The 57,610-nt window shown below is 56.7% G+C and overlaps 4 protein-coding genes across 14 annotated transcripts; 2 read left to right on the top strand and 2 right to left on the bottom strand.

Moving 5' to 3' along the window:
- Nucleotides 1-457: 457 nt before the first annotated feature.
- On the bottom strand, nucleotides 458-8,082 carry Reep6 (receptor accessory protein 6). 2 transcript variants are annotated; one of them, XM_070008594.1, is made up of 6 exons: nucleotides 7,832-8,074; nucleotides 4,395-4,488; nucleotides 4,178-4,316; nucleotides 3,766-3,934; nucleotides 2,852-3,085; nucleotides 458-2,536 (listed from the first exon to the last, which is right to left on the bottom strand). In XM_070008594.1, exons 1-6 carry the CDS (start codon nucleotides 7,849-7,851, stop codon nucleotides 1,834-1,836), a joined length of 1,359 nt encoding a protein of 452 aa, XP_069864695.1. In that variant the 5' UTR covers nucleotides 7,852-8,074; the 3' UTR covers nucleotides 458-1,833. The 2 variants fall into 2 exon arrangements, with proteins under 2 accessions (XP_069864695.1, XP_069864696.1); XM_070008595.1 differs by having other exon boundaries at nucleotides 2,409-2,536; nucleotides 7,737-8,082.
- A 273-nt stretch (nucleotides 8,083-8,355) lies between these two features.
- On the top strand, nucleotides 8,356-18,497 carry Pcsk4 (proprotein convertase subtilisin/kexin type 4). Of its 7 annotated transcripts, XR_011368924.1 has the most exons (16): nucleotides 8,357-8,967; nucleotides 9,282-9,386; nucleotides 12,510-12,602; nucleotides 12,680-12,808; nucleotides 12,914-12,990; nucleotides 13,081-13,169; nucleotides 13,320-13,492; nucleotides 14,649-14,861; nucleotides 15,998-16,098; nucleotides 16,184-16,287; nucleotides 16,361-16,478; nucleotides 16,624-16,803; nucleotides 17,005-17,129; nucleotides 17,472-17,594; nucleotides 17,720-17,846; nucleotides 18,116-18,497. XR_011368924.1 is itself a non-coding variant. In XM_070008589.1 (15 exons), the coding sequence occupies exons 1-15, from the start codon at nucleotides 8,773-8,775 to the stop codon at nucleotides 17,788-17,790; spliced, it is 1,860 nt and encodes a 619-aa protein (XP_069864690.1). In that variant the 5' UTR covers nucleotides 8,356-8,772; the 3' UTR covers nucleotides 17,791-18,497. The 7 variants fall into 7 exon arrangements, 6 of the variants coding, with proteins under 6 accessions (XP_069864690.1, XP_069864693.1, XP_069864689.1 ...); XM_070008589.1 differs by having other exon boundaries at nucleotides 8,356-8,967; nucleotides 12,716-12,808; nucleotides 17,720-18,497; XM_070008592.1 differs by lacking the exon at nucleotides 18,116-18,497 and having other exon boundaries at nucleotides 8,356-8,967; nucleotides 16,624-16,711; nucleotides 17,472-17,545; nucleotides 17,720-17,806.
- A 5,305-nt stretch (nucleotides 18,498-23,802) lies between these two features.
- CUNH19orf25 (chromosome unknown C19orf25 homolog) lies at nucleotides 23,803-27,464 on the top strand. The gene is made up of 2 exons (XM_070008513.1): nucleotides 23,803-24,157; nucleotides 26,562-27,464. The coding sequence occupies exons 1-2, from the start codon at nucleotides 24,028-24,030 to the stop codon at nucleotides 26,792-26,794; spliced, it is 363 nt and encodes a 120-aa protein (XP_069864614.1). The 5' UTR covers nucleotides 23,803-24,027; the 3' UTR covers nucleotides 26,795-27,464.
- Nucleotides 27,465-28,273: 809 nt separating this feature from the next.
- On the bottom strand, nucleotides 28,274-55,772 carry Apc2 (APC regulator of WNT signaling pathway 2). Of its 4 annotated transcripts, none has more exons than XM_070008582.1 (15): nucleotides 55,692-55,772; nucleotides 48,483-48,641; nucleotides 48,257-48,347; nucleotides 47,969-48,149; nucleotides 46,664-46,772; nucleotides 46,467-46,583; nucleotides 46,084-46,161; nucleotides 45,773-45,871; nucleotides 44,380-44,770; nucleotides 43,801-43,896; nucleotides 39,678-39,817; nucleotides 39,218-39,295; nucleotides 38,968-39,084; nucleotides 38,082-38,296; nucleotides 28,274-36,159 (listed from the first exon to the last, which is right to left on the bottom strand). In XM_070008582.1, exons 1-15 carry the CDS (start codon nucleotides 55,743-55,745, stop codon nucleotides 31,131-31,133), a joined length of 6,954 nt encoding a protein of 2,317 aa, XP_069864683.1. In that variant the 5' UTR covers nucleotides 55,746-55,772; the 3' UTR covers nucleotides 28,274-31,130. The 4 variants fall into 4 exon arrangements, with proteins under 4 accessions (XP_069864683.1, XP_069864684.1, XP_069864686.1 ...); XM_070008583.1 differs by having other exon boundaries at nucleotides 46,467-46,580; XM_070008585.1 differs by lacking the exon at nucleotides 55,692-55,772 and adding an exon at nucleotides 52,283-52,358.
- Between the last annotated feature and the right edge of the window lie 1,838 nt (nucleotides 55,773-57,610).

The following is a 57,610-nucleotide window of genomic DNA, read 5'->3' as shown; positions in this document are numbered from 1 at the left end:
TTTTTTTTTTTTTTTTTTTTTTTGGTGTCCGGTCATGGGGCCTGAACTCTGGGCCTGGGCGCTGTCCCTCAGCTCTTCAGCTCAAGGCTAGCGCTCTACCACTTGAGCCACAGCCGCCACTTCTGGCTTTTTTCTTTTCGCTTATGTGGTGCTGAGGAATTGAACCCAGGGCCTCAGGTATGCAAGGCAAGCGCTTTACCACTGAGCTACCTTCCCAGCCCTCCTAAAATTTTTTAGGCAGGGGGTTCAAAGACTACACTGGACCACAAGTCCAGGAGGAGGAGGAGAAAACAAGGACAGGGATTTCCTGGGTTTGGATTTGTCTTGGCCCTTGGTAAGACTTGGAGTTAGTAAATTTGTCTTGCTGGGCCTTTGTTTCCTCAGTTAGGGCTCAACTACATGTTCAAAGTTCATGCCTAACAGTCCCCACCCAACCCCAGCCCAGATAACACAAGAGTCTGGGCGGGTGACTTTATTGTGAGTCCCATTAGGCCAGGTGTTTCAGGTGGGAGTCCCAGCGGGCCAGGTGTTTCAGGTGGGAGTCCCAGCAGGCCAGGTGTTTCAGGTGGGAGCCCCAGCAGGCCAGGTGTTTCAGGTGGGAGCCCCAATGGAGCAGGTGTTTCAGGTGGGAGTCCCAGCAGGCCAGGTGTTTCAGGTGGGAGTCCCAGTGGGCCAGGTGTTTCAGGTGGGAGTCCCAGTAGGCCAGGTGTTTCAGGTGGGAGTCCCAATGGGCCAGGTGTTTCAGGTGGGAGTCCCAGTGGTCTGGGTGTTTCAGGTGGGAGTCCCCCTAGGCCAGGTGTTTCAGGTGGGAGTCCCAGCAGGCCAGATGTTTCAGGTGGGAGTCCCAGCAGGCCAGATGTTTCAGGTGGGAGTCCCAATGGGCCAGGTGTTTCAGGTGGGAGTCCCATTAGGCCAGGTGTTTCAGGTGGGAGTCCCAGCGGGCCTGGTGTTTCAGGTGGGAGTCCCAATGGGCCAGATGTTTCAGGTGGGAGTCCCATTAGGCCAGGTGTTTCAGGTGGGAGTCCCAATGGGCCAGGTGTTTCAGGTGGGAGTCCCAGCAGGCCAGGTGTTTCAGGTGGGAGTCCCAGTGGGCCAGGTGTTTCAGGTGGGAGCCCCAATGGAGCAGGTGTTTCAGGTGGGAATCCCAGCAGGCCAGGTGTTTCAGGTGGGAGTCCCAGCAGGCCAGGTGTTTCAGGTGGGAGTCCCACTAGGCCAGGTGTTTCAGGTGGGAGTCCCAATGGGCCAGGTGTTTCAGGTGGGAGTCCCAGCGGGCCAGGTGTTTCAGGTGGGAGTCCCAATGGGCCAGATGTTTCAGGTGGGAGTCCCATTAGGCCAGGTGTTTCAGGTGGGAGTCCAAATGGAGCAGGTGTTTCAGGTGGGAGTCCCAACAGGCCAGGTGTTTCAGGTGGGAGTCCCAGCAGGCCAGGTGTTTCAGGTGGGAGTCCCAATGGGCCAGGTGTTTCAGGTGGGAGTCCCAATGGGCCAGGTGTTTCAGGTGGGAGTCCCAGTGGAGCAGGTGTTTCAGGTGGGAGTCCCAGCAGGCCAGGTGTTTCAGGTGGGAGTCCCAGTGGAGCAGGTGTTTCAGGTGGGAGTCCCAATGGGCCAGGTGTTTCAGGTGGGAGTCCCAATGGAGCAGGTGTTTCAGGTGGGAGCCTCAATGGAGCAGGTGTTTCAGGTGGGAGTCCCAGCGGGCCAGGTGTTTCAGGTGGAAGTGTTAGCGGGCCAAGTGTTCCAAGTGGGAGCCCCAGGTCAGTTGTTTCAGTCAGGAGCCCCAGCAGGTCAGTTGTTTCCAGTGGTTGACACAGAAAGGCAGACGCTTCAGGTAGCACCTAATTATGCCAGGTGTTTCAGGAACCAGCAATGACAGGCACAGTGCAGCCCATGTCTGTAGTGAGGCCAGTTGCAGGTGATCTCGGTTGTGGACTCAGATAAGTACTCCCGAGAAGACTCAGAGTGACAGAGTGCAGGCAGCTGGGTCACTGTTACACAGCCATTGTTGGTGGGCTGTTTGTCCCGAGGCTTATGGCGTTGTCTGCAGGGCTTGGGGATGGAGTCCCCTGGCTCATTAGGAGCCTTGCAGGTAGGCTGCATGGGGACTGGGGTGCCACTGGGCGACTGGATCATTGGCAGTGTCTGTGTGGTGATGCTGTTCCGCTGGGTGGCCTCCTGCGAAGGCCTTGGGGAGGTGCTGGAGAGCCAAGTATGTTGCTGGGACCGGTTGGAGTTGCTGAGTCTCCGAGAGCTGCCTTGAGCCTTGCTGGGCAGCTGGGAGCCACTGGCAGAGCCAGATGCCCTCGATGTGGGGCTGGGGGTGGCCGGAGAGTGAGGCTGAGAGTTTCCAGAGATGGTATGTAAGGGACTCCCAGAGGACTTGCCTGGACTCGAGGATCTAGGTTGGTTCTCGGGTAGCGTGTCCGAGGAGGTGTCTGAGGGCCGGGCATCATCATCTTCATCGTCTGTGCACACATGATCTACAACCATGGGACTAGAGAACTGTCTCATTTGTCCTTCTGTCGAGGGCTCAGACCTGACTTGGCTGCAAGGGGAGGAGGCAGGGGTGAAGAAGCAGGCGAGGCACCCCCACCGCTAGCCCCCAGTGCTCTGCTGCTGGGCTGCTAGAGAGTGAGGCTAGGCTTCCGATGGCCAGTGTGGCGAGGTCACCTTGAGGGGCGCGGGGGCCATCCTCAGCAGGTGATCTCCACCAGTATGCACACACATATACATGGCCACAAGTAGATTCACACATCTGTGACATACACCCACTTACCCATATACACGCTCACCCCAGCACACACCCAGGCATACACACACACACACACACTGAGCATGTAGTCCCCATCCCGTTACATACACTGGCTGGCTTCCTGAGGGGTAGAGATTTCCTCCACTGCTGCTGCTGACGCCGCCACCGCTGCCGCTGCCGCTGCCGCTGCCGCTGCCACTGCCGCTGCCTCCGCCTCCACCGCCACAGGTGGCGCTGCCGCTGCCGCTGCCGCCGGTGCCGGTGCCGGTGCCGGTGCCGGTGCCACCGGAGCCACAGGTGCTGGTGTGACGAGGGCTCGGCCGCGAGCCAGAGCTTGTAGTACTGGTCCCCGACAGCGCAGGAAAGAGAGGTGGACAGTAAGAGAGAGAGAGACAGCGAAGCTCAGAACGGGGGCCAGTCAAGTGGCTAGAGAGGGAGCGGGGACCAAGTCACGAGAGGGAAATAGATGTGTGCAGGGGCAGGGAGCAGGCTAGGAGGGCCAGGACAGATGGACAATGAAGGCATGACCCAAAAGACAGCCAGGTGCTTAGGGGACTCATGCCTGTAATCCTAGCTACTCAGGAGGCTGAGATCTCAGGACTGAGGTTCAAAGCCAGCCCGGTCAGTCCATGAGACTCTTTTTTTTTTTTTGGGGGGGGGGGGTCCGGTCGTGGGGCCTGAACTCTGGGCCTGGGCGCTGTCCCTCAGCTCTTCAGCTCAAGGCTAGCGCTCTACCACTTGAGCCACAGCGCCACTTCCGGCTTTTTTCTTTTTGCTTATGTGGTGCTGAGGAATTGAACCCAGGGCCTCTGGCATGTAAGGCAAGTGCTCTACCACTGAGCCACCTTCCCAGCCCTCCATGAGACTCTTATCAAAAAGCCATAAATAGAGCTGTGGCTCAAGTGGTTGAGCACTTTAACCTTAAGTGGAAAAGCTACGAGACAGCAACCAGGCCTTGAGTTCAAGCCCCAGGATTGGCATAAATGAACCAAAAGCAGCCATGTGTCTCCTCCAATACCCACCGTCCCTGGTTACTCCTGCTGCTGCGTCCAGAGCTTTGCTGCTGAGATGGCTCAGGGCGCGGTCCACGGCTGCGTGATGCTTTAGGAAGAGTGGTCGAACGACGCGGTGATATAGTATTAGGGCTCCGTTCCACTGCCCCGGACTCATGCAGAACAACAGGAAGGCGCACTGTGCAGATAGGGCATGGGGGGAGGAGGGGAGCAGTCACACCCAATGTCCAGCCTTGGGACCCTGGGCAGAGCTGTGCCTCTACCCTCAGACAGTCCTGGGCTGGCTGTGTTGACCCATCCCAGCCCCAGACTTCTGATCATCCCTGCCTCCTCTATTCCCAGGTGTGTGGCTACAGTTCTAGTGATTCCTCCCTCTTCCTTCCCCGCCCACCCCCTCCCAGGCCAAGGCTGCACTGTCCACCTTGCCCGCGTAGTAGAAAGGGAACCAGAACAGGAGTAGATCGCTGAAGAACTCGGCCAGACCGAACAGAGCGTACACCACCCAGTATGTGAGCCACACAGTGTCGTCTTCTTTGCTTGGGCTTTCGATAGCCTTGATTCTGTAGGGAGGAGGTAATGGAAGGTCCAAGGGGCTATCTGGGGACCTCCTCCCTCTCCCCCTCCCACATTGGACTCACGAAGCATATGCGGGGTATACAAATCCGATTAGATTGCACAGAAGAGAAGCCCCGTAGCCGAATAGAAGGTATAAGCTTAGCAGAGTGACGGCTCCTGTGGGGAAGATGGAGAGACAGGGAGTGGGACGGGGCCTGGGCAGCTTTGTGTCAACCTCCTGGACCCATGTGTAACCATCTTCCCACCCCCAACTCTGGCTTAGTGACACCTCAGGACTGCATGGTTTAGCTCTGGAGCACCTGTGGATTCCCTAGGACTGCCTTGAGTCTAATGTCTTCTGTCTGTAATAGAAATATGTCTGTCTCCCTCCTAGGGCTGTCAGTTCAAGGACAAGCATGACTCGAGGCTCCAGCTGAATTGTGGAGTATGTGCAAGAAGAGCCGTCCAATGTGTTTGTTGAATCACTAAAGGACTGTGTGCAAATATCTCATCCAGGCCCTATGGGAAGAGCTAGGAAGAGACCAGCTACTGTCTCAGCACAGGGTCTCTACCTTGTCACTGATGACATTTGGGTCTGTACTGTGGTCTAGGGCTACTGCAAGGTATTGAGTATAACATCACTGGTCTCTACCCATTCTCTAACAGCAGCACTGCAAAGGTCCCCATGCATCCCCAAATATCTCTGGGGAGAGTGTCGCCCCCTTTTGAGAGCCTGTCTTAAAAAGAGGTAGGAACGCTCACATCTGGATGCCCCAGAGCTAGGAAGGCCTCTCTGAGCCTTTCACAGGCTTGACATTAAGGCTGTCTGAACATTTCCTCATGTGTAAGAGGGGGTGGTAATGCCTCCACCTCTCAGGGTTGCTGGGCTGTTAGCAAACTCTTCCTTTCTGCACATGTTTAAAGGCATTTTCTGGCCCTCCAATACTTCCAGTCATGGAGAATCAGAGGGGAAAAAAATGGAGGAGAAGGTGGGACAGGAGCTCAGCTACCATCAGGAATTTGAGTCTGAAATGGATAAAAGAAAAACTGCAGGGGCTGGGAAGTTGGCTCAGTGGTAGAGTGCTTGCCTTGCATGCCTGAGGTCCTGGGTTCGATTCCTCAGCACCACATAAGCACAAAGAAAAAAACTGGAAGTGGCGCTGTGGCTCAAGTGGTAGGGCACTAGCCTTGAGCTGAAGAGCTGAGGGACAGTGCCCAGGCCCAGAGTTCAGGCCCCATGACCGGACCAAGAAAAAAAAAGAAAAGAAAGAAAAGCTGCAGCCGAGCACCAGTGGCTCAGGCCTGTAATCCTAGCTACTCAGGAGGCTGAGATCTGAGGATCGCGGTTCAAAGCCAGCCAGAGCAGGAAAGTCCATGATACTCTTATCTCCAATAAACCCCTAGAAACCCAGAAATGGTGGTGTGGCTCAAGCAGTAGAGTGCTCGCCTTGAGCTGAAGAGCGCAGGGACAGCGCCCAAGCCCAGAGTTTGAGCCCCACAACAACTGACCAAAGAAAGAAAAGAAAAGAAAAACTGCATCTAGTAGGTGTTGATTGTCTGCCTAGCTATGTGCCTTCTGTAACTTATCCAACAATAAAGCACATAGGCTAGGAGTGGGGGATTGCCTGAGTAAGCCTTTGCTCCCCCAAGGCCGCAGAGATAGTTCTAGGTCACCTGCCCTTCCCTCCACCAAGGCAGGCACTCTACCACTTGAGCCACAGTGCCACTTCTGGTTTTCTTGTGGTTAATTGGAGATAAGAGTCTCACAGACTTTGCTGTCTGGACTGGCTTTGAACTGTGATCCTCAGATCTCAGCCTCTTGAGTAGCTAGGATTATAGGCATGAGCCTCCAGTGACTGACCTTCCACCTGCTTTTTTTTTTTTTTGGTCTGTCGTGGGGCCTGAACTCTGGGCCTAGGCACTGTCCCTCAGCTCTTCAGCTCAAGGCTAGCGTTCTACCACTTGAGCCATAGTGCCACTTCCGACTTTTTCTGCTTCTGTGGTGCTGAGGAATCAAACCTAGGGCCTCATGTATGTGAGGCAAGCACTCTACCACTGAGCCACCTTCCCAGCCTCAACCTGCTTTTTAGTCTCAGCCCTCCAGAACCTCAGAGCAGAAGGGCCCCCAGGAAGCCTATGATTCCTGTCAGTTACCTGGGGCATAGGTTGGCAGTTTGCATTAGGTGAAGTGCAAGGGTTACTGTATGGTATTAGGGGGAAAGGGGAGTCACCCCTCCCTGGCATTGATGGTAAGGGAAGAAGGGCTCTCCTAAGACGTCAGTTCCCTAAATCTCTTTTGTTGCAGTGTCAGCAATTGGAAGCTAATCTTGAAGTGGGGGAAGGGATCAGCAACAGAGGACAGGGGAGGCAGTTTCTCACACAGTCCCTGCCTCCATGTGCCTCAGTTTACTTCCCAGTGATACCCAGCTGGCCCCTCCCTCCTAATGCTCTATGACCTAAATTCCCCCACCCAGTGGTACCAGTGATGTGGAAAGCCAGAGCAAAGTTCAGGAACCTACAAGTAAGGCAGACAGACACAGCTGGGGCAAGCCACCAGGCTGAGTTGCAGTGGAGGGCTGGTAACAGGAGGCCTTGAGGGTCTGGGCACTGATTTCACATCTCCCTAAGACAGCCTAACGGAAGCCTCCACACAGGAGTCCTCCAGTTGTGAAAAATGGAAGGAAGCTAGACTCCTCCAATCTCTCCCCAGAGAGTGTTTTTAAAAAAATAAATGACACTGTCTTCCACCTAGGGTTCCCCCGGATTCAAAGTGTCTGAGCATTGAAGAAACATACTAGGCTCGCCAGACTGTCATTGTTACAATGGGTTGTGTTGTGAATTCTCCTTTCTCCAGGGCCCCAATTACAGGTGTCAAACAACCCAATGCATGTCCAAGGAGAGCAGGTAGGACAAGAGAACGCTGACAGCCTCCCAAAGCGACAGGGGAGGAGGGTCCCCCTCCAGGGCCTCTCCTCAGACAAAACTGGACATGTCTTCTAGACGTGATGCGAGGCTGGGGTCCACCAGGGAAGGGGTCGTGGGAACACGGGACACTGGCGGCTGGAATGCCCTCTGATCACCCAAGGCGGGCTAAGCAACTGGAAGAACTGGACCTGAGTCTGGCGGACACCCAGGGCCCCAAGAAGGGGGCCAGGGACGACAGAGGTACTTGGGCTACAGGAAGGTGCTGCGGGACCTAGGGGTGGTCCTTTCCCAAGGTCGCATATTGCGGCCGGGCTAGGGGCCATGAATGGACTCAAGATCGACCCCAGATCCAGCTCCCCTCCCCAGGATCTCCGCTGGGCAATGGAGCGCGCGCTCCACCCGGACCGGATTCTCGATGCCAGGGCCATTCGGAGAGATGCTGAGGCCCGAGACCTCGATGCCCAGGGCCTCGGTGTGCCCGTCGCTGAAATGGGGCTCACCCACGGCCAGATAACGCTTCTCGACACCGGTCCAGGCTTCGAGCCATCCGAGTGTTTCGGTGGCTGGATTCCTGTGTTGCAGAAAGCGCTCGAACCTCTGTCGCAAGCCGTCCATGGCCGCGGCGGCCCCGGCGTTGGCAGCTCGAACTTGTCCGCTTCCCAGTACACCTACCCCTTGGCTTCTGCTCAGCCATGCCCGGGTGCGGGCTGCCCTGCTCCGCCCCCGGCCCGGGCTCCGCCCCCGCCCCCCCGCCAGGGCCAATGGGAGGGCAGGGCGGACAAAGGAGGTGGGGCCTCCCCCGTCTCCCCCGCCGCATTGCCCTCTGGCGGACGGCGGCCCGGACCGTAGGAACTCATCAGGGAGAGGGCGGGGCGCAGCGGCCGGGCGCTCTGATTGGTCGAGAGGAAATGGTACGTAACTGATTGGAGAGGTGGCGTCAGGGCCGGGATTATTGGCTGCGCTTTTGAGGTGGGTGGAGCTAGAGAGAAGAGACACCTGGCTAGGGTGGGAAGACCAGGTGGGAGGGGCCAGGTAAAGGCCAGAGCTGATTGGAGAAGCAGAAGAGTCATTGGTGAAGCCGGAACAAGGGCGGGGTTGATCATAAAGGAGGCGGGGCGGGGCCTAAGGGGCGGAGACACGGAAGGGTGTAGTGGAAGGAGGCGGGACTAGTCGCAGATAAGAGGCAGGGCTAGTTTCTGAGAAAGTGGGCGGAACCAAATAAAGTTTGAGAATAGGCTCCCGCAGTACAACATTAAACCTGCTTCTCCGGGCCAGAGAGGGCGTCCCTGTGTAAATGGACAGACTGAGGCTCCAGAAGGCTTAGGTCTGCGGGCAAGCGTCTCCCGCTCTCCATCCCCCACGATTTCCGTCGGATCTTCCCGCCCCTCGCTGGGAGAGGGATCTGCCAGGCCCCCAAGGAATCGGAAGCCTCGGGGTTGCTATGGTGCTGGGGCGGGGCGGGCGCCGGGCCGACTCGGCGGTTTGGCCGAGGGTGGGACCTCCAGCGGCCCCGCCCCTGGCCCCGCCCCCGCCGCCATGCGGCTCGCCCCAACTGCGCTGTGGTTGAGCCTGGCCGTGGCCCTCAACCTGGCCCCCTTCGGGCCCCTGGCTGTAGGGTGGGCATCGGCCCGAGCCCCCATCTATGTCAGCAGTTGGGCCGTGCGGGTGACCCAAGGTTATCAGGAGGCTGAGCGCCTCTCACGCAAATTCGGCTTCGTCAATCTAGGGCAGGTGGGTGATCATGACTTGGATGGTTGGGAAGTGAAGGCTGGACCACTCCAGACTGACAGAGTGTCTTAGTCCCTGAGACACCCCCCCCTCCTCCCACCACCACCACCATCCCCGCAAGTATCAAGAGCCTCTGCTTACCCTTTCACTGCCATCTTTGCATTCTAGGCCTCCCAGTGCATATGGGAAGCCCCCTTATCTGGGCACTTGGGTGGGGGCGGGTGCACAGGGAAGGACCTGACCCCCTGCCTCCTCTGGGGGAGGGCTCTTTCAGAGGAGCTGGGTCCCAGCAGCACAGTTGCTCCTCACATTCCCAGATCTTCCCTGACGGGCAATATTTCCACCTGCGGCATCGGGGTGCGGTCCAGCAGTCCCTGACTCCACACTGGGGCCATCGCCTGCACCTCAAGAGAGACCCCAAGGTGAGCCTGGCTTTAGAGGCAGCCCTCTTAGAGTCTCAGCTACCCTCTGAGAGCTAACTCACCACCTTCTCTTATTCTTGTGATGGTTTATGAGTAGTTCTGTGGCCTTTAGGGAGTCCCTAGCTGTCTTTAACTGGGGACCCAGATGGAGGATGCATTCCTGAGCATGGCATTCAACACCACCAAGATCTGGCACATGGCGAGCACTCTGGGCCAGACTGGGTAGGATCCTGTTGTAGAAAAGCCTTGGAACTCAGGAGACTGAGATCTGAGGATCACAGTTCAAAGCTAGCTTGGGCAGAAAAGTCCATGAGACTCTTATCTCCAATAAACTACTCAGAAATAGTCAGAAATGGCACTGTGGCTCAAGTGGTAGAGCGCTGCTGGCCTTGAGCACAGAGAGGCTCAGGGACAGTGTCCAGGCCCTGAGTTCAATCCCCAGGACTGTCAAAAAAGAAGAAGAAAAGAAAGAAAGCCCTTGGATACTAGGGTGAGGGACTGGGACGGGCTCTGGAGAGCCATGTTTCTCAGGACATCTTGACTTCAGTGGACCCTTTTCCACCTGCTGCACTAGGGACTAAGAGAAATGTCTGGTACACATTTTGCATATGTACCATGTACCAGCATGTACCATGGCTGCTCCCAAGCCTGAAAACAGGGACCAGCTCCCAAAATGAAAGCTAGGAGATGCCCCCAATCACTGAGATGGGGGTGAGAGAACACAGGCTGACAAATATAGGCCAAAAAAGTCCAAGGAAAAGCAATCCTGCCTCTCAGAACAGCATGTGCAAAGGCCCTAAGGTAGAAATTGATTTATAGGCTCTTGGCATATCAAGCCCAGTACTGTACCAAGTGAGCAAGAGGGAGACCAGAAAGACAAAGTTTTGTGGCTGGTGGTCAGGGAAGATGTGGGTGTGACCCTGGGGATATCTTGATCAGGGAAGGGAAAATTAGAAGCAGCTGGTTTGAGGAGTGATGCAAGACTTGGACAAAAGGACCTAGATGATCTGGGCAATAGTGAATTATACCTATAATCCTAGTTGCTTAGGTTCTGAGATCTGAGGATCATAGTTTGAAGCCAGGCCAAGGAGAAAACTCCATGAAAATCCACCCCCCTTCTCTTTTTGCCAGTCCCGGTGCTTGAACTCAGGGTCTGGGTACTGTCTCCACTTGAACGATAGCGCCATTTCCAGCACTGGTTTCTTGTTTATGTGGTACTGAGGAATCGAACCCAGGGCTTCATACATGCTAGGCAAGCACTCTACCACTAAGCCACCTTCCCAGCCCTCCGTGAAACTCTTATCTCCAATTAACTAGAAAAACACTGAAGTGTAGCTGTGGCTTAAGTGTAAAGAACCACCTTTGAGCAAAAAGCCAAACAAGAAAGGGAGGCCCCAGTACTGGCACTTGTGCATGACACACACACACACACACACACACACACACACACACACACACACACACACACACACACACACACACACACACACTACTGCATGCAGGTAGGGTGGATAGTTGGTGAAAAGAAGGGATAGAACCCAAAACACAGAGCCACCTTACAAAGATGGCAGAGGCAGGTTTGAACTTTCCCAGGATGGGTGGTCATACAGACTATCTTTTGAGGAAATAAGTAAGGCACACATATCAAAACCTTCCAAGTTGGGCACTGGTAGTTCATGCCTGGGTAATGGTTGCTGGTCAATGGTGGCTCACACCTGTAATCCTAGCTATGCAGGAGGCTGAGATCTGAGGTTTGCAATTCAAAGTCAGACAGGAAAGCCCTTCAGACTCTTATTTCCAATGAACTACAAAAAAGAAAAGAAAAGCTGGAAGTGTCAGTATGGCTCAAGTGGTAGGGCATCAGTCTCTCTTTTGGTTTTGCTGCTGTTGTTGGTTATGGGGCCTGAACTGTGGGCCTGGGTGCTGTCCCTCAGCTCTTCAGCTCAAGGCTAGTGCTCTACCACTTGAGGCACAGCACCAGTTTTTTGCTTATGTGGTCCTGAGGAATTGAACCCAGGGCCTCATGCATGCGAGGCAAGCACTCTATCGCTGAGCCATCTTCCCAGCCATAGAGCACCAGTCTTTTGGGGTTTTTTTGGTTTTTATTTTTGGTTGGTCGTGGGCTTGAACTCTGGATCTGGGCACTGTCCTCAGCTCTTCAGCTCAAGGCAAACTTAAGCCACTTAAGTCACAGCACCACTTCTAGAACACCAGTCTGGAGAGAGAGAGAGAACTAAAGGGACAGCATCTAAGCCCTAAGTTCGAACTCCAGTATGGGAGCTTGAGTCGGGGCACAAATGGGTTTGGAAGGGATGAAAAGACTTGGACTTGACCAGGCGCCGGTGGCTCACGCCTGTAATCCTAGCTACTCAGGACGCTGAGATCTGAGGATCACGGTTCAAAGCCAGCCTGGCAGGAAAGTCTGTGAAACTTTTTTTTTTTTTTTTGGTCGGTCGTGGAACTTGAACTCTGGGCTTGGGCACTGTCCCTACGCTCTTCAGCTCAAGGCAAGCGCTCTACCGCATGAGCCACAGTGTCAATTCTGGTTTTCTAGTGGTTTATTGGAGATAAGAGTCTCACGGACTTTCCTGCCCTGGCTGGCTTTGAACCGAGATCCTCAGATCTCAGCCTCCTGAGTAGCTAGGATTACAAGCATGAGCCACCAGCACCCAGCTTGTGAAACTCTTATCTCCAATAAACCACCAGAAAACTGGAAGTGGCACTGTAGCTCAAGTGGTAGAGCGCTAGCCTTGAGCTGAAGAGCTGAGGGACAGCACTCAGGCCCAGAGTTCAAGCCCCACGACTGACCAAAAAAAAAAAAGACTTGGACAAAAAGATTTAGAACAAAGAGGGTGGAAGGGACAGGGCTGGAACCAGAGTCCCACTCACCCATAGCTTGAGCCATTCTTCTTTTGGCCTGCAAGCAAGTACTTGGACAGGTTTGCCCTGCCCTCCGATTGAGGACGGCGTCCCTGGTATGTGGAGACCTTACAGAGTAGCCCCAACAAACGTGGGATTTCATTGCAAGGACCTCTGCAGAAGCCCACATCACCACAGCCTTCCTCCCCATACATAGTGGAGTGCAGGGACAAGCAGTGGACAGCCTTGGCCACACCCCTGTAGGTGCAGTGGTTTCAGCAGCAGACCCTTCAGAGGAGGGTGAAGCGTTCTTTGGCGATGCCCACGGACCCCTGGTTCTCCAAGCAGTGGTACATGGTGAGCAGCAGGGCCAGGCGGGCAGGCAAAAGCAGCCAGTGCAGGTGACTGACTGGGGATCCCCCTGCCTCTCACAGAACAATGAAATGAAGCCTGACCTGAACATCCTGCAGGTCTGGAGACAGGGCCTGACCGGCCAGGGCATCGTGGTCACCGTCCTGGATGATGGCATTGAGAAGGACCATCCCGACCTCTGGGCCAACTACGTGAGGCCGTGACAGGGTGGCCTGCCCTCGGGCCCAAGGTTCCAAGGCTGGGCCCTGTCCCGGGGGACACCTGACACATTTCTGCTGTCCTCACATTCCCCCCAGGACCCTCTAGCCAGCTATGACTTCAATGACTACGATCCGGACCCCCAGCCTCGCTACACACCGAGCAATGAGAACCGGTGAGCGTCCCTGTTTCGTCCCAAGGGCCGGTGCCCTGCGGAGGGGAGGGTGGGGCAAGGGACGGGCAATCGTCTTGGTTGTGGCCCCAGGCACGGGACCCGATGTGCTGGGGAGGTGGCTGCCGTAGGTGACAACGGCTTCTGCGGCATTGGCGTGGCCTTCAACGCCCGAATCGGAGGTATCAAGCTTGCCCGGAGCTGGGCCCGGGACTGCTGGGGAGGGTGGGAGGCGAGGGTCCCGGGCGCTGGCGGCTGGCGTGGGGCGCGGGCGGGCGGGCGGGGGCTGCGGCTGGCGTGAGAGGCCCGCGCCCGCCCGCCCGCCCGCGCAGGGGTGCGCATGCTGGACGGCACCATCACCGACGTCGTGGAGGCGCAGTCCCTCAGCCTGCAGCCGCAGCACATCCACATCTACAGCGCCAGCTGGGGCCCCGAGGACGACGGCCGCACGGTGGACGGCCCCGGCATCCTCACCCGGGAAGCCTTCCGGCGCGGCGTGACCAAGGTGAGCGGGGAGGGGGGGGACGGGGAGCGGGAGGGGGAGCGGGAGGGAGCGGGAGGGGGAGCGGGGGGAGCGGGAGGGGGGGAGCGGGAGGGGGAGCGGGGGAGCGGGAGGGGGAGCGGGGGGGGGTAGCGGGAGGGAGCGGGAGGGGGAGCGGGGGGAGCGGGAGGGGGAGCGGGGGGAGCAGGGGGAGAGGGGGGAGCGGGAGGGGGGAGCAGGGGGAGAGCGGGGGGAGCGGGAGGGGGAGCGGGGGGAGAGCGCGGGGGGAGCAGGAGGGGGAGAGAGAGGGGGAGCGGGGGAGCGGGAGGGGGAGCGGAGGGGGAGCGGGGGGAGAGCGCGGGGGGAGCAGGAGGGGGAGCGGGAGGAGGAGCGGGGGAGCGGGGGGAGAGCGCGGGGGGGGAGCGAGAGGGGGAGCGGGAGGGGGAGCGGGAGGGGGAGCGAGGGGGAGCGGGGGGAGGGGGGAGCGGGGGGAGCGGGGGGAGCGGGAGGGGGAGCGGGAGGGGGAGCGGGGGAGCGGGATGGGGAGCAGGGGGGGAGCGTGGGGAGCGGAAGGGGAAGCGGGGGGAGCGGGAGGGGGAGCGGGAGGGGGAGCGGGAGGGGGAGCGGGAGGGGGAGCGGGGGAGGGGGAGCGAGGGGGAGCGGGGGGAGCGGGAGGGGGAGCGAGGGGAGCGGGATGGGGAGCAGGGGGGAGCGTGGGGAGCGGGAGGGGGAGCGGGAGGGGGAGCGGGAGGGGGAGCGGGAGGGGGAGCGAGAGGGGGAGCGGGGGGAGCGGGAGGGGGAGCGGGGGGAGCAGGAGGGGGAGCGAGAGGGGGAGCGGGGGGAGCGGGAGGGGGAGCGAGGGGGAGCGGGGGGGGAGCGGGGGGGGGCAGCAGGGGGAGAGCGGGGAGGGGAGCAGGGGGAGAGCGGGGGGAGCGGGAGGGGGAGCGGGAGGGGGAGCGGGAGGGGGAGCGGGGGAGCGGGGGGAGCAGGGGGAGAGCGGGGGGAGCGGGAGGGGGGAGCGAGAGGGGGAGCGGGGGGAGCGGGAGGGGGAGCGGGGGGAGCGGGATGGGGAGCAGGGGGGGAGCGGGGGGAGCGGGAGGGGTGCGCACGGGAACCAAGCCCGGACCCCCGCGGCGCCGGCGCCCTGCTCCCCTGCTGCCGTCCTCCCTTCGGCTCCCAGGGCCGCGGCGGACTCGGCACGCTTTTCGTCTGGGCCTCGGGTAACGGCGGTCTCCACTACGACAACTGCAACTGCGACGGGTACACCAACAGCATCCACACGCTGTCCGTGGGCAGCACCACCAGGCAGGGCCGCGTGCCCTGGTACAGCGAGGCCTGCGCCTCCACCCTCACCACCACCTTCAGCAGCGGCGTGGCCACCGACCCGCAGATCGTGAGTGCCGCCCGCGCCTGGCGAGGCCCCGCCCCGGGAGGCCCCGCCCACCCTCACCGCCGAGCCCCGCCCCGGGAGGCCCCTTCCACCCTCTCCCCGCCGAAACCCCGCCCACCTCTCCCCGCCGAGGCCCCGCCCCGGGAGGCCCCGCCCACCATCTCCCCGCCGAGGCCCCGCCCACATCTCCCCGCCGATGCCACGCCCACCTCTCCCGCCGAGGCCCCGCCCCACCTGCCCGGCCCTCTTCACCCGACACAGCCCCTGCCCTGCCCGCCCCACCTCCACCAGCCAGATGCAAACCACTCCCCTTGCACCCGATCCCACCTTCCAGACGCTTCCCACCGCTTCCAGTATGCCTTCAACACCCCCCCCCACTTCAGCCCACCTCTGACAGCCAGAGCAAAAACGACTCCAGTCGCGTCCCCCCCTTTTATATCCTTCCTGCTTGGCGGCCTTGTTCAGGCCCTGCTCTCTGTCCCTGATGGCCTTCACCTCCAGAGAGTCTCCACACTGGTCCCTAGCCTGACACACGTGCCCTCCTCAACCTCTCAAGAGTCTGGTGGAGCATCAGCCTTCACTCCCCCGTGTCTCTTGGGCTGGGCATACTTCCTGGGGAAAAGCAGGGAATGATCTGGGCAAGTGCTCAGGACGCTGACCTTTGTCTGACATAATCCTCATGGTCTTTGTGACTTTTAAAACTCAGCCCCCAGATTCACTTTTTCCCCCCCTTTTAACTTAATGTTTGTGCTTTCTGAGCTTAATCTTCAGTACCTTTCTCCTTAATTCTCTTTATTTTATTTTTGTCTGTCCTGGGGCTTGAACTCAGAGTCTAGGCACTGTCTCAGCTCTTTTGCTCAAGGCCAGCAGTCTACCACTTGTAGAGCCACATCCACACTGCCAGTTTTCTGGTGGTTAATTGGAGAGAAGAGTCTCAAAGGCTTTCCTGCCCTTGGCTGGCTTTGAACTGTAATCATCAGCTCTCAGCCCCCTGAGTAGTAAGGATGACAGGCGTGGGCCATTAGCGCCAGGCCACCCTAAATACCTGAAAAGCCCTTGGTACTTTCTGAGCTAATCCCTGTACATTTGCATTGTACGCTGCCCCCCTCCTCCCAGCCCTGCCGCTCTCTGCTCCCCAGGTCACCACGGACCTGCACCACCAGTGCACAAAAAGGCACACCGGCACCTCTGCCTCGGCCCCGCTGGCAGCAGGCATGATCGCCCTGGCTCTGGAGGCCAAGTAGGTGACCGCTCCCCCATGACACCCAGAAGCCCTTCCTGCCTGCGGGGGGTGAATCCAACTCATCCATCTTCTCCGCCCCCAGCCCCCTCCTGTCTTGGAGGGACCTGCAGCACCTGGTGGTCCGTGCATCCAAGCCCGCCCAGCTGCAGGCAGAGGACTGGAGGGTCAACGGTGTGGGGCGCCAAGGTGCGGTGGAGCCAGGCAGGGGACCGGGGGGCCATGCCCCCCAAGTGTGACAGCCACTCACTCCTCCACACAGTGAGCCACCACTACGGCTACGGGCTGCTGGACGCCGGGCTGCTGGTGGACTTGGCTCGCACGTGGCTGCCCACAAAGCCGCAGAAGAAATGTGTCATCAGGGTTGTCCACGCCCCGACGTGAGCGAGGCCCCGCCCCGGGCGCGGCCCAGGCCTCCCTGCACACCCATCCATCATCCCTGCGCAGGGGAGAGTGGGGAGCCCCCCTTGCCCAGCCACCCACCCTACCGGGCAGGCCAACAGGAGGTCCTCACCCCCCCCCCAGCCCCATCCTGCCGCGGATGCATGTACAAAAGAATGTGTCGGCCTGCTCCGGCCGCCGCCGGGGGATCCACTCGCTGGAGCACGTGCAGGTGCAGCTCTCCTTGTCCTACAGCCGGCGGGGGGACCTGGAGATCTCGCTCACTAGCCCCATGGGCACACGCTCCACTCTCGTGGCCATCAGGTGTGCAGCCTGGCAGGGCCTCCTTCGCCCACTGCCGGGACCCTGCTGGCAAGGCCTGTGGGCACAGGCGGGCCTCCCTCCAGAGCGCCCCCCCCCCGGGAGGGGACTGTGCCATGCTGGGGCCCAGCTCTCATTTCCAGGCTGTCCTCTCTCCCCCCCCCCCCCCCCGCCCTCGGCCCCCTGCCTAACTGCCTGCCCCAGACCCCTGGACGTCAGCAGCAAGGGCTACAACAACTGGATCTTTATGTCTACCCACTACTGGGACGAGGCCCCCCAGGGCCTGTGGACCCTGGGCCTGGAGAACAAGGGCTACTATTTCAACACCGGTGAGAGCCGCCCTGAGGCTCCGCGCCACAGAGTGTGTAGAACACCCCAGGAGGGTGGAGGGTCTGGCCCCCAGCACACAGTAGGTGTACAGTTCTCCAGGGCAGTTACCCTAGGGAAGGAGAGGCTCTAGCCACTGGCACATAGTAGGCACGCAGTGACCCTGGGAAATGTCCAGTTACCCCCCAGGGAAGTGAAGTGGCAGGCCAGCAGCACATAGTAGGTGCTTTGCTCCGGATGATCTGGGGTCCTGGATGGCTGAGGACAATGGCCCCAGGACCTGGTTGGACCAGGCTTGCCAATAGCTTCCCCTCCCCTCTGTGCCACCGTGATCCCCTGCCCAGGGACACTATACCGCTACACACTGCTGCTCTACGGGACGACTGAGGACATGACACGGCGGCCCCCAGGCCCCCAGGTGACCAGCAGTGCGTGTGTGCGGCGGGACACGGAGGGGCTGTGCCAGGGTGAGTGGAGGAGGGGACAGAGGTGGGCAGAGTGCGTGTGCGGCCCAGGGCGGGCAGGATCGGCCAGGCCCAGGCCACAGGCCGCAACCTCATGCCCTCTGACCTCCTGTCCCTGCCCCCTGCAGAACGCATCGGGCACGCCCCCCTCCTAGGCCCCCTCCGCTTCCCTTCCTGTCGGCCGAGGTACGTCAACTGAATCCAACGGATGGTGTGACCACAGGGCCTGGGCACTCAGCCATGTATGTTCACCAAGTACGTGCCAGTTGCCAGAGCTCCTGTGACCCCTGGTGGGGTCGCTCTGCCAGTGACTGCACCACCGCCTCCTGCCCCATAAGCCAGACCAGCGTCAGGGCCTCCTCCTGCTCAGGGCCCACCACACCCAGTGGCCACCCCCAGCCCACCGCCACTGCCCAGCCCTACTGCTGCCACCCAACCTGGGCCACAGGACTGGCCTAGCGGTGCTGCTGGTGGCATGGGGGACCAGCTTCCTCTGCCAGGTATCTGAGGGCCTCCCATCCTAGGCCCTGGAGCTATGTCGGCCAGCACCCCAGGCCCGCGATGGGCTGGAGCATAGAGATGTCTGCCTTCAAGATGGAAAGTGGCCTCCCTGGGGTCCCAGGTGCACACTGCAGGTCCCTTCCCTCGCCCAGCTGGGACCAGCTCCTTGCCCCCAGACACTGGCAGGCTACCAGTGTCTGCATTCAGGCCAAGGGTGAGGGCTACACAGAGCCTTGCAGCTTGAACTCCACAGCAACCAGTGAGACAGAGAACGAGAGAGAAATGTCTCCTTACCCATGGGAGACAGGAGGGATGGGCTGAGGCTAGACCACAATAACCATCCCTTTCCTGCCCCAGAATTGGTCCCAACTTCAGAGCTTGAAAATAAAGGTTGACTAGAAGGTGCTAAGCCTGTGGCTTCCTTTGGGGACAGCCTTGTGCATCCTTAGTGCGGACCTAGTTCCCCCCTGCCCAAGTCGACCCCTGCAAGCCAAAAAGAAAACAAAATCATCCTAAGAGCTGGGCACTAGTGGCGCATGACTGTAATCCTAGCATCTCAGGAGGCTTAGATCTGAGGAGCACGGTTCAAAGCCAATCCAGGCAGGAAATTCTGTAAGATTCTTATCGCCAAAGAACCACCAAGAGCTGGAAGTGGAGCTGTGGCTCAAGTGGGAGAGCATTAGCCTTGAGCAAAAAAGCTCAAGGACAGTGTCCAGGCCCTGAGTTCAAGCTCCATAAGACTGGAACAAAAAAAATAAAAAAGAAGCTGGAAATTTAGCTTAGTGGAAGAGCACTTACCTAACAATTGTAAGGCCCAGCATAGGGTCCTCAGCTCTTTAAAAAAAAAAAAAAAAATCAGCTGGGCACTGGTGGCTCACGCCTATAATCCTAGTTACTCAGGAGGTTGAGATCTGAGGATCGAGGTTCAAAGCCAGCCCACACAAGAAAGAACATAAAACACTTTTTGCTTTCTTTGTCTGTCATGGGACTTGAACTCTGGGCCTGGGTGCTGTCCCTGAGCTCTTCAGCTCAAGATGGGTGCTCTACCACTTGAGCCACAGAGCACCTTCCAGTTTTCTGGTGGTTAGTTGGAGGTAAGAGTCTCATGGACTTTTCTGCCCAGTCTGGCTTTGAAACATGATCCTCAGACCTCAGCCTCCTGAGTAGTTAGGATTACAGGTGTGAGCCACCAGCACCCAGCTCATAAGAATCTTATCTCCAATCAACCACCAGAAAACCAGAAGTAGCACTGTGACTCAAGTGGTAGCGTGCTCACCTTGAGCTGAAGAGCTCAGGGACAGCGCCCAGGGCCAGAGTTCAAGCTCTACAAATGACCAAAAAAAGAAAAATCAGCCTCAGGCTCAGAGACATCCCCCACCCCAGGTTCAGGTTATGTGGGGAGGGGAAAGTAGGAATGGAGTGAACCCCCCCCCCGTGCTGCTGATGCTGAGTTCCCACACTATTCCTAGGTCTCCCCACAACAAGCCTGGAACACAACACGCATCTTCTAAAAGTGGCTGGCCTGGCTTAGTGGTAGAGTGCTTGCCTAGCATGCATGAAGCCCTGGGTTCAATTCCTCAGTACCACAGAAACAGAAAAAGCCAGAAGTGGCACTGTGGCTCAAGTGATAGAGTGCTAGCCTTGAGCTAAGAAGTTTGGGGCCAGTGCCCAGACCCCAGGACTGGAAAAAAAGTGCCTAGGCCCCGTGGGCTGGCCACTGTGCAAACAGTCTGGTAATTCTGCAGACAAGCATGGAGTTCACATAGGTTCCAGGAATGGCACGGAAACACGTCTATACAGAAGCATTCACCCACATTCCCAGCAGGAGGAATCAGAAGCTCCACTCTATCCCTCAGCGGCACACAGACACACAGTGTGATCTGCTCTCACGCTAGCACCACGTGGCCACAAACAGGACGAGGCTCTAACGCACACTACAACCTGGAGAGACCTTGAGGACACCATGCCGAGAAAAGCAGGCACAAAGGTGTTAATGTCCAGAACAGGACAATCCAAAGCAAGAAAGTGGACTTGTGGGAGTGAGGATCTGGGGAGAAGATGGGGGTTATGGAGTTTTTTCTTTTTAATGTCTGTTCCTGAGCTTTTGTGTTCAAGGTTAGTACTCTTATCCCTTGAGCCACAACTCTCCTTCCAGCTTTTTGCTGGTTAATCGGTGAAGAGTCTTATGAACTTTCCTGCCCTGACTGGCTTTGAACCATGGTCTTCAGATCTGAGCCTTCTCAGTAGCTGGGATTACAACCACCAGCACCTGGCTATTTTTGGTTTTATTTAAGCAGAGGAGCTTGAACTCAGAGCTTTGTGTGCTCTTGGCCTTTTCTCTCAAGGATTGTGTGTGCCTGTGAGTCTGTGTGTGTGTGTGTGTGTGTGTGTGTGTGTGTGTGTGTGTGTCTGTGTGTATGTGTCTGTGTGTGTGTCTGTGTGTATGCTGGTTCTGGGGCTTGAACTCAAAGCCTGGGAGCTGTCTCTAAGCTTTTGTTCAAGTCTAGTGCTCTACCACTTGAGCCACAGCTCCACTTCTGGATTTTTTTTTCCTTTTTGGTAGTTTATTGGAGATAAGAGTCTCACAGACTTTTCTGCCTGGGCTGGCTTTATACCATACTCCTTAGATCTCAGCCTCCTGTGTAGATAGATTACAGGCGTGAGCCACCAGTGCCCGACTACTTTTGGCTTTTTGCAGGATAATTGGAGATAAGAGTTTCATTGCTTTTCTGCCCAGTTGAACACAGTTATCTTCATTCTTATGTCTGGTTTGAAAAGATGTCAGGCAAGGTAGGAAACAGAGTGATTTCACAAGGTTATTGGACCAGATACCATTTTCAGAGGTGAAAGTGGATTGAATCACAGAAATCAAGAATGACAATCAGGGCTGGGAAGGTGGCTCAGTGGTAGAGTGCTTGCCTTGCATGCATGAGGCCCTGGGTTCGATTCTTCAGCACCACATAAACAGAAAAAGCCGGAAGTGGCGCTGTGGCTCAAGTGGTAGAACGCTTGCCTTGAGCTGAAGAGCTGAGGGACAGCACCTAGGCCCACAGTTCAGGTCCACGACTGGCAAAAAAAAAAAAAAAAAAAAAAAAGAATGACAATCATTTCTGTCCCAACAGAGGCTTTTATTAAAGTCTGTCTTTGTTTTATTAGGGGCTTGAATTCAGGGCCTCGAGACTATTGACTTGCTTGTAGTTGGTGCTATACTGCTTGAACCAGTGTTTGGCTACTCACCTGGAGATGAAATCTCAGAGACTTTTCTACCCACGCTAGCAATGAACTGTTATCCTCTAGATCTCAGCTTCCTGAGTAGCTTGGATTACAAGCCTGAATCACTTGTGCCTGCCTCTTTTGTTGAAGTTTAAGGGCTTGGAGTAGCAGATTCCTTTCTATGACCAGCCTGCAGTGAGTGATTGACATAAGATGTGAGAACAGGCATCTCTGTGTGATCATGCATGATCACCTAACAAGAATCCACAAAGCTAGGTGTGGGTGGCTCACATCTGTAATAGCATCTGGCTTTCTTCCTGCTGGACAAAAGAGTTTCACAGGTGTTACACAGGGATGTGGAAGCAGGAGACTAGGTCCAGAAAAGTTTAACGTAGTGTATAAGGAAACAAGCAGAGAGAGAGAGAGGCAGAGACAGAGACAGAGAGACAGAGAGAGAGACAGAGAGAGAGGGGGGGGAATCAGGGGTAGGTGGCTCAAGCCTGTTAATCTAGTTACTTTGGAGACTGGGAACACAGGAGGATTGTGGTTTGAGGCCAGACCAAAAAGAAAAGTTTATGAGACCCTTTCTCAACTTATAACTTGGGACAGTGGTGCCTGCCTATCATCCCAAGTAACTTGGGAGGCTGAGATCCAGAGGATCACTGTCTCAGGCCAGCCTGGGAAGTCGAGAGACTGTTTTCATGGGGAAAGCTAGTTTGGAAGCATATACCCAGCCACAACTGAAAGCTTAAAAGTAGGCGGATCAGGGCTCAGCTATCAGCTGGCATGAAAATAACTAGTTAAAAACACGGCTTGAGCAGGTGTTGGTGGATCACTCCTGTAATCCTATCTATTCAAGAGGTCGATATCTGAGGAGCACAGAAGCTGGCCTGGGCAGAAAAGTTCCAGTGAGACTCTTCTCTCCAATTATGCACTGAAAAACCAGAACTGGTGCTGTGGCTCAAGTGGTAGAACACTTGCCTTCCCTCTGAAGTAGCTCAGGGACAGCACCCAGACCCAGAGTTCAAGCCCCACAACAGAAAGGAAAGGAAAGGAGGAAGAAAGAAAGAAAGAAGGAAGGAAGGAAGGAAGGAAGGAAGGAAGGAAGGAAGGAAGGAAGGAAGGAAGGAAGGAAAGGAAAGAAAGAAAAGAAAGAAAGGAGCGAAAGAGTGGGGTACTGGTGGCTCACGCCTGTAATCCTAGCTACTCAGGAGGCTGAGATCTGAGGATCACAGTTCAAAGCCAGCCTGGGCAGGAAAGTCCGTGAGACTCTTATCTCCAATAAACCACTAGAAAACTGGAAGTGGCGCTGTGGCTCAAGTGGTAGAGCGCTCGCTTGAGCTGAAGAGCTCAGAGACAGCGCCCAGGCCCAGAGTTCAAGCCCCACGACCAATGACAACAACAACAAAAAAGAAAGAAAGGAAGGAACTGTTATGGGAAGCGTCCACTACTCAGAGACAGCCTCCTGTAAAAAGATGACTTTATTGGGGAAGTGGAAGCTGACTGGCCAGGGACGCAGCACAGACTCACGAGCTGAAACTGCGACCCTGAACAGCCCACGAGCTAGGGTTTTTTAAAGGCAAAATCGATGTGGTCAAGCCTAGCCACACGCAGGTGGCCAACGGGATTGTAACACACACATAAAGATTGCATATTTATGTCAGTGGCCAATGAGGTTACAGTCCATCTCATAGTCATTGTTTGAACTAACCTATCATTTGGTTTGAATTGGCATGTGAATTTGGGGTCCCCACACAAAGCAGGCGGATATTCTTACTCATGGGGGCTGTACATTCCAGAAACATAATGTCATATGCCCCTGCACCTTTGAAGCTGGGGGCTGTGACAAAGACAGCTACAGGAGATTTACTACAAAGATAGCTACAGGAGGATGCACAACGTGGCACGGTATGAGATAGCGCCGAAGGCCGTGGGAAATGTGTTTCAAGGTCTCCCTTTATGGCCTCTCTTTGTTTTTAGTAAAGGGTCAATTTCTCAGCTTAGTTTTTCTCCCACAGTCTGGGACCTTAACAGTCTAGCAGACCCTTCCCCGCTACAGAAGGAAGGAAGGTAGGAAGAAAGGAAAAGAAAAGGAAGCTGTTTAAAAGCACAGTAACGTCCCCAGGCTTTGGGCCTGTCATGCCAGCCTGAGGGGGGACAGATGACCCTGCAGCCCACCCCTCTGATACTGCGCAGTGCCTTGGCCAGGTGTGAAGGTGCGATACTGCCCTGTCCACAGCCTCCTTCCGTGATGGACAGGGCCAGTGGCTTGTCCCCACTCGCTGCCCAACCAGAGAGACCTGAATTTGAACTCAGGTTCCCTCCTTGGGCTTTCCAGCCGCGCGGGCCTGGGAAGCTGAGCTCGCTCTGACCCATCGCGCCCCCTGCTGGATAGGAACGGGATCTTCGAGGGCGCGGCCCCTTTAAGAGGAGCGGCCGTGGCTCGGAGACCGGAAGAAGAATGTCACTCGTGGTTAGTTACAACCGGAAGCGGAAGTAGTGCTGGCTGGGCTGGTTACTGCAGACCGGCATCCAGGCGCGGGGAAACTGAGTCCAAGGTCGCTCCGGACCTGCGCGGCCTGAGCTTTTGTGGTCGGACAGAAGTCAGGTCACAGGCTGAGCGGGCCCAGAGGGGCACCGGCAACGGGGCCGCGGCGGCTGCGTACGAGTTTGCCAGGCGAGAGCAACCGCCCGGCCTATTCTCCCTTCTCCCTCCTCCAGGATGGGCTCCAAAGCCAAGAAGCGTGTGGTGCTGCCCACCCGTCCGGCGCCCCCCACCATGGAGCAGATTCTGGAGGACGTGCGTGGGGCGCCGGCCCAGGACCCCATCTTCACGGCTCTGGCCTCAGAAGGTAGGGGAGCCCAGGCCCGGGCTGGCAGAAGGGTCCTGACACTTGATCTGATGAGGCCATGTCATTGGGACTCCCGACTCAAGCCTGGAACCTCGGAGCGACCCTTGGGCTCCCTTCTCGTCTATAACGTGCACCTGTCTGTCGGGCCCTGGGGGGGAGGGGGTCACTATCCTAGTTTCTCAGATAGCTGAGATTGGGAGGATCACAGTTAGAGGCCAGCCTGAGCAAAAATAAGTCTGTGAAACTCCATCTCCAAAATCATCAGCAAAAGGCAAGGCTGGAGGTGTTTCCCAAGTGGTAGAGTGCCAGCCATAAGCAGGAAAACAGAGCAAGTGCGAGGCCCCTAGGATCAAGCTCTACTACCACGGGCCCATCCCTGGGGTAGTCTAAAACAGGGATGTGCGAGAATGGTGTTAGGAATAGTGTTTGTGGGGCTGGGAAGGTGGCTCAGTGGTAGAGCGCTTCCCTTGCATGCATGAGGCCCTGGGTTCGATTCCTCAGCATCATATAAGCAAAAAGAAAAAAGCCGGAAGTGGCGCTGTGGCTCAAGTGGTAGAGCGCTAGCCTTGAGCAAAAAAGAACAGGGACAGCGCCCAGGCAGGGTTCAAGCTGTAGTATTAAACACAAAGAAATCTTTGTTGGGGCTGGGAAGGTGGCTCAGTGGTAGAGCGCTTGCCTTGCATGCATGAGGCCCTGAGTTTGATTCCTCAGCACCACATAAGCAGAAAGAAAAAATCCGGAAATGGCGCTGTGGCTCAAGTGGTAGAGCGTTAGCCTTGAGCTGAAGAGCTGAGGGACAGCGCCCAGGCCCAGAGTTCAAGCCCCACAACCGGACCCTCCCCCCCCCAAAAAAAAAAAAAAGAATAGTGTTTGTTTCTTCTTGTGCCTGCATAAGCCCTTTGTCACTAAGTTAATGCCAACTTTTTACATTTTTGATGTGCTAAACAGGGTTTGGGGTGTAAAGGGAGCATGGTTTGGTGGTGGAGCATTTAACCTAGTGTGTTTGAGGCCCTGGGTTTTATTCCTAGCATCACAAAAACCAACAACAAAAAAGTCAATGGGCTGGATGCAGGTGGCTCACGCCTGTCATCCTAGCCACTCAGGGGACTGAGATCTGAAGATCCGGTTCAAAGCCAGCCCGGGCAGGAAAGTCCGTGAGACGCCATTTCCAAAAACAAAACGACAAGCTGGGTGCTTGGGACTTTTTAACCAAACCCTATACTTACTTGAGTTGGATGTTGGACTTTTGGACTTACTCGGTGGAAATCTGGATAGCCCTGAGCAGCCAGGGTGTGTGTGTGTGTGTGTGTGTGTGTGTGTGTGTGTGTGTGTGTGTGTGTGTGTGTGTGTGTGTGTGTGTGTGTGTGTGTGTGTGTGTGTGTGTGTGTGTGTGTGTGTGTGTGTGTGTGTGTGTGTGTGTGTGTGTGTGTGTGTGTGTTCTCACTTGACTTTTGTGTGTGTGTGTGTGTGTTGATGCTCTCACTTGACTTTTTTTGTTCCAGTCGTGTGTGTGTGTGTGTGTGTGTGTGTTCTCACTTGACTTTTGTGTGTGTGTGTGTGTGTTGATGCTCTCACTTGACTTTTTTTGTTCCAGTCCTGTGTGTGTGTGTGTGTTGATGCTCTCACTTGACTTTTTTTGTTCCAGTCGCGCGCGTGCGTGTGTGTGTGTGTGTGTGTGTGTGTGTGTGTGTGTGTTGATGCTCTCACTTGACTTTTTTTGTTCCAGTCCTGGGGCTTGAACTCAATTCTGAGGCTCAATTCCTGGGAGTTTGAACTCAGGGCCTGGGCACTGTCCTTGAGCTCCTTTTATTCAAAGCTTAGCACTCTACCACTTGAGCCACAGCACCATTTTTGGCTTTTTCTATGTTTGTGGTACTGAGGAATTGAACCTGGAGCTTCATGCATGCTAGGTAAGCACTCTACTAAGCTATATTCCCAGCCCCAATTCCTGAGTTTTTTTTTTTTTTTTTGGGGGGGGGTCCGGTCATGGGGCCTGAACTCTGGGCCTGGGCGCTGTCCCTCAGCTCTTCAGCTCAAGGCTAGCACTCTACCACTTGAGCCACAGCGCCACTTCCGGCTTTTTTCTTTTTGCTTATGTGGTGCTGAGGAATGGAACCCAGGGCCTCAGGCATGCAAGGCAAGCACTCTACCACTGAGCCACCTTCCCAGCCCCCAATCCCTGAGTTTTTGTGCCTAAGGTTAGTGCTCTACTACTTGAACCACAACTTCACTTTTGGTGGTTAATTCAAGATAAGAGTCTCATGCACTTTCCTGCCCGGGCTGGCTTTGAACCACAGTCCTCAGGTTTCAGCCCACTGAGTAGCTGGGAGTACAGGCATAAGCCGCCAGCACCCAGTGGCAGGTGGGCTTTTGCTCACTTAGGGTGCTATTTCCTGTCCCCCAGATGCCCCAAGACCCAGCAAGAAGACTGAGGAGCCCGAGGCCCAGCGGGAGCTTCTCTACCAGCAGAGCCGGGCTTACGTGGCCACCAATGAGCGGCTGCGGCAGGCTGGGGGCGGGCTGAGGCAGAAGTGCGAGGCGCTCTGGCAGGCCGGCCAGGAGCTGGAGCTGGACATCAGCCAGGTGTCACAGACAGCGCTGCCACCACCGGGGACCCTGGCTCGCTCCTCACGCTGACCTGGCTTCCCCCTCTCCCTGGGGACCCCGGTCCCCCTGGCTTACATTCCACGTCCCCCCAGCCCCTGGGATTGGGTCACCCCTGCTCACTCCCAGCACTCAGGAGGCTGCAGGACACTGTGACACCTGGCTGGAGAGACCCACCCCACAGGCTCCTTGTCTCAGGACTGCAGCAGGGCCCAGCCGCGGTTTCAGAAGGGGACATTGAAGGATGGCTGTTCCAGTCCCCTCCGGTCTGATCTGAGAGACAAGGCCACCAGAGCAGTGCCACCTCCTTCCTGTCTTCATCCTCCTGCTTGGGGCACTAAACAGTTGGCTGAAGATAGATATACGTGTGACCCTCGGGGAGGCACTGGTCGCTCTGCTCGGCTGGGCCTAACTGGAGGTCAGACCTGGCTGCCAGAGCCCAGCACCAGTGTGACTGGGGCCAGCCCAGCCTCTAATCTATCTCCTTCCTGATTTGAATGTTGCCTCTGGCCAGGCTGATCCTCACCCTGACATGCTGGAGTCACCATCCTTACTGTCCCCCAAGAAAAGTTCCCAGAGTCCCCGCCTGGGTTCTGAGTCCCATGCTGCCACCCTGGCTAGCTCTGGTGCTGTGGTGGGGAAAGGGGACTTTTCGTCCAAAGCAGGCAGAGACCTGTGGCCCACAGGGGGGTGGCTCTGTGTGTGTTGGGGGGAGGGGGGGAGGGGCGGGTCTAGAGGCTCCTGGGCCCCTGCTGAGTCATTGGATAAACACCTCTTTGGATCAGAATGGCCACCTGAGTCGCACCTGAGACTTTGCCATCTGGGGCAGCAGCTCTGGAGATGCACTGTGTGTGTGTGGGGGGGGCAGTGCCCATATGCAGGCCCCCACGGGGCCCCACGGGGTCCCGAGTAAGGCGCAAGGCCTGATGGTTGCTATGGGGAGTAACTCCATCCAGGGCCTCTGACGCTTCTTTAGAAGAAACTTCTCAGGGCTAGGAGTGTGGCTTCGTGGTAGAGTGCTTGCCTATCATGCTTGAAACCCTGGGTTCCATTCCTCAACACCACATAAACAGAAGCGGCTCTGTGGCTCCAGGGGTAGAGCTCAGGGACAGTGTTCAGGCCCCGAGTTCAAGCCCTACGACTGGCAAAAAGAAAAAAAGAAACTTGTTTCTCTCCCTGAAAGAGCACCTCTCAGCTCAAGCCATCTCCTAAGCCAAACCCTGGGCCTTTGGGGCCTGTACCCCTCAGGAACTTCCCATTAGCCGAAGCTTTGCCACCCTGACCCGCTGCTGGCTGCCTCCTTCCCACGCTGGCCAGCCTGGCCCACCCCGAGGAGAACCTGGGATCCGACTGTCCAGAACTACCGGCAGGCAGGCATCTTGCAGTGAGAGCCCCGTGCGGTGACAGACCAGAGTCCCTGCTGTCTACACTGGCACCAGCCGCCAAGGGCCGGCACACAGCCCACCAAGGTGGCGTCACCACACTGAAGAGCTGTCTTTCCTCCTAGCTCCTTCTTGGGACCAAGTGGACATATGCTGACCCCACAGGGCCTCGTCCCTGAGTAGACTCAGATCTGGCCTGAGATGCCTTCAACAAGGTTTCCTTGACCAGCACTGGACCCGCGGTTGCGGCAGCCATGGTGGGGATGGAAAGCCCTGACCGTGGGACAGTGGACAGCATGGGCAATGCCATAGCTTGGTTTATTAAAGGTGCACAAAAAGCCAGACGCCAGATTGGGTGTCATCTTTCCACCAGACAAATGGCTGTACATTAGAGGGCGGGTGTGGAAGGAGCTGGGACTATTTACATGACTGTTGAACACTGCAGAGACCCGGGAGGGCGGGAGCTGTAGGGGTGGTGGGCACGGGTCAGGTCAGCAGGAGAGGAAGATGTGATAGGGGAAACATGGAGTCATCATAAGTCGGGACATCAGACCCCCACTTCCTGGTCCTGTGGCGGCAAGTCCTCAGTTTTGGGGCCGGCTGCAGTGTTTGGCAGGGAGATCAGGGCTTGGGAACCGGGGACAGCGTCTGTGTCCACAGCTCTGACCTCTAATGGAGTGTCCACGTGCAGCCTGTCGCTCTTAAACCGCTCTCCTGGGCGGGCTAGCCTCCCACGGCTCTACTGATGCCTTGAGGCTGAACCCTCTCTGGGGGGAGGGAGGCGGTAAAGGCAAAAATGGCCCCTGGACCTGGTCCAGCAGGAGACGGCCCCTTATTTACTGGTGTTGGTGGGGGCTGCGCCCCCTGGGGAGGTCGTGAGCAGCATAGACACACAGCACAGCAGCTACTCTGTCCACCCCTCCGAGAGGTAGCTCTGACTTCTCCCCATGGCCCACATGGGGAAACTGAGGCACAGAGCAGCGAGAGCACTGCCCAAGGTCTCACAGTGCATGGTAGGGGAGGCCGGGCCCAGGGTTGTACCTCGTACTTTGATCCATGGCCTGCAGTGGGTCCATCTGCCACCATTTCCCTAGCACCAGGCCATTTTTGGGGGGTGCAGCTGGTTGAGAGCAAGCAAGGCCCCAGCAGCCTCAGATTTGAGACTCCAGAGGGAAGCTGGGCTCCGGGGGCCAGCTCGTGGTGTCTGGCGAGGAAGAGGAAGTCCTTCTGAGACTCATTCTCATCCCTTCCTGCTGGTTAGCCGTGGGCCAGCAGCCTTGTCTGGAGGAACGCCGACTGTGAGAATTGGTGCCTGCCACCAGCGCTGTCACCAGGAACTACACGACAGTCGTCCTGCTTGTTGGCTTGGGTTGGGGTGTGATGCGGCTGTGGGTGTGACAGGAATCTGGGGTCTCTCCTTTCGCACTGCTCTCTAGGATCCCATAGTCCAGGCCAGCTCCTCATCCCAACAGGACTGGGGAGAGACTGGCACTGCCGAGGGCCTTCCACTGCATCTCAAAATCACTTCCCTTTTCCCAGAAGGACATCCATTGGACCTCAGGAATGAAATGCTCTCTTCAGATCTGTGTGTCAACCAGCTTCTTCCCAGAGCTGGAATCCTGGAGGAAAGAGGTCGTCAGCTCTTTCTGCAGGAATTTCCTCTTGGCTGAAGTGGAACACAGCTCCAAGAACCAACACAGAGACCTCCCAAGGCCCTTAAGATCTGGCTCTCAAGAGACCCCAGGTCCTGTCCGTCTCCTCTGACACATCTGGCCTCCACCCCAGGCCTCCTGCCAGGTCCCAGATCCCCGCTTTGACTCCAGGCTCCAGCTGGGGGCTCGGTACAGGAGGCAGTTCAGCCTAGATGTCCAAGCTTTATGCATCATAAATGAGCAGGACGGGCCGGTGCGGTAGCTCATACCTGTACTCTAGTTACACAGGAGGCTGACAGTTTGAAGCCAGCCCAGGCAGAAAAACCTATGAAACTCATTTCCAATTAATCACCAGAAAACCAGATGTGGAGCAGTGGCTCAAAGTGGTAGAGCACTAGCCTTGAGCCAAAGCTCAGGACAGCGTCCAGGCCCTGAGTTCAAGCCCTGCCAAAAAGTTAAACTAAAAAATGGCTGACAAAATGTAAGGGAGAGAGAGAGAGAGAGAGAGAGAGAGCAGGACATAGAAAAGAACACAGTCAGCAGTGTAGCAGCCATCCGCATAAGTCCCAGAAGCTGACCATCTCCCTACAGGGTGGGCCTGGGTGCCCTGGTCCCTCTGGGGCTTTGATATGGGGACTCATAACTTCCTTCCCTTCCACCATAGCTGGGCCCTGTTGCCCTGACTCCACTTACCCCCAGGGCCCAAGTGGGCTGGTGGTCAGCTCCTTCTCCAGGATGGCAGTAGGGTCCCTGACCACGGGGATAAGGGGTCAGCAAGCTTCCAGCGTCCACACTAAGCCCCCCCTCTCTGTTGACTGCATCACCTGCCTGTTCCCCCCCGTCTTTCCCCCAAGAGATGCAAAAGGCCTGGGCCCCTGATCAGACAGCCCTCTCCCCCACTTTGGCAACCTCTAGGGTGACTGACTCTCGGCTCCCTGTGAGGCTGTGTGGGCAGGGCCGCCCTCCTGTCCCTCTCAGCCACACCCCTCACCCGCTACTCCCCAAGCTGAGAATACAAACAAACCCAGCCAGGCAGTCATTAACAAATTACCGAGTGCCGTAATTGCAGGCTTGGCGCTGCACAGCAGATGCCAAGGCCCCAGCTGGCAGGCGCCGCCCGGCGCCCTCTGCCGGCCCGCTCCCCACCCAGCCCTGCGGCCGGGGCCCCGCAGCCGGCTTCCCTCGGAGCCCACAGGGTCGTGCGCTAAGGGGAGGCTGGGACGGAGGCTCCGAGGGCCCCTGCGCGGCCTCCTCAGAGCCTCTGTGGTGCAGGCCCATCGGGCAGCCCGGACTGGGCCCCAGGGCAAGACTGTTCCAGAAGGCCGGCTTGAGCCGCTATTCCAGGAGGCCGGCGGGGGCCGCGGCGGCCGGGGGCTTCTCCCCGGCGGAGTCGCGGGCGGCCGGGGCGGCGGCGGCCATGGGGCTGGGCACGTAGTTGAAGGGGGGGACGCGGGCGGCGCGGCTGGGGGAGCCGTGCCGGCTGGCGGGGAAGCCGCCCGCGCCCTCGTGGGCCGGGGCGGCGGAGGCGGGCGGCTTGGCGGGGCCCGGCGCGGCGGGGGCGCGGGCCGGGGCCGCGGCCGGGACAACGCCGGGCGGCGCCTCCAGGCTGGGGGACGTGCTGGAGTTGGTCTTGGGGGCCGCCAGCTCCTCGGTCTGGACCACGGCGTCGCTGGTCTTGCGCTCCTCGGGGGAGGCGCCGCGCAGCGGCAGGGCGGAGGCGGGCAGCGTGCTGCGCAGGATGTGCGGGACGTCCTCGTCGCGGATGCGCCTCCACGTGGTGCCCGGCGGCGGCGGCGGCGGCGGCGGCGCGGACACCCTGGGCAGCGGCCGGGCCTCCCCGTCGCTGCTCCGGCGCGGGCCCGCGGGCGCGGGGCCGCCGTCCCGCCGCCGGGCCACGCTGATGTGCGGCAGCGAGGCGTAGCGCTTGACGGCCTCGGGCGGCGGCGCGGCGGCCGCGCGTACCGGCAGGCGGGACGGGCTCTCGGAGCTGGTGCGCCGGGGCGCCCGCGGGCCCGGCCGGGCCAGGGCCGCCGCCGCCGCTGCCCCGGGGGGCCGCTGGGGAGCCGGGGACTGTCGCGGGGACGCCCGGAGCTCGTCGCAGCGGGAGGAGCAGAGGAAGACGGCGGGGAGCGCGGGCCCCGCGGGCCGGCCGCGGCGCGGCGAGGCGCCCGGGGAGGCCGAGGCCGCGGACTCCACGGAGGACAGCTCGGAGCGGCGGCGGCGCAGCAGGCCTGGCGACTCCTTGATGAAGGTCAGCTGCCGCCGGAAGCCCGAGCGATCGGAGGACTCGCTGCCGCTGGAGCGGGCCGAGGCCATGCGGACCAGGCCCAGGCGACCCCCACGGGCCCCGGGGCTCCCCTCGGGCCCTGCTCGGCCCCTGGGGCTCTGCTCTGGGGCCGACCTGGCCAGTGGCGGTGGACCTCGCCTGGCAGGCCTCTGCATGAACGGGATCCGCACAGGTGACTTCTGTGTCTTGTGCTGCTTGGCCAGGAGAGCCCGAGCCGGTGTCTTGGGCACTGGGGAGGCTCCCGGGCCGGGCAGGGGACCGGCCGATGGGGTGGCCAGGGGGGACTTCCTAGGCAGGGGCTGGGAGGCAGGAGAAGTCTGGGAGGAACTGGAGGATGGGGTCTTGGCCAGGCGGGCAGGGGGTGTAGCACTCCTGGGGGCATGGCGCAGGGCTGCCAACTCTGAGATCTTGCCCGGTCGGTGCAGGCTTCGAGATCGCTGCTGCCCAGGGCTGGGAGTCTTGGCTGGAACTTCTGGCTGTGTGGGACCAGAAGCCCCCATCTTTCTCAGTGTGGTGCGGGGCACAGGGACACCTTTGGGCTGGGTCCGGGGACCTGAACTGGGCATGTAGATCACTGTCCGGCCCCGCAGCACGGTAGGCTCTCTGGATGCTGCTTTCTGAGAGCCACGTGGCTTCTCAACAGCTCCAGGTGAGCAGGGACTGTCACTACTTTGGGCTGAGGCTGTGCCCCGTTTCTCTGGCCGCCGGGCACCGCCTCCCTCGGCTCGAGCCCCCAGTGGCCGTCCCTTTCTGTGCTTGGAGGGCTGCAGAGTGGAGACATTGGACAGCCCTGACACCAGAGACAGGATCGAGTCTGACTCCGAAGAGGCCTCCATGGTGGCTGCCGCCGCTGCCTGGTGTAACCAGGTGACGATAGAGTTGGCACCCTCCTGGATAGCTTGCCACTCAACACTGTCCAGGTCAGAAGCTGGATCCAGGCCCGCTACCTCTTCACGGCACTCCCGGGGCATCTCTGCCGCCCTTATGTTCGGCCTGGCAACTCGGGGCTTGCGACGCCTGGATGCCAGTGTCTGGGGCCGCCGCCTAGGCATGGCTGAGCCAATGCATCTCCGCAGTAGCTCCTCTTCTGCCCGTGGGCTAGGAGAGCTGTCCTGTCCGCCACCTGGGCCTGGATCCTTGGTGACCGCTGGCTCCCGGCCTCCTGGACGGCTTGGTGGCCGTTCGGATGGCTCCGGCTCGCTGAGGGAGCTGGCCGAGGAGGTCAAGGAGTAGCACGGTGGAGTCTCGTCCACAATGAGCCTGGGCTGAGCCCTGGTGAGTGGCACCACCGCTGGGGTGGCCTGGGGAGGGGCCTGGGCCTCCTTTCTGCCTGTGGTTGGATCTCGCTTCAGGGCCCTGGGAATGGCGGATGGCCGCCGTGGCGGTGGCACTGTGACTGGGGGCTCGTCATCAGAGTCGTAGAAGCAGTACACGGCCTCCTCGGTGGGGGTGGTGAGACACAGTGACTGCAGCGCCCCGTCCCCACGGGTCTTGCCCTGGCGTGAGGCCTCCTTCTCCGAGCGCGCGCTCGAGGGACGGCTAAGGGGCAGCTCCAGCGCTACCCGGTTCCGCGCAGCCCCCCGGGCCTGCTCTGTGCTCTTGCCAGCACCCCCTGCCTTCGGCCGGTGTCCGGGGGCCTGCCTGGCAGGGGCTGTGCGGCCTGTGGGTTTTTTCCTGTCTGCCAGCCCACTGGGCTGCTCCCGGGGGGGTCCCTGCAGCGTCTCATCACTGAGCGAGGCAGCACTCGAGAAGTTGACGGGTGTGCCCTCGGCCGAGTCACTGCCCGAGTCGTCCTGGGCGGGGGCAGGTACCAGCATGTAGACGGGTACAGGCAGAGCCCGGTGGCCAGGCACCAGTGCCGAGGCCACCTTTCGGAGTTGAGCGGGCACAGCGGCCCCCAAGCATTCACGCAGCAGCTCCAGTTCCTTGTCTGCGGCCTTGCGGGTACGAGAGCCAGTGGCCACAGGACCTTTGAGGCGGCCCCCAGCCTCCTCCCGACGGCGGTGCCCCGCCCCCCCGCCCCCTGTGCGCTCTGGGCACGCGGGTGGCTGCAGGCGCAGCTCCACATCCTGCTGCACGTAGAGCTCGTGCAGGGCCAGCGCACTGAGGCTGGAGGCGCAGGAGAAGTTCTCATCCGGCTTCTCCACAGTGAAGCGCACGCTGCCTGCGTCCAGCTCGCACGGCGGCTGGCAGCGCTCGCGGCAGTCAGCTATGTCCAGGAAACGCTTCACGTAGCTCTCCCACTGCAGGCTGAACTGGCTGGTCTCAGGCTGGCCTGCTGGGGCTGGCGGTGTCTTGCTGCGACTGGGCGGCATGGTCTGCCCAGGACTGTCAGGCAGCTCGCTGGGGCTGACCGTGCCACTGCCCAGCCCGCTGCATGGGTCACTGGGAATGGAGCTGGCAATGGATGGACTCTCGAAACTGCCCAGCGAGCTTACCGAGCTGCAGCGGCTCAGCACCAGAGGTGTCTCTTGCACACAGTTTTCCGACGAACTGGATGGTGTGGCATCCTCCAGGCCAAGGCCCCGGCTGCAGCCCCGACGGGGTGCGGGGATGGCCACTGGCAGTGAGGTGGAACCGGGACCTCTCCATGCCCCATCCAGTTCCACCTCTCCAGGGCCAGTCTCCTCCAGCCCCTCCAGTGAAGAGTCACTGTCATCCAAGTGGCCACCCTCACTGGGGCCAGCTTGGCCAGTGGAGGACAGTGAGGACAGAGAGCTACAGCGGGAGAGGGACAGTGGCCCATCCTGGGCCACCAACTTCTGAAGGACCTTGCTGGCCACAGGCAGCGGGGCAGCCGCCAGCTTCTCGGGTGCCTTGTTCAGAGTGTCTGCAGGCATCCAGGCCTGTTTCCGGGCCCCTGAGGAGGCTCCAAGGCCAGCAAGGGGCCGTGTGCCCACAGTGGCAGTGCCATCAAGCAGTGGCACGTGCTGGTAGGTGGGTGACAGCTTGATGGTGCGCACATGGGCATCCGTGACAGCCGCGGTGTCCGGGGCAGGTGGCTCCATCTTGCTGCCAGACAGGTCCAGGTCCAGCCGGCTGGGTCGTGCCTGGCCGCGCAGTGGGTCCTCGCGGTGTTCGGCCAGTGAGGCGAGCGGGCAGGGCCGCATGTGCTCCCTTGGGCAGTATCCATCACTGGTGCTGCCGCTGTTGAGGCTGTCATTGGAGAGGCTGGCATGGGCCGCCTTCAGCCTCAGCAGAGGGTGGGCCCGGCCACTGGACTCCCGCCGCCCACCCTCAGGGCCCCGGCATGGAGAACAGGACTGGGCTCGGCCTTCCCTTGGTGCTTCTTGTCCAGGATCCCCTGAGCTGAGGCTGAAGCTGTCATCCGATGAGGTGTGTAGGGCAGAGATGTCCTCCACCAAACGGTCAATTCGTGCCACCGCCAGTGCCAGCTTGGCTTTGGCCTTGGCTGCCACGGCTGCCTCCCCGCTAGCCTCCTTCTCAGCTTCCAGGCCACCAAGACGGGTGGGTGGGGTCCGAGCCAGTGCCTGGCCCTGCAGGAAGTTGCTACCCAGAAACAAAGACAGCACCGCAGGGCTGGCAGGTTCTGCCGTGGCGGCGGCCAGCGATGGTGCATCATCGTCATCGAAGCAGCCCGAGTCCGAGGCATAGTCCTGGGCCAGCCCATCCAGGTGGCGCAGGGGCGGAAGCGGCTTTTTAGAGGTGGCTTCCGGCTCAGGCTCAGGTAGGCCCTGTTTCTCCAGGTGGCCAAGTGCCTGTGCCAAATGTCGGGTGTCCAGCTCAGCCTCTAGTGCTCGCTGCTTCCTCACGTACAGACTGGGCATGCACGTACCCGGGGAGACAGCTGTGGCTGCCGCCTGGTACTTGGCAGGCCGATGGGCCAGCAGGTTGCGCAGGGCAGCTGCACTGCCCATGGCGATCATCTTGTGCTTGGAGTGTACCAGGTTGCGGAGCATGCCCACAGCCCCCAGGTCCCACAGCAGCTCCTGATCCCGGGGGCTGCGGGCAGAAAGGTTCCACAGGGTGCCGCAGGCGTTGCTCACGATGGTCAGGCTGTGTGAGGTCAGGTGCTGTAGCAGCGTCTGCAGGCAGTTGTGGTCTCGGAGTACCTGCCTGTAGGACACACAGACGGTCAGCTGCCGCCCTCAACTCACCCCACCCCTCCCTGGGAAGCCCTACCAGACCACACCAGGTCTAAAGTAACTAGCTTCTAGCAAATAGACATGGAGACATTGGGAAAGGTCTGAGTTTCAAGAAACATGCATCACTTTTAGTATATGTCTATCGCATGTATTGCATGAGATACACTAAAATTGAATTTATTTGTTTATTTTTCTGTCGGTTATGGTGCTTGAACTCTGGACCTGGGTGCTGTGGCTCAGCTCTTCAGCTCAAGGCAAGCACTCTACCACTTGAGCCATAGCACTACTTTCAGTTTTCTGAGTGGTCTATTGGAGATAAGAGTCTCTCATGGGGGGAGGGGATGGGGGGGCTGGGAAGGTGGCTTAGTGGTAGAGCGCTTGCCTTGCATGCCTGAGGCCCTGGGTTCCATTCCTCAGCACCACATAAGCAAAAAGAGAAAAGCCGGAAGTGGCACTGTGGCTCAAATGGTAGAGCTCTAGCCTTGAGCTGAAGAGCTGGGGGACAGTGCCCAGGCCCAAAGTTCAGGCCCCACAACCGGACCCCAAAAAAAAAAAAAAAAAAAAAGAGTCTCTCACGGCCTTTGATCATGGCTTTGAACCATGATCTTCAGATCTTAGATTAATAGTTAGGATTGTAGACATGAGCCAACCACTAGTGCCTGGCCTAAATTTTATTTTATTATTTTTTGTATGTGTGTGTTGGTCATGGGGCCTGAACTCTAGGCCTGGGCGCTGTCCCTCAGTTCTTCAGCTCAAGGCTAGCACTCTACCACTTGAACCACAGCACCACTTCTGGCTTTTTCTACTTATGTGGTGTTGAGGAATCAAACCTAGGGCCTCATGCATGCAAAGCAAGCACTTTACCACTGAGCCATCTTCCCAGTCCTTTATTTTTTAATAGATAATATTAGCCAGGTGCCCATGACTCAAACCTATAATCCTAGCTACTCAGGAGGCTGAGATCTGAGTATGGAGGTTCAAAGCCAGCCTGGACAGGAAAGTCTAGGAGACTGTTGTTGTTGTTATTGTTTGGTTTGTTTTGTTTTGTTTGGTCATGGGGCTTTTACTCTGGGCGCTGTCCCTCAGCTCTTCAGCTCAAGGCTAGCACTCTACTACTTGAGCCACAGCGCCACTTCCAGCTTTTTTTGTTTATGTGGTGCTGAGGCAAGCACTCTACCACTGAACCACCTTCCCAGCCTTTTTTTAGGGGGAGGGGGCGGTCATGGGGCTTGAACTCTGGGCCTGAACACTGTCCCTCAGCTCTTCAGCTCAAGGCAAGCACTCTACCACTTGAGGCACAGCGCCACTTCTGGTTTTCTGAGTGGTTTATTGGCCTGGGCTGGCTTTGAACCACATCCTCAGATCTCATCCTCTTGAGTAGCTAGGATTACAGGCCTGAGCCACCAGTGCCCGGCTCAGAAGACTCTTATCTTCAATAGACTACCAAAAAAAGCCAGAAATGAGGATGTGTCTAAAGTGGTAGAGAAATGTCCTTGAGCAAAAGAAGCTCATGCACAGTGCCCAGGCCCTGAGTTCAAGTTCTAAGACTGATACACACACACAAAAAGAGATAACATTCCTGGACACTGATGGCTCATGCTACCTAAAGACTCTTATCTCCTAGCAAAAAGCTGGAAGTGGAGCTGTGGCTCAAGTGGTAGAGCATCAACCTTGAGTGAAAAAGCTAAGGGATGAGCCCAGACAATAATAAATAGTAATAGACATCTTAGTCTATGCTGTATTATAAACAGAATCCTAGTGAAAAATTCCAAGGGAGCAAAGGAGGAATCCTCTTGAGAGGATGACAGTAAGCAGAAGTTCCCAGCCCAGCCCAGAATACATCTGTCCCCCTGCCTTGGCTGTGCAGCCTCGCTGTGGGGGGCCCAGTCTGACCTGTAGTCTTCACGGGTGGCGATGAGACTGGATACATTGCGCAGGATGCCCCCTCCACTCTCGATGACTGCCAGGGAGTTGCCCTGGCAGCGGTAGGTCAGTGTGCTCACCAGGAAGCCCAGGGCACCGTCTACCTGGCAGATGGCTGCCTTGTTCTCCGTGCTGTGGGCCGACAGGTTCCACAAGGCACTCAGCACGCTCTTCAGGGTGGACTCCTGTACATGGACAGACGGGATGGTGTCACATGGCCTCCACTCCAGCCAGCCCAGCACCCGCTGGGAGAGAGGCTCACACAATTTTTCCAATACCAGTAAGAACCATAACATCACTGAGCACTGGTGGTTCACACCTGTAAACCTTGATGGGAGGATTGTGGGTCAAAGCCTGTGCAAAGGGGCTGGGAAGGTGGCTCAGTGGTAGAGCGCTTGCCTTGCATGCCTGAGGCCCTGGGTTCCATTCCTCAGCACCACATAAGCAAAAAGAAAAAAGCTGGAAGTGGCGCTGTGGCTCAAGTGGTAGAGCGCTAGCCTTGAGCTGAAGAGCTGAGGGACAGCGCCCAGGCCCAGAGTTTAGGCCCCACAACCGGACCCCCAAAGCCTGTGCAAACAAAATCCATGAGACTCTTATTTCCAAGGAATCAGCATAAAGCTGGAGGTGAAGATGTGGCTTAAGTGGTAGAGTGCCAGCCTTGAGTGAGAAAGCTCAAGGGACTGTGTCCAGACTCTGAGTTCAAATCTCAGTACTGGCAATAAATAAATAACATAAAATCTATCATAGGGCTAGAGCAATGGCTAAGCCACTCCCCCTTGATTCCCCTAAAGAAAGGGAATGCACTGCGCAGCTGTGGGGGCTCCTCTGCCTCGCCCCCAGCCCCGCTCGTGCCCACCTTGGAGGCCCTCAGGACACACTGCATCAGGGCCGTCATGCTTCCGACCTCTCTCAGCACCTTCTTGCTGTTCATGTCTGCCCTCCATGATAGATTTCGGAGGATGCTGGATACCACCTGGGCAGGGGGAGGACAGCCATAGTGGACCCAGTGTCTGGCTTCATGGCAGCCCCTCACCCCCCCGCTATCAGCCCCAGAGAGTGGTGGACAAGAGACAAGGGAGGAGGATCACCCATGGCAGAAGCAGTACCTGGTGCAGCTCCTCACTCTCAGAGGCCAGCTGGGCCACCATGGCCTCCATGCAGCCCCGACGAGCACACAGTGCAGCCTGTTGGGAGCCACACAGACAGTCACAAACACAGCAGGTGGCAGGGACCATGGGAGAGTCTCGCCTCCCTCCTTCTAGGCCCAGACCCCCTGAGCCTCCCTGCCGAGGGGGGACGTGACGCTGTTGTTCAGGTGAGGCTCAGACAGATGTAGATACTCTTCCAGCCCGGGGGACTCCACTCTGTGGCAAAGGCCATCTCCTAGGAGGCAGCAGGGGGCCGCTGAGAGGGCACCAGCCTGGCCAAGGGAGCCCGGCACAGCCCCAGCCCTCCCTTGGCCTCAGTCCACCTATCTATACATTGGGAATATGCCCGTCTCTGTCTCCGCCTCTCATGGCCATGTGCAGGCTGGGATGAGGCCGATGGGCCTCTCTCCCTGGGTACCTTGTTGGCAACATCTCCAAAGGTGAGGTTGGTGAGGGTCATGCCAGCGTAGCGGCGTAGGGCGAGGTTAAGTGGGTCTCGGGTCATCTTGTGCATCTCGTAGTCTACCTGAAGTAGCTCTGCCACGGCCTGCAGCCCACCTGAGGAGACCGCGCAAGGTTGCACACAGCTCAGAACTTCCTGCCGCTCATCTTCCTTATCCCCTCCGCTCCAGGCACTCTGGCTCCACCCTCTGGGACTTAGCATAAGCGATGGCTTTCTTGTCCTGTCTGGCCAGGCTCTGGCTTCCCTGAGAGACTGCAGTTTCCTGGACCACTAGGCAGAGAGCTGTGTCCACAGGACAAGTCTATCTACAGAGCTCAGATCTACTCATGGGCTATCATCATACCCACACTGCACTGGTCAGGCAAAGGACGGTTTTTAATCTTACAAAAGAGTGAATGTGTTGGGCACTAGTGGCTCACAACTGTAATTGTAGATTCTCAAGAGGCTGAGATCTGAAGACCATGGCTCTATGCCAGCCTAGGCAGCAAAGTTTATGAAAACCTTCTCTCCAATTAGCAAAAAGCCAAAAGTAGAGCTGTGGCTCCAGCTGTAGAGTGCCATCCTTGAGCAAAAATGCTAAGTGAGCCTGGTGCTGATGGCTCATGCCTATAATCCTAGGTACTCAGGAGGCTGAGATCTGAGGATCACTGTTTGAAGCCAGGTAGGACAGGAAAGTCCATAGGACTCTTATCTCCAATGAACCAACAAAAAGCCAGAAGTGGTGCTGTGGTTTAAGTGGCAAAAGCGCTAGCTTTGAGCAAAAGAAGCTCAGGGACAACCGGGTGCCGGTGGCTCACGCCTAGCTACTCAGGAGGCTGAGATCTGAGGACAGTTCAAAGTTAGCCCGGGCAGGAAACGCTGTGAGACTCTGATCTCCAATAAAGCACTAGAAAATGGGAAGTGGCGCTGTGGCTCAAGCGGTAGAGCGCTCTGAAGAGCACAAGGACAGCACCGAAGTCCAGAGTTCAAACCCCATGACCAACAACAACAAAAAAAGCAGCTCAGGGACAATGCCTGGGCCCTGAGCTCAAGCCGAGGACTGGCAAAAAAAAAAAAAAAAAAAAAAAAAGGAGGAGGAGAAGAAGCAGAAGCTGCTGTGACCTTTGTACATCACCTTTGTAATAACATTAAAAAATTAAAATTAAACACTAAGTGAGAATGGGAGGCCCTGATTTCAAGCCGGAATGCCAGCACACACTCGATAATGCATGTGACAAGGGCTTTTTTGTTGGTGGTGGTGATGGTGTTGTGGCTTTTGTTTTTGTTTGTTTGGTTTTGGTCATTCTAGGGAGGATAGAGGAGGGAATACAGAAATGGAGGGTGGAAGAGTGAACAAAGTGAAGGAAGGGGTGATATTATCCCAGAAAGAAATGTAAGCCAGACACTGGTAGCTTACAGTTGTAATCCTAGCTACTCAACAGGCTGAAATCTAAGGATCGTGGTTTAAAGCCAGCCTGGGCAGAAAAGTCTGTGAGCTGGGTGCCAGTGGCTCATGCCTATAATCCTACTCAGGAGGCTGAGATCTGAGGATCGAGGTTCAAAGCCAGCCAGGGCAGGAAAGTCTGTGAGACTCTTACCTGCAATTAACCACCAGAAAACTAGAAGTGGTGCTGTGGCTCAAGTGATAAGAGAGCTTGCCTTGAGCTGAAGCGCATGGATAGCTTCCAGGCCCAGAGTTCAAGCCCCACAACAACAACAAAAAAAGTCTATTAGACTCCTATCTCCAGTAAACTCCTAAGAAAAAGCCAGAAGAGCGCCTGCCTAGCTTGAGCACAAAGAGATCAGGGATAGCAGCCAGGCTCTGAGTTCAAGCTCCAGGATGAAGCAAAAAAGAAAAAAGAAAAAAAATCTACTCAATAATAGACTTATGAAACAGTAACCCCTCTGAATATCACCTTTATTTTATATATATTATTGTTTTGGGTTTTTTTTTTTGCCAGTCCTAGGGCTTGAACTCAGGGCCTGGGCACTGTCCCTGAGCTTCTTTTGCTCAAGGCTACTACTCTACCACCTGAGCCACAGCGCCTTTTCCGGCTTTTTCTGTTTATGTGGTACTAAGGAATTGAACCCAGGGCTTCATGCATACTAAGCAAGTACTCTACCACTAAAACCAGGTTCCCAGCCCCCATAAAATGTTTTTAAAGTAGTGCATGCACATGGTGTGCATGTGAGATGGAGAGAATTTGCAACCTAAGCAAAGTGCTTCCCTGCTTAGCAGAGGTGGCAGAAGCAGGTTTGACCTTTCTCAGGATAGGTGGTCAGTAAAGACCACATATCCAAACTTCTCAAAATGAGGTCCAGGTAAGTAATCCTAGCTCCTTGGGAAGGGGACATCTGGAGGATTGCAGTTCAAGGCTAGCCAAGACAAAAATAAAAGGCTAGATGGGGTAATGAAAGCCTGTCATGCCAGCTTCACAGGAAGACTAAATAAGATCACCTAAGAGTAAATAGGAGAAATAAAACTGAAGCGAAACGCTGCTCAAGTGGCAGAGCACCTGCGTAGCAAATACAAGGTCCTGAATTAAAAACCCATAGCTGGGCACCAACGGCTCACGCCTGTCACCCTAGCTACTCAGGAGGCTGAGATCTGAGGATCCCAGTTCAAAGCCAGCCCAGGCAGGAAAGTCTGTGAGACTCTTATCTCCAATTGACCACTCAAAAACTGGAAGTGGAACTATGGTTCAAAGTGCTGGGAAGGTGGCTCAGTGGTAGAGTGCTTGCCTTGCATGCATGAGGCTCTGGGTTCGATTCCTCAGCATCACATAAGCAGAAAAAGCCTGAAATGACACTGTGGATCAAGTGGTAGAGCACTAGCCTGGAGCTGAAGAGCTGAGGGACAGTGCCCAGGCCCAGAGTTCAGGCCCCACAACCGACCAAAAAAAAAAAAGTGCTAGAGCACTAGCCTTGAGCAAAAAAGCTCAGGAACAGCGCCCAAGCCCTGTGTTCAAGCCCCACAACTGACCCCCACCCCCCAAAAAAAGCTTAGGGACAGCACTCAGACCCTGAGTTCAGACCCTATGATTAGCACAAAATAAACTTTTACTGCAGTACTACTCTCAGCTTCAGCCTTTTTTCTGCCAGCCTGGCCAATGAGAGTCTTAATAAAATGCATCTGTGTCATGTGAGGTAAATAAAGCATAATGGGACCGCAGGTTGACAGGTTTCCCAGCCACTGGCAATCCCTGCTCAGGTTTCCATTCCTTTCTGTTGTTCTTGTAATGCTGGGATGAACATGGGATCAGCGTGGGGAAGGTGTGGTAGGCATGTCCTCCAGAACTGAGCCAAACCCCTTGAGCCTCTTGATTTCATGTTTTTTCTTGTGCTGGTTACCCTCCTTATGATTGTGTACTTGTACACACACACACACACACACACACACACACACACACACAATCCAACTTCACCACCTGCTCTGATTCTGTGTAGTAAATCTTTCGTGTGTGTATGTGCCAGGACTGGGGCTTAAATTCAGAGCCTGGGCCCTGTCCCTGAGCTTTTTTGCTAGCACAGTACCACTTGAGCTCCACTTCCAGCTGTTTTTGGTGATTAACTGGAGCTAAGAGTCTGGACTTTCGTGTTTGGTCTGGCTTTGAGCTGCAATCCTCAAATCTCAACCTCATGAGTATCTAGGATTACAGGTATGAGCCATCAGTGCCTGGCTTGGATTTGTTTTTTTTAACTTTTGCCCTTGTATTCTGTCCACTCCCCTTTCCTGAGCACTGGAACAAGTCCAGCTGAAAACGTTCCCTGAGCACAAGCCCCACATGCTTTAGACTAAATGAGCTGGACAGCATAACAAAGAGCAGCTCATAGAAATAGGGTTCAAATGCTGTAAGACCCCAGGGAAGCACTGTCTCTCTCTAGGACACACACACACACACACACACACACACACACACACACACACACACACACACACACACACACACACACACACACACACACACACACACACACACACACACACACACACACAGTTTATGCAGCATCTTCCCAAGCAGTTGAAGGGTAAATGTGGTAGGCAGTTAAGAAGCTAGATGAGGAGCCCTGGAAGGCAGGGGCTTGGGAGGATACTTACCTAGCTCATTCATAGCACGCCGGTATTCCTCATCAAAGGACAGTTTCATCACAGCACAGGTGGCCTGGCAAATCTGAGGCTCAATGGGGACAGGGACTGTGGAGAAGGGAACCAGGTCAGAGTCCCACTCCGGGGAAACATCCCCAGGGAATCCCAAAAGTCCCCATCTCTCCAGCACCAGAGCTTCAGAAAGCGCCTCCTGCTGGGCACTCTCAGAGCAGCAGATTCTGTGCACTTAGCTCTCCACTGCCTTTGCCAGGTGGCAGTGGCTCCCACCTGTAATCTTAGCTACTTGGGAGGCTAAAATCTGAGGATCATGGTGCAAAGCTAGCCCAGGCAGGAAAGTCTGTGAGATATCTCCAGTTATCCAGCAAAAAGCTGAAAGCAGAGGTGTGCCTCAAGTGGGAGACTGCTCACTTTGAGTGAAAAAGCTAAGGGGCAGCGCCCAGGCCCCAAGTTCAAGCTCTAGTACCGACACCATGAGGTACTAGCGAGGACACCATGAGGACACCCCACAGAGACAGTGGGAGTCCATGATGTTCCCTTGTCCCATGGTACACAGGCCCTGTGCACACTTACCACAGCCAGTGCCGCTTCCCTCAGGCCCACTGTCCCGGGCCTGAAGCCAGTCCCAGCAGGTCTCACAGTAGGCCCGGATCTGCTCCAGCACGTGTAGGACACGCATCTCCTTGCGTGCTAGGCCTTGGTCAGGCTGTGAGAAGACGATGTTGTGCAGGGCTGCGTTGGCACGCATGCGGGCATCCTTCGCTCCTGGAGCCCCTGGTGTCCCCGTGCGACCTCCTGCGCCTGCCTCAGTGCCATGGAGAATCTGAAGCAGCAGCGGAAGGCAGCCTGATCGACGCATAGCCACGCAGCTTTCAGGCGAGCTGGACATGGCCAGTAAGGTACGTGCAGTGTCTTCCTGGTCACGGGTGGCCAACATGGACAGCAGCCAGAAGACCACTTCCACCTGTTGAGACATGGGGCAGGGGCAGGATGGGGGCCTACTCCCCCATCCATCTCAACCAGGATAGCCTACCCCATACACCTGATAACTTCCCCCAAAGAGGTTGAGATCCTGGGACTGCAGTCCAGAGACATAGCTTGCTCAGACACCCCACCCCCAATTCTAGGACAACCACAAGCACCACTGGAGTTTGGATGAGAGATATCTGGAATACACATAAACTAGGGAAGCCGGGGGCCGACGGCTCATGCCTGTAATCCTAGCTACTCAGGAGGCTGAGATCTGAGGATTGCAGTCCAAAGCCAGCCTGGGCAGGAAAGTTCGTGAGACTCTTATCTCCAATAAACTGCTAGAAAACCGGAAATGGTGCTGTAGCTCAAGCGGTAGAGCGCTCGCCTTGAGCTGAAGAGCACAAAGACAGCGCCCAAGCCCAGAGTTCAAGCCCCACGACCAACAAAAACAAAATAAAATAAAAAATAAACTAGGGAAATGCCAAATGTGATGGCCAAGTGCCTACTCTGGTACTACAGCTCCCTCCCACATTCATGAGCTTAAAAGAGATGTCTAGAGTGAACCCCATAAAGGATGACATCCTGCTGAGTGCTGGGGGTTCACATCTGTAATCACAGCTCTTCAAGAGGCTGCAATCTGAGGATTGAAGTTCAAAGCTAGCCCAGGCAGGAAAGTCTGTGACACTCTATCTCCAAAGAGCCAGAAGTGGAGCTGTGGCTCAAGAGTTAGAGTGCTAACCTTGAGCAGAACAGCTAAGGGACAGCGCCCAGGCCCTGAGTTCAGGCTCCAGGCAGGCCCAACACACACACACACAAAAGATGGTACCTGGTCCACCTGAACAAGGTGTCAGTCCACATGCTGGCCACAACCTCACAGCCAGCCCTATTCCAGGGTAGCCTTCCTGAGCCAGGGATGGATGGAATTGGGGAGGGATGCTGGGCCCGCCTCACCCTAGCCGCACAGGCAGCTCATCCTCTGGCTGTCCCCCCTCACCTTGCTGTTGCCAGGCTGAGGGGTTCCATCCTCAGGGTGCGTGGGGACTTCTGCCTCTGGGTCCTCCTCCACTGAAACCGGCTTCACTGCCAGCAGGGCCTGCAGGAAGAGCCCAGGCCTGGGGGTTCACTCTGGTTAAACCCCATAGAGAGCACTAAACTGTTGAGGCCAGCTGCTCCCCAGAATGGTATGGGTGGGGCCGCAGACCAATTCCTGTGCCCTGGGTAGTGACTGGGGCTCCCTTCCCTGACCCGGCGCGCTGCTGGAACCCCATTATCCCACTGGAGCCTTGGCTGAACCCCTGCTGGTACCTGGGGCTCGGTCTGCTGCACCCGGTCCTGCGCCTCAAGCAGCTCTTTGTCAATCTGCTCCAGACGTGAAGCTCGGATCTGCACAGGAGAAAACCGTGGTGGGAGCAGCTCAGGCTAGGCTGACCCTGGCTAGCCCCGCCCTGGCTCCGGCTTCTCCCCGTTATGGACCCGCCCCCTGATCCGAACCCCGCCTCCTTTCTGGTTTGACCACGCCCCGGGCTCTTCTGCTTTCTTTGCGTGGCCCCGCCCCTGACTCCGCCCCCGAGCAAAGACCCCGCCCTCCGAAGCTCCTGCCCCTGGATTTGCTCGCCCACCGGAGACTCCTAGCTTATAGGTTCCCTGGCGGGTGGCCCCGCCCACCCCAGCCCCCACCGGCACCACACCTGCGCACGTTGTACCATCTCGTCTGAGGTGCCAAAACGCTCTTCCATCAGAGAGCGGATGTGCTGAGCTTCGAACTCCAGCTGCTGCCGGATCAAGTCCATCTGCATCGAGAACTGCTGGGAAGGTGGGACAGGCTGCGGTGAGGGGAGCTGGAACTAAGGCCCACCCACCGCCCATTCCTGGTCAGACTGCTCACCGTCTCTACATGGGGCAGCTCATCCAGACGCTTGGACAGGCCTTGCAACTGTGAATAATACCAGAGCTTCTCTTTCTCTTCTTTCTCAATTTCACTCAACAGAAAACACCTGGAGGGAGGGAGGAGCAAATCAGAGGAGGGGAGGCAAATTGTGGAGGGTGGGGGGGAAGGGGACAGAATGGCAATGTCTCTCCTTGGCTGCATTGGAGCGGGATTAAGTGCTGGGGTTAACTGTGTGTGTTGCAAAAAATGAATTGAAAGGAGAGAAAGTGATTCTTTTGTAAATTTGGGTTACTGGAGAAACAAACATTCTCTGGGCTGTTCATCTCCTTACCACCTCTCTAATGCTTGCAAATCTCCCTCTAGTTTACACAGGAAGACTACAGGCTCTGGGTGGCCCTGTTCAAAATCCTGTAATCCCAGTGCTCATGAAATTTAGGCAGGAAGGTTATGAATTCAATGCCAATCTGAGCTATATAGTGAGCCTCTGATTTAAAAAAAAAAAAAGAAAGAAAGAAAGAAAAAAAGTCTTCACGGTTTACAATGTGGAAGTCTGAGGCTAGAAGGGCTTTGGGGACTGGCCTAAAATTACATAGTAGAATACAGACTGCCAGGCTGCTTGGTGAGTTTTGTTGTGGTTTTGTTTTTGGTGCTGGTACTTGGCCTTGAACTCAGGGACTTGCATTCTTGCTTGGCTTTTTTCATTCAAGGCTGGCACTCTACCACTTGAGCCACAATCTCCACTTTTTCCTCGCGAATTAGAGATAAGAGTCTCATTGAGGGCTTCTCTTGTCTGGGTTGGCTTCAAACTCATTCTCAGATCTCAGCCTCCTGAGCAGCTAGGATTACAGACATGACTCCTGGGCACCAGGACTCCAGGCTGCTCTTGAATTGCCCCATTTGACCTCACAAAACCCAGGCGAGCTTCACTGAGTCCATGGCTCTTCCTCTTTCTGCTGGCCCTGGGCCCAGATTTCTTGGTCCAAGTCCTTCTTTCTACAAAGGCTGCTTTGAGCCCCTCTGGCTCTAGGCCTGATTCTGAGCCTTGGCATTGTCCACAGCTCTGTCCCTAGAGACGCCTGCCTGTCGGGGGACCCCTGGAGCCTTTCCTCTGCCAGAAATGCCCCTATCCTCTTTGTCCTCCAGGAGAACTGTGGAAAAGGGGCGCCCGCAAAAGCAGAGCTAAGGAGGGTATGGCTTGTGCGGTGGGCGTGGTCACACGCTGGTGGACCTATCGGAGGGCAGAGGGTGCTATGGGCCGAGTTATACGGTGGCCAGACCGGTCTCATTCCCACGCCCTCTCACCTCTCCCGGTCCAGTTCCTCCAGCAGCCGGATGGTAGCCCGACTCAACTCTCCAAAGCTGTCTTTGGAGGGTCCAGAGCCGTGGACTGGACTTTCCTCTGGGGTCCGGGCGACAGGCTCCGGGCCAAGGGCGGGTGGCTGAAACTTGAGGTTGTACAGACTACTGATGTCCATCTGGAGGGCTGGATAAGCGAGAGGGCCAGGTCGAGGAAGGTCAGTGCTCTGCCTGACCCTCAGGCTCCCAGTTCTCTGGGGGCTGGGGGGAGCTGTGGCCCTGTGGACCCCTCACCTTTCAGCTGCTCCAGCACCTCTGTCTGCCCAGAGGACACCAGCACGCGGGCCTCCTGCTCCAGTTTGCCCTGTAGATGCTTTAGCACTTCCTGTAGCAGAGCAGGAAACAAAACCTTGGGTATCTCAGCTTACCTGGGTCCACCTGCATGAGGTTCCCAGAGCTCCGCGCTTATTCCTGGCCCTTTTACCTGTGACCGGGCCCATGTTCTCTCTCCAGCCCCTACCTTCATGCCTGAGGTCTCTGTCTCCAGCTTGGACAGGTGGCTCGAGTTGTCACGAAGCTCCTGCCTCAGATGGCTATTCTCCGCTTTCAGTGCCTCCACCTGCCTCACCAGTTGCTCGTAAGATGCCACTGAGCTCGTCATCTTCAGCTCCTGGAGTGTCTGGGAGAGTTGCAGGGCCAGAGGACTCAATGTAGGGTTTGGAGGGGGTTGGCCAAACCCAAGCACCAGCCCTCCTACCCATTCCAAGCAGAAGTGGCTGACATGGGCCACTCCAGGCAGGGCCCAGGGATGTGGGGACAGACAGTGAGACAGATGGAGTGATAAACATACACAGCAGCAATGGGAGTCAGAGACAGTGCTATTGCACGGGTGTCCAGACAGGGAATGCTCAAGTCAGCTCCTCCCTGCCAAGCTCACAGATACCCATCCTGACAGCCAGGCAGAGGGACAGATGTACATCTGAGCAGTTGGCAGTTTAAACTAGGAGATGGACTAGCCAACCAAAGGCCACCACACTGAGTCACAGCCAGAATGGGAAACAGACAGGTAGACAGGGCCCATCCTCTGGAGCCTGTCCAGAGGCAGATAGCTAGAGAGGCTAGGTGGACAGATCACTAGCTAGCTCAGTTGACAGGCAATAAGAACACTGACAGCCAACAAAGCCAAAGGGAGCCATAAGTAGGTGACAAGGGAGTCTCTGGCAATCAGACAGCAGGACAGATTGATCTGAGCTCCATGGTCACCCCAAGGATGTGAGCCAAGGACCCTCTGCTGCCTCATTCTCCTTCCATCTAAGTCCAACGTAGCTACCTTCCCAGCCCAGCACTTTCTGGTCAGCTTTCAGCCAGCCCGTGCCAGTTTTCATGCCTCCTCCATCCGACCCTCCTCCACTCTGCCACTGCCTCCTGCTTCTTTGTGCCTTTTTTTTTTTTTTTTTTTTGCTTGGGTCCAGTCTCCTTCTGTCCAGCTGGCTAGTGCGTCCTTACTCAGCTTGGCCCTCCTGCCAGAGCCATCCTGATCTCTCCCCCAATGATTTCCCTTCCTTCTTTGTTCCCTTCCATCAGCATGCACTCCCCTCCTTCCGCCTTTGTCTGAGGCTCACCAATAGCATTTCAGTCTTTCTGCCAACTCCTCCTCAGGAACCCCTCCCCTTGCCAGCCTGAACTCCTTCCCCAAATCAGACCTACCTGTCCACGGGGTGGGAAGACTGTCCTTCAACTCCATCCCCCACTGGCCAAGCATATCCATTCCCTTGCTCATTTGTTACCCTTCTCCTCCTATCCCAGAGGCCCCCATCCACCCTGCTGTCACCAAGGACACAGCTAAACTGGAGGAGGGATGGGAACTCAGTCCTAGGTAGGGAAATAGGGCCAGGCTATCCCTAATTTGTTCATAGGACCTAATGTGTTTGGCTGTGTCCACTGGCTTTTTCCTCATCGGTCCTAAATTTTGGGACCATTAATAGGCTGTTCCCAGGGGGGAGAAAGTGATGTCCAAGGGAGAACAGACCAAATAAAAGGAAGTGGAAGGCATGATGGGAACCCACATTTTGTCTCCAGAGCTGCTCAGAAGGGCAAGTAGTGGAGACAAGACAAGATCCACCCCCTCAAGCTCACCCCTGTAATTGTAGCTATATCAGTAGCCTAAAATTTGAGGATCCTGGGTCAAAGCCATCCAGTTAGAAAAGTCTGTAAGACTCTGATCTCCAATTAATCAGCAAAAACATGGAAGTGGAACTGTGGCTCAAGTGGTAAACATCCTTGAGGAAAAAAAAAATCTATGGCCCTGAGTTCAAGCTCAGAATACACAAAAGAAATGCACCCCATCCAGGCACTGGTGGCTCATAATTGTAATTCTAGCTACTCAGGAGGCTGAGATCTGAGAATTGGGGCTCAAAGCCAGTCTGGGTGGGAAAGTTCATGACAGTTTTTTTTGGTCATTAGGCTTGAACTCAAGGTTGTGACACTCTCCCTGAACTCTTTGCTCAGGCTAGTGCTCTACCACTTCGTGCCACAGCACCACTTTTGATTTTCTAGTGGTCAATTGGAGATAAGTCTCAAAAGCTTTTCTGCCTTGGGTGGCTTTAAACTGTGATCCTCACATCTCAGCCTCCTGAGTAGTTAGGATTGCCAGCATGAATCACTAGCTTCCAATTTGATTAAACTTTTTCTTTTTTTTGGCCAGTCATGGGGCTTGAACTCAGGACCTGGGTACTATCCTTGAGCTTTTTTTGCTCAAAGCTAGCATTCTATCTTGAGCCACAGTGCCACTTCCGTCTTTTTCTGTTTATGTGGTACTGGGGAATTGAACCCAGGGCTTCATGCATGCTAGGCAAGCATTCAACCACTGAGCCACTTTCCCAACCCCTCATTAAACTTTTATCTCCAATTTACCAAAAGAGCCAGAAGTAGAGCTGTGGCTCAAGTGGTAGAGTGCTAGCCTTGAGCAAAAGAAGCACAGGGACAGCTCCCAGGCCTAGAGTTCAAGCACCACACACACACACACACACACACACACACACACAGGCACAGGCACAATTACCACACACTTCACCCCAGGTCTCTGCTGGGATCAAGATTGGGGTCTGGTTCCAGCCACTCTGCTGTCTGTGCCCAGCTACAGGGAAACAGTTTGGATCAAACCCCACACATATCCCTCCCTCTCCACACACTCAGCCCTCCCAGGCCCTTGACCTAGGATATTATTCCCCTCCCCCCAAGTTGGCCCACATAACTTTTCTTACATGGGCCAGGCTGAGGGTCCAACGCCTACACTCTCCTCATATCGATGGTCACACCTGCTTTCTTAACCCCACTGAGCCTGTCATGAGTACTCCCTCTCATTGTAGCCTGGTGTCCCCTGACTTCACACCCACTCCATGAAGGACCTGAATCTATGGCACACCTTTCCCCCAGAGCACTTTTAACCTTTCTCTTTCTAGACTCACTCACGCACAGCCAGAGGGAGCTTTGAAAGTCACAAGACAGTCAGTGCTGGTGGTTCACACCTGTAATCCTAGCTATTCAGGAGGCTGAGCTTTAAGGATCATGATTTAAAGCAGTCCAGGCATGGAGTCCATGAGCCTTATCTCCAGTTAGCCAGCAAAAAGCTAGAAGTGGAGGTGTGGCTCAAGTGGTAGAGCACCAGCCTTGAACAAAAACACTGAGGCATAGCATCCAGGCTCTGAGTTCAAGCCCCAGGAAAAGTATCCTCCCCCCACAAAAAAAGTCACAAGTCAGATCCTGTCCCTCTTATGTCTTTCCAGTGTCCCCAGAAGGTCTGACTCTCCCATATAAATAGATTCACCAGGAAATTAGCTGCTCTCTTCCCTCAGGCCTTTTCCCATACAGGTCACCTGTCATTCCACACTTGGTAACTTCCTCCAGGAAGCCCCCTTCCCTGTCCCTTCACCCCCCATGTTGCATCAGGTGGCCTCCTTAGGTCCTCTTTGGCAGATCGAGAAAAGAAAAGAACCAGTATCTGGCAGTGGTTCTGACTGAGCAGGGGAGGCCAGTAAGGTATGGAACATCAGGCCCAAATGGGCCCATCTCTGCCTTTAATTCAAACCCTCTCTTTACAGAGAGAGATACTGATATCCAGAGCAAAGCAGAAATACCACCAGGGCCCACAGCAGCCTGCTGTATAAGACTCACCCAACCCCATAAGTGGGTGTGTGCACAGGATGGCTGCGGTGACACGAGTTCCCACCTCACTGGGACTCAATTTCCCTTCCAGCTTCTTCCCTGGATAAACGGGTTCGAGAAAGGGATGGAGACCTTAATGCGAAGGGGAAAACGCACCTGCTTACTTGCAGCTGAGCTGGCTGGGGCGCCCCCGCTGGGGCCTCCTCCCGGCGCTCAGCTCCCAGGGCCCAGCCCGAATCCCGGCCCCTGGCCGCTGGGGGCGCGCTCCAGGGTCTCGGCAGTGCAGGCAGGAGGGACTTCCGAGCGGACAAAGCCAGATCCAGGCCTGGCCAGGCGGCGCTGCCGCTCCCGGCCCTGGACGAGACCACCGTGAGCGGGGGAGGATGCGGGATGCAGGATGCAGAAGCGGCAGCCAATGGAGGTGCGGGAAGAAGGGCTGGTGCCATGGCAACAGCCAATGGCGGGCCCCGGGCGGGGACCGGTGGCGGCGCGGGGCATCAGGGTCTGGGCTTCAGGTCAGGGACTATGGGGTGCGAAGGAGGGTGGGGGGAGGGGAAAAAAGAGAGGGGTGGGCGAATCCCTTCCAAAGGAAGGGACCACTGGAGGACGAGGACCCTATGTATTTCCCTCCCATCACAGGGCCAAAGGGCCTCCGAACCTCCCACCTGCATCCATTGATGTTTAGTAAAACACCAAATCTTGGATATTACATCAGAATCTTGGTGGGGGTGGGGGTGGGGGGACTGTCCCAGGGCAGGGATAGCAGCCAGGCCAGTCAACTCCTTCACGACTCCAGCCCCCAGCTTTGTGTGGATGTGTTAGAGCAGCACACCAGCCTGGGGGGGGGGGGGGGATCCAGGCTGGAACTCCAGGGAGCGAGATGGGGGATGGGCAGGCAGGCAGGAGAATGCCTGAGGACTCTTCCCCATTTCTCCCTGTCTCCACACAGCACCAGAGTCTCAGCCTACCATCTTCTGGGACTGCCCCTGCATCTTCCCATCAGTCTGTCTCTCAATCTCTGTCACTCTCAATCTCTACGCCCCTTCTCTCATACTTAATTCCCCCTCACAAAAGGGAAGCCAAAGGAGGGAGGGGCCAAGAGTCCCAGGAGTCTGTTGTCAGCTGTTCCTGATCCCGATGGGTCCCTGGGGGCCACTTGAGGGTTTAACACCCAGAGCTTAAATTTGCAGCTTTGGCACAATGTCCCCCAGGTTCCAAAAGGGTTCAGAAGATGAAAAGGCAGTGGTCAGCATTAGAACACAAGCATTTGGAACCTGCCTTTGTCTTTTCTTTTGCTGGAAGCCCAAGGAAAATCACAAGCCTCTGGTCCTTCTGGGAAAGCAGAGGAGCTGTGGGAATGACAGCCAGGTTGGGAAGGTCCAAGACCGGGGAGGCACAGTGGGCAATGGCATCTGAGTATTGATGCTGCTTTCTGTTGGGGGTATTACGCCTCTGAGTCCTGTGCTATGACCAGCAGTGCCAGGGGCCAGTAGGACTCAATTGCAGCTGTTTCCAGGAGCTTTTAGAGCTGGACACAGCTATATTAGCTTGTTGGCTTTGGGGAGGGCATGTAATGGAGTTTGAGGGGCTTCTTGCACAGATGCCCTGAAAAGAGAACATGAGTCTGAGTCCACAGAAGGGATTGGGAGGGGGAAAAGGGATTCCAGGTTGAGGACAAGTCAGTGCTGGCTCAGTACATGTGAGTGTCTGGTGAAGCCATGAGGTAGGGGGGCACTGGGACTGGACATTAAGGGACAAGCCATTAAGGATTGATAGCAGGGATGGTTACTTTGGGGGGTCTCACAGAGCACTGAGGAGCCCAGGAAAAGGCTGGGATTGGGCAGAGTACACAGCCCAGGGTCCTGGCTTCAACTCAACCTCCCATTTTCCTATGTGACCTTGTGCTTGCCTCCCACTCTCTCTCTTTCTCTCTCTCTTCCCCCCTCCTCTCTCCCTCTTCCCCCTCTCTGTCTGTGGCCTGGGTTTCCAATTCAGTTCATGAGGGGCAGGTATTGGTTGGATAATCCTTGACTCTGCATTGGAACGAAGTCCTAGCTCTCCTGTTCAATACCAGATGTCACAATCCTTTGCCCCATTCCTCTCAGACAGAGGCTTGGAGGTCCAATGGCCAGTCCCATCCTGGTACACATGGAGGAAAATGGGACTTGAATCTCAGCGCTAGTTGCTGGAGTCATGTTTGTGCCCCACCCAGACATTCAATCAGAGACTGCCTCACCCTGCTGGGTGTGCCCAGAGCTGGAATGCTGAGGGTCTCCAGGCTGAGGCAGTTATGGAGGCTGGAATCCCAAGGCAAGATGCTCTTGCCTCCAACTTTTAGAATATTTCTGATAACACCATCTTGATGCTACAGATCCCTGCGCTACAACAACTCAGGCATCACTGCACACAGGAACCCAAGAGCCTCAGGAACCCCCAGTGTCTCCAAGGACTCCAGATCCATTCTCTAGTGGGCAAGAGGACCTATGCCATTGCACAATCTCTGGGATCTCTCCCTATCCCCTCAGGCTGCTGGGTTGAGAAGTTCTATCACTTGGCTGGAACTCACTTTGGGACCCCTACTCTCAGCTCCAGGAATAGCAGGGGTCATTAGGTCTCATCATATCCGTTTGATACCCTGCTCACTTCCAGACTCTCCTCCATGCCAGAGACTGAGGTGAAAATGGGACAAACCCTATTAGATGTCAAGTGGGGGGTAGAGGAAGGTTCAGACTCCAGATTATCATACCCAGCATGGTGATAGCTCTGGACTAAGCTGGGTGACAGGACATGACCCTGATGGGAGGGAAGGCCTGCGAGGGAGGTGGATCCGTCTATCTGCATCCTGATCCCAGACCACAATGGTGGGCCTCAGTTTCCCCTGCGTGAGCAGGCAGAGTCATGGCTATCAGCACCATGGACAGCTCCCCAGCTCCTGGGGCTGGCCCTGAATGGAAGCCTCCATTGCCCCAGCCCATGCTCAAGCTACAGTCGTGTGACCTTGGGTTCCTTGCTGCACTCTGGCCTCAGTTTCTCCTTAAATGAGGATTGTTATACCACAGGGCTCAGAACAATAACTGGGCAGGCACTGGGAGAGATTGAGATTATGCATGTCAACACTGGCAAACGTGTGGCCCTGGGTCCTAGCTCAGTATCCAGAGAGGGAAACTGAGGACTAGAGGCCCAGGGCGTGGCCAAGCGCCCCACCCTCGGCGGTGCAGAGCTTTCGCTCTCCGCGACCCGGTCGCAGGCCCTCGTGCTCAAGCTCAGCACAATGGGGAGGGAGCCGAGGGTCTCCCTCCGAGGCGCGGCGCACGGCGCTTGAGCCTGCGCACAACTGGGAGAGGGGGGTCTTTGCGGCGCAGGGGAGGGGCTCCTATCCTTGCGCAAACACCCTTCGGTGGTTTCCGTGACAACCGTCTCCAAGGCGACTGCGCAAGACCCCCGGACCTGTCAATCCTCGGTGCTCCCCTCGCCCCGGGGAGGCCATAGTCCTCGACGTCCATTCCCCACTCTGATCACGCCCAGGGCAGGCCCCTTGCCCGTGGTTAAGACCCCCGCGCCCTACCTGGTCCCCGAAGAAGGCAGAGTGTAGCAGGCTCAGAAGCCCCAGGAGCCCCATGGAGCCGCGGCCGCCTCGGACAGCGCGCGCCCCGCCCCTCGGCCGCAGGGGTGGGGGCTGGGCGCTTTGCGCCTGCGTAACGGAGGGGCGGGGCGGGGGCGGGGGCGGGGGGGGCGGGTAGGACGAGAGGGCAGCAATCAGGAATCGGTCTGGAGGTGGGGGGGCTTGGTTTTGCAGCACCCTAAGAATGGAAGGTGAGAGGACTGACATGGAGCACGGGTCTGGTGGGATGGGCGGAGCCCCTACAGAGTGGAGAGGGGCTCACCCCAGGATGGGGGCCCAGAGGGACAGGGCGGGCCCTCCGAGGCGAGGAGAGGTTTAGGAGGGCAGAGGGAGGCGCCACCCCTGTGGCTCTTTGTGCGCATAGATGGTCGCTGGACAGCGCAGACACCGCCTGAATCCGCCCAGCCTGGCCTGGCACTCAAGTTCATTAGTCATTCAGCAAACACTTGCTGTGTGCCAGGCTGGGAGCTGGGCATGGAGGCCACCGGATGGGGGTTATACTGCACAGACACCCAGCCACTCATTCCAGTATTTATTAGGCCCGTTATTGTGTGGCTGGCCCTGAAAAATGAACAAAATAATCAAGATCCCTTGCCTCTAGTTAAATGGGAATAAATAGAATGCTGGCTAGAGATGAACCAGGGCAGGGTGGCAGGCGTGGAGGGGTTGCTGAGAAGGACACTTGTATGGGGAGGAAGGGACGAAAGGTGTTCAGACAGGACTAGGAGAGCATTCACTGGGGAAGGAGAGAGGTTTAAGGGTGACCTGGGGCCGCCGGGAGGAACCAGCCCCACCACCACACACGGGTGCTCACAGGCGCCTCCAAGTGGCTGCAGGGAGAGTAGATCAGGGGGAAGCACCTGTGCAGGTCCAGCGTTGGATGCTGATTGGAGGAGCAACGCAGTGGATGTGGGAGATGAATGCTGGGGAGCATGAAAGGAAGATGCTGGGCTATGATGGAAGGGATGCTGGAGCAGGAAAAGTTAGAGCCGCAGCTAGCTATGTGGGCCATTCCAACGTATGTCAAATTTTATGAAAGCAAGAACAAGCAACCAGACAAAGAAAGGGGTGCTGGCTCAGAAGAGAGAGCAAGAACAGGCATCAAGCAGTGCAGAAACTGAACCAAGTTAAGGGAAGAGCGTGCCACCCTGGCAGAGGACACAGCTCCTGAGAAGACTGGGAGGTGGGAGTCTGCAGATGGTGCAGAGGAGCAGTGGCCGGCAGGATTTCCAGCCACATAGGACTTAGGTGCTTGGAAAATCCAGGGATTTTTTTTTTTGGGGGGGGGGGTCGGTCGTGGGGCTTGAACTCTGGGCCTGGGCGCTGTCCCTCAGCTCTTCAGCTCAAGGCGAGCGCTCTACCAATTGAGCTACAGTGCCACTTCTGGTTTTCTGGTGGTTTATTGGAGATAGGAGTCTCACAGTCTTTCCTGCCTGGGCTGGCTTTGAACCGCAATCCTCAGATCTCAGCCTCCTGAGTAGCTAGGATTACAGGCTTGAGCCACCAGCACCTGGCTAATCCAGGGATTTTTTAAAACTGGTATCAGGTAGGAAGTGGTGGCGGCCAGGCCAGATAACACTGGGCTTGGAAGGAAGTGGCCAGATCCAGGACCTGAAGGTAGCTGACAGATGTGGATGGAGCCTGAAGGTTTGGGAGCAGTCCTCTTTGGCTCTGGATGTCACCTTACTAGATGGAACCTAGATGAGTCAGCTCATAAGAACTGGACGTTTAGTCCTCTGTCTGTAGCCCAATGCTCTATCTCCCCTGTTAACCACAGGGCAATTTAAACCCCACACTTTTTGAGTGCTGGGCCTTTGATGGGTCTCACTAAGTAATCAAGGCTGGATCTCCTGGGATTACAG

Source organism: Dipodomys merriami, unplaced genomic scaffold (genome assembly GCF_024711535.1).
Source record: "Dipodomys merriami isolate MVZ:Mamm:240054 unplaced genomic scaffold, mDipMer1.0.p SCAF_70, whole genome shotgun sequence".
NCBI classification, from domain to species: domain Eukaryota; kingdom Metazoa; phylum Chordata; class Mammalia; order Rodentia; family Heteromyidae; genus Dipodomys; species Dipodomys merriami.
Note: the sequence above shows the minus strand (reverse complement) of the source record. Positions and strands in the feature narration are given on the sequence as shown.

Coding starts and splice junctions, on each gene's coding strand:
- Reep6 (XM_070008594.1), bottom strand. CDS start 7,851: ATGGACGGCTTGCGACAGAG. Junction 4,317..4,394: donor GTATACCCCGCATATGCTTC/GTGAGTCCAATG, acceptor TCCTCCCTACAG/AATCAAGGCTATCGAAAGCC. Junction 2,537..2,851: donor CCCTCAGGAAGCCAGCCAGT/GTATGTAACGGG, acceptor CTCCCCTTGCAG/CCAAGTCAGGTCTGAGCCCT.
- Pcsk4 (XM_070008587.1), top strand. CDS start 8,773: ATGCGGCTCGCCCCAACTGCGCTGTGGTTGAGCCTGGCCGTGGCCCTC. Junction 13,493..14,648: donor TCCGGCGCGGCGTGACCAAG/GTGAGCGGGGAG, acceptor TTCGGCTCCCAG/GGCCGCGGCGGACTCGGCAC. Junction 17,130..17,471: donor GGGCTACTATTTCAACACCG/GTGAGAGCCGCC, acceptor TCCCCTGCCCAG/GGACACTATACCGCTACACA.
- CUNH19orf25 (XM_070008513.1), top strand. CDS start 24,028: ATGGGCTCCAAAGCCAAGAAGCGTGTGGTGCTGCCCACCCGTCCGGCG. Junction 24,158..26,561: donor CACGGCTCTGGCCTCAGAAG/GTAGGGGAGCCC, acceptor CCTGTCCCCCAG/ATGCCCCAAGACCCAGCAAG.
- Apc2 (XM_070008582.1), bottom strand. CDS start 55,745: ATGGGGCTCCTGGGGCTTCTGAGCCTGCTACACTCTGCCTTCTTCGGG. Junction 39,085..39,217: donor AGAGTGAGGAGCTGCACCAG/GTACTGCTTCTG, acceptor CCCCCTGCCCAG/GTGGTATCCAGCATCCTCCG. Junction 38,297..38,967: donor GTGTCCTGAGGGCCTCCAAG/GTGGGCACGAGC, acceptor GTCCATGTACAG/GAGTCCACCCTGAAGAGCGT.